General features: G+C 39.1%; 2 protein-coding genes and 1 pseudogene across 2 annotated transcripts; all 3 read right to left on the bottom strand.

The window, feature by feature from the left end:
- Positions 1–10,072: 10,072 nt before the first annotated feature.
- LOC142425625 (olfactory receptor 4K15-like) lies at positions 10,073–11,002 on the bottom strand. The gene has a single exon (XM_075530931.1). The coding sequence runs from the start codon at positions 10,997–10,999 to the stop codon at positions 10,073–10,075; it is 927 nt and encodes a 308-aa protein (XP_075387046.1). The 5' UTR covers positions 11,000–11,002.
- Positions 11,003–32,176: 21,174 nt separating this feature from the next.
- LOC142426687 (olfactory receptor 4K15-like) lies at positions 32,177–33,801 on the bottom strand (annotated as a pseudogene).
- A 17,623-nt stretch (positions 33,802–51,424) lies between these two features.
- LOC142425829 (olfactory receptor 4K1-like) lies at positions 51,425–52,360 on the bottom strand. Its single transcript, XM_075531236.1, has one exon. It carries the CDS (start codon positions 52,358–52,360, stop codon positions 51,425–51,427), a length of 936 nt encoding a protein of 311 aa, XP_075387351.1.
- Positions 52,361–56,951: the final 4,591 nt, after the last annotated feature.

Here is a 56,951-nt window from a genome sequence, read left to right as displayed (position 1 = left end):
CCAGCCCTCACACTTCCACTTGTCACATCACATGTTAAAGGCAAGAGATTAAAACTTAAAACTGTTAGTAAGACAGCCAAGTACGTATGATTTGGTTTCATGCTCTTTAGCCAATGCCAGGTCAGTTAATATTTATTGTCTATGAACACTGCCCATCACATTTCTCATGTTCACAGATTAGCTATTCCAACTCAAAGGCTAGATTCCAAAAATTAAGAACAAAGCTCAAAATTATGAAAGAGCCCAGGCTTTGGGGTCAAAGAGAGACAGGCAGGACCACCCTGACTAAGAACTTCACTTACTTTTATGAACCCACCTCTGTGATAGAATAACCAACAATTTAAGATCAGAGGTGTAGCATCTACCTAAGAATAAAGTCCAGAGAGATAAGAAAGAAGGATCAGGGGACACAGGAGACATAGGGAAAATGCAAACTGGGGAGATGGCAATGGATAGGTTGAAACAAAGCAAGTATGAGCTGTTGAATAAGCAACGAGTGATCAGCTCTGTGAACTTCACCTAGTTCACAGTAAAACAGTTCTCAAGGAACTTAAAAGATAATAGAATTTCCCAATAAACATAAGAGATAATGGAATTTCCCCTTGAACTTTCAGGGGCCCTCTTTTTACCTCTGAAAGGATAGACAATAAACAAAGTGCTCTGTTTTTCTCTGGATAATGTGACTGGGAGACTAGAAGGGAGAAATGATTCAAACAAAAAAAAAACCCAAAACATAAGATTAAAAAAGGCCATCTATTCCCATAAACCTCCCCCAGAGATTCAGGTTGAAATGTCTCTTTTGTATAATGCCTCTGTAGCATTTTGCTTACATGTATATTACATTCTGTTTTGTGTCAGCATTGTTCTCCTACCACAATGAGAGCTCCTGAACTCCCCCAATTCTATATGTATCACTATGTGTCACTCACAGGATTTGGTGCACAGATGTGCATGAAACATAAGTTCAATGAATGTTGGTTCACGTTCAAAGAAATATATTTCTTATCAGGTTGATCTTTCATTCAATACTTCTGTCTGCTAGTATTCCTATACACAGAGACTTCCTGAGTTAAAGATCTTGAACTCTATAAACCAAAAGACCATCCGTACAGAGTTCACATTCACATAAGCCAAGACTGTTTCATTGCATTCATCTCATATTGAGACAAGCTAACACATGAGTCATCAAAACAGTGAAAACCAAGTTCTAAATAATAAAATAATCCTTTTAGATTGTAGCATAAACATATCCTTTTTTCTTTCTCACAAATATTTTCTATCCAACTATTAAAAACTGAAGAAGCATGAATATACTTACAGAACATGAAATTTGTGCTCTAAATACATATGCTTATATTGTGAAGTCCTTTTAAGTTAATCAAATAAATCATCAATATGGAAGCACTACTATATAACTACTTGTATGAGAGGTAAGAATTCTATAATTAACACTTTTAAGCACAAAGTTTGTCAAATCTCAAGCTCACTTCACTTCTTCTATGCTTTCTAAGCGGTTCTCTCTAGCATCCCCAAATACATGCCTATTATCCTCGAGATTCCCTTGTTTTACGTCCTATGAATTTCCCCCCTAGATCTTTTCTAAGGCACGATTTAACAATTAAATAGAATAAGTAAGTATACATAGTCTCTTTTAAAGATATATCTCAGACAGGTATTTCCTACCTGATGTGATGCATAGCAGAGAACTAATCTGAATCCTTGACCTTATTTATTATAGGATTAATCTATTCAGAGAGGTGATATTCCAGGTGAAGTCACCAGTTATCAAACTGAAAGGGCACCGAGGTTTCATCTAAATGACCGATTGAAACCCATGAGATTTAATGGTAGCCAACCTTCAGCCTCCCATGGGCATAGTTAATGTCTTCTGCTAGATATTCTCATTGGAACGGAATAAATAACATAACATATTGTTGACAATTACAAAGAGGACTGGTGGACCATAAGGAAAAAAAGGGAAATCATTTAGCCCTGGACATAAATGTATCCCTTGAATAGACAATATATGGCATCAAGTGCCTTCTGTGATTTCTATACAATAGAAACTGCTACTTTAGGGGAAGTGTATGGAAATGTACAACATTCTTTTGACAAAAGAAGATATATTTTGAATTTAGAATGTAAATTCAAGTTGTGTTCTAGCCATGTAAGCATGTGGTGAGATGTTGTTGTTGTTGTTGTTGACATGGGGAAACGATAATTACTAAGAACTTCTTAAAACACAACAAATGAAACCAGTGCCATTAAATGAATACTGATTCATAGAGATCCTACAGGACAGGAGAGACCTGATGCCATCCCTGGTCTGTCAGTTACAGTTCTGTGGTGGCTTGTGTGTGGCTGCGATGCTGGAAGCTATGTCACTGGTAGTTCAAATGCCAGCAGGGTCGCCCAAAATGAACAGGTTTCAGCAGAGCTTCCAGACTCAGAACAGACAAAAAACAAGGATTCCACTTGTCTCTCTGGAGGACAGAGCTGATAAAGCCTCATGCATAGCTTCAACACATTGTCAGAGACTGAAGGCCTACTGAATGGAACAGAGTATTGTTGGAGATAGTGACTGAGAATGGGCCCTTTGGAATGGAGGACACAATAAATGTGAGGGGGCAGGTGCTGATTCTCGACCATGGAGTCTTTCATAAGAAAGCCTGTGTGAGTGGGGTCTTTGGGGTCCTCATTACTGTAGGAGTATGACTCAGGTGAGGAAAATCAGCTCCAAAAATTTGGTTTCCTAGGAATTTGGATGTGCCCAGTATGAATCTAGGAAAACTAGAAGCCATCAAATGTGAAACGGAACATAAAGATAGATATCCTAGGCATTAGTGAACTGAAATGGGCTAATATTGTCTATTTTGAATCAGAAGAATCACATGGTTTACTATGTCAGGAATAACACAATCAAGAGGAAGAGCTTGGCACTGTCCAAAAACAAAACAAAACAAAAAAACCTTGTGAAATCAATCATGAAGTACAACCCTGTTTTTGATAGGATTGAATCTACCAACCCAGCAGGATTTCCAATCAATACACGTCATTGAAAAGTATGCACCAACCACACAAGCTAGTGATGAAGAAATTGAAGAATTTTACCAGTCTTCAGTCAGAAGTGTATCAGATATGTAATCAAGATACATTGATAAGTTACTGGTGACAAATGCAAAAGTTGGAAACCAAGAGGAAAGAACTGCAGTTGGAAAATATGGACTTGGTGATAGAAATACAGCTGGAGTCACATGATAGAACTTTGCAAAACCAATGACGTATACATAACAAAATTTTATCAACAACACAATAGGGAACTATACACACGGAATTCTCCAGACGGAATACGTAGAAATCTAATTGACAACATCTATGGGAACAGACCAAGGAGAATCTCAAAATCAACAGCTAAAATCAGGTCAGGAGTTGACTGTGGAACAGACCAGCAATTGCTCCAAGTAAGTTCAGAATAGAGCTGAAAAAAAAGTTAAAACAGGTCCATGCATGCCAAAATCTGACCTTGAATAAATCTCACCTGAATTTTGAGAACATCTTAAGAACAGATTTGATGCACTGAACTCTAATGACAGAAGACCTGATGAACTGTGGGGGTACATAAAGCCTATCATTCATGAAGAAAGCATAAAGTCCCATTTTTTTTAATGGGAAAGAAAATGTCAAAGTGGATGTCAGAAGAGACTCTGAAATTTGCTCTAAATTGGAGAGTAGCTAAAGCAAATAATGATGTAAAAAATAGAAAATATCAAAGGGCAGCTGGGAAGACAATCAAATATCATAAAAATATGTAAATTCCTAGAATTAGAAAGCCAAAAAGGATGGATACACTCAGCATATCTTAAACCGAACGAACTAAAAAATATCCAAGCCTCAAGTTGAAATATTGAATGATGGAGGAAGCATTAAAAGAACATGGAAAATATATAGGGAGTCACTGTACCAACATGAACCAGATGACATTCCATCATTTCAAGAGGGTTCATGTGAGCAAGAACTAATAGTACTGAAGAAAGGAGTTCAAGCTACATTAACCAAAAACCAGGCTCCAGAAATTGATGGAACACCATCACCGTAAGCACGCAAAGTTCTGTGCAAGGAAATTTGGAAGAAGCCACTAGGCATACTGACTTGATAGGTGACCGAATAGAATGCTTAATGAACAATAACATTTATATCACATGCAAGTAGAATTTTGCTGAAGATCAGCCAACAACGTTTGTAGCAGTGCATTGATAGAGAGCTTCCAGGAGCTTCAGCTATATTCAGAAGAAGATGTTGAACAATAGATTTTATTGCTGTCAAATGCATTTTGGCTCAAGACAGAGAATCCCAGAAACATGTGCACTTGTGTTTAATTGACTATGCCAAGGCATATGGCTGTGTGGATCATAACAAATCATGGATATCCTGGAGAAATATAGGAATTCCAAAAGGCATCATTGTGTTTGTGTGGAGCCTCTACATAGATCAAGTTGTATGATCAGAACAAGGTTGTACTGTGTGGTTTAAAATCAAGAATGGTGTGTGTCAAGGTTGGATCTTCATACCATACTTATTTGATCTGTATGCTAAGCGAATAATCAGCAAGACTGGCTAATATACAAAGTAGTGTCAGGATCTGAAGAAGGCTTATTAGCAACCTGGGATATGCCAATGATGCAACCTTGGTTTGCTGAAAGTGAGGAGGACTTGAAGTACTTGCTTTTGAAAATGAAGGACTGCATCAGTCAGTAAGGATTAGAAGTCATTATGAGGAAAAGTTACATCCTAAGAACTGATCTATATGTATCATCGTGATACATGGTAAAAAGATTGAAGTGGTCAAAGATTTAATCTTGCTTTAATCCACCATCAATGCCATGGAAGCAGCAGTAAAGAGATCAAACAACTCACTGCATCAGGCAAATATATTTCACAAGAGCTTATTAAAATGGTGAAAACCAAGGGTATCACTGAGAGGACTAAGGTGGGCCTGAGCCAGCCACGGTGCTTTCAACCACTTTCAATGCATGCAAAATTGGGTAATGAATGAAAAAGACTGAAGAACAGAGGCCTTTCCATTGTGGTGCTCTTACACACTTGTGAAAGTGCCAAGAACTGCCAAAAGGACAAACAAATGTGTCTCAGAAGAAGTACAGCCAGAATGCTTCTTAGAGGAAAGGATGGGGAGGCTTTGTCTTACGTACTTCAGACAGGTTGTCAGGAGAGAGCAGTCCCCGGAAAAGAGCATACTTCTTGGTAACATGCAGAAGCAACAATAAAGATGAAGGCCCTTGACAAGATGTATTGACACGATGGCTGCAACAATGGACTCACACCTAAAAACAGTCATGAGGATGGTGCAGGACTGGGCAGTATTTCATTCTATTGAACATAGATTGGGTCACTTTGATTTAGAACTGACTTGGTGGCACCTGATAGCATGTTTGGTTCAGTGTTCTTTTTAATGATTCCTCCCTTATGAGGTTCAACTCATCCATTGCTTTTTTGTTTTGGGTCGTTGTTAAAATTTCACCTTGGTTTTCTTTATATTTCCTACTTCTTTGCTGAGACTTTCTATTCTATGCTGAGTATTTTCATTACTTTTATTATTTGTTTCAAGTGTGTTCATACTGTTCACTGAAGCTTTCTTATAATGACTACTTCAAAATGTGTGTCAGGTAACATCTATCATTCTTTTCTAATTGAGGGGAGAGTTTTGGGTTCTTTGAATACATCATGAATTTTTCCCTCTGGAAATTTGGATATTTTGGCTATTCGATTGTGTACCTCACTTAATGCTTCATTTTAGCTGGCTTCTTTTTTAAGACCAGTCGGGCTGGGGCTTTGGGAGAATGCTGCCTTGTTTGTGCAAAGTGGAGTTAGAAGCCTGGCTTTCCATCGTCTCTATTGGTACCCAAGGAGAAAGGCTCCTTTCTACTCTTAGAGGATAGTGAGAATTTTGACTCTCCATGATATTTCCTATATGGGCAATAATAAGAATGCCTTGTTACTACTAAATGTATGGCCTCCACTGACCCCACAGCAATGTAGTCCTGGTATCCAGCTTGACTTTCTTAGACACCACTGCAGCTAGCTAGGGAGATTGGGCCTGGTATGGACTAGTAGAGGTCAAGGGTCTCCACTTGGTCTTTACTATTATGAGTGGGGTAGGGAACCAAGATTTCTCTTTGGTCTTTGGCTGGAGGGCAGTGCTTATGGTCCATATACTACGCCTTGCAGTCACTCTCCGAGTCCTATGGATAGAGAGAGTACGTATTTCTTTCTCTTTCCTTATTTACTTTTCTTCCATTCTCCTCCTTTCTTCCCCTGGATCTTTCTACCTTCTGCTCTTGCATGCTCCTCCTCCTCCAATTCTACCTCCGCCTCTCTCTCTCTTTCTTCTTCTCTAATTGATCACTCTAAACCGGTAGTCTCTTCACTTCCAAGTTCACCATACCTGAGTAAAAAGAAAATGCAGAGAATTTACTACCAGTCATTCCTTGAGTTCCTGGCCAGTGTCTCCTATTCTTCCCAATTCTTCAACTTGTTCTGCTTGCTTTATAGAAAATGCCCAGGTTGTCATTAGTATTTATCAGAAGGTACACAGAAGGAATAGAAGAGAAAATATTCCCAAGAACATAACTCATGTGGGGTTTTTCTGTTTTGATAATAATATTATCTATTTATTCATATTACTTAGTCACTTAAAAATATTCATTTAATAACTTTTATCCAATGGATTCATTACTTTTTCAAGTTAAAAAAGAGAGGCTAATCTACAGTTTATGTACAATTTCTATGTGTTCTGTGAGTTTGATTGTGAGTTTAAAATGTAATCAGTCAAAATCCTGCTACGATTTTTTTAGGGGTGAGGCCTACCAGAGAAATTTCTTTCGTTATTTTTTTTCACAGGTCCTAAGAATGTCATTGACCTCTAAAGTAAACTATATTTATGCTGATTTTTTCACATTATAGCTCTTCTCACTATTTATGGAGATATTCAAACTCTGGTTTCCTACATGGGTAATTCCATGTTTATAACTTCCAAGAGTAAACTATTTTTCTATTAAGAGGCCATGCCAGCTAGAACATGTACTTGGTCTTTCCCTTGTGCTCCTCAGAACACTCTTCTAAACCACACCTTCACTGAAAGAACGGATGCAGGATACCAGATCCAAGGCTTGTACTCTTCTTCACACTCTTGCAGGGATGAAATGACCTGAAATCACTTCCCATCACCCTTCTTCTCTCAAAGCTTCTACTCTGGCAGCTGCCACGAGATCATTGGTTTGCTTCAAAATGCTTCCAGGATCCATAGCTAATTTTATGGAAAGTATCTTCAATTTCCCAAATTCCAACTTTGTCAATAAAAAAATATAATCCTCTTCTAACCCAGAAGTATTTTGTGATATCAATTGAGAGAATATATGCAGATAAAATTTTATAAACTACATCATGATAATTAAATATAAATTTGACTTTCTTATCACTATCATAATCATATCACACAGCCTTATATACATTGTTGTTTTTTAACTTTCTCTTTTAGGAAATAATCAGTAGATTCTTACAGAATGGCGAAGTTGTAAAGGAGAAGAGCAAGTCAAATATTGCTTAAAGCATAACTGATATTAAATTTCACTCCACAGTGCCATTTATTTAACACTATTCAAAAGCATACCTTTACTCTGGGGCATGTCTTTCTAACACCAGCATTCAGAATATCAAGATGATTATCTCAAATTAGAAAGTGATATCAGTTCAAGTGATGACTGGTAAAAAAAATTGTAAATTAAATACTATTATGAAAGGTTTAAAGTATTATTTGCATGTTATATTACTTCATAATTTTGCACATTTTTGCCTATCAAATTGAGTGGAAGAAGCATGAATTTGATAAAAGTACAATTTTATAAGAAAAGAGAACATTTTAATATTAAGAAGAATTTTAGATAAAAATTATTTTATTAAGAAAAACAGGAAGTCTCACTTTTGTCTTTCAAGAATTTTTCAGTTTTAATAATAAATTTTAAAAAAGAAATATGTATTTTAATATTTCAGGAATAACAATAATTCACAAATGACAATGAAAATGTGGAAATCCTATATAAAGTTAAAACAATGATTATGTGCTTTTTTGAGATCTTTGCAAAATATGTATTCTCAATTATGTTTTATTGAGTGGTGTCAATTAGATGTCATGACCTGAAGCTCAATAAATGAGTATATAACGCAGAAGCCATTTAGCAGTGTTGCTGACAACACTGTTATGGGTACTGAGAAATATATCCATTCCTGCGTGTAGTCAGTGTATCCTGTTGCCCTTCTAACTGAATAACAATGTTGAACTTCAAGTTAAAATACCAAAATTTAAAAAGGAGTGTGAGCCAAGGTTTTGCTCTTTGCAGCCTGGTTAATTGTGCTTCATTTACGTGGTTATGACATGAACCATTGAGCTTGAGTTGTTAATGAGTTCCCCAAAACTATGACCCTTTAGGCCTTAAGTTTGTATACTCTGAATTGAGCATCCTCACTACTATATATGAGGGTGAGGAAGAAAGGTTTCCAGTTAATACATTACTAAACATGTCTCTGAAATTAATTGATGGCTGCAGACTACTTCTCCCAGTAAAACATCTGTCTATTGCCTTCAGAGGGCTGGTGGTATAATGGTTCCACATTGGACTGTGTGTTAGTCTGGGTACTTTAGAAAAACAAGTCCACAGAAACTTATATATAAAAGAGAGAGTTTTATATAAATACTAATTGGACACCGAGAAACCATCCCAACCCAATGCTGCCTAAGCCCACAAGTCCAACAATAACCCATATATCCCACACCAATCCACAAAGTCCTCCTCCATCTCACAAAACACACACAATGATGCTGACTGCAGGAGGAAAGCCGATTCAGTGAACAATGTAAGCATCTCAGCGTTGACAGGAGTCTCCACACGGCTGCTCCAGCACCCAGGGCTGCATCAGGGTAGGTCCATGTGGCTTCTCGTCAGGGATGTCTTGCAGGAAATCAGCTTTGCCAACTGAAGCAGGGAACTGGTTAAGGCCAGGCACCCTGGTCCAACCATCACAAAGTAAGAGACTCAAGAACTAGAAAGACAAGGCTCACCAAGCCATTTCTCTCTCCACCTTTCAATTAACCTCACATGTGTTTATCGGCCAGGTTGGCACAATAAACTAACTCAGACTGCAATCCATGAGATTAGAAGTTTGAAACCACCAGTCTCTCCAGAAGAGGAACACAGGTTTTCTACTCCCATAACGGTTACAATCTCAGAAGCTCACAGTGGGCTCAGTATGAACCTGCATCAACTTATAGACAGTGAGAGTTAAAGCCTTCAGAAATAAAGGTCGAGTCAAAACAATGCCTTCTAAGAGGAATGCTGAGATAGTTCAATTCAAGGCAGAAAACTCAACTTGGAATATTATGGCGATGTTGTTTTTTATTGTTTTGTTTTATTGTGTGTGTGTGGGGGGGGTGCTTAATAGGAAGAAGTTTTAAGGTAATTGAACACTGTGTTGGTGAAGAAAAAGACCAGGAAATCCATGCCAAGGTATTTTTCCCCCACCAAGATAATGCACCTGCTCATTTTTTGAGGATAACAAGAAGTACCCTATTAGAATTCCATTAGAAAAGCTTACCCTACCCATATAGAGTCATAATTTTGCCCCTTCAGAATTCTTTTGTTCCATAAACTCAAAGAACATTTAAATGGAGCACACCTTGTGTCCTTAGAAGTTCTGAAATTGATGCCTCGATGTGTAGCAAATTGAAGAGCACAGATTTCTTCAAGGAAGGGTTAGAGAGATGGACAAATGGTCTTCAGAAGTGTATGGACTGAGGTGGCGGAGGATATGTTGAGAATTAATAACTTGACTGTTTTGATAGTTTGTTTAATCAAGCCTCTGGTGACTTTGAGGCACTACTTTTTTATTTAACTTCATCCAAGGGAATGTCTCTATTTAATTTCTTAGTTCCAATGTAAATATTTTAACTAGCAAGGGTCTATAAATGGGTTCTTTCCTTATACTTGCCATCGCACAAGAAAACCTAGGAACTGACTTGTCGCCTCCACAGTTCCTTCATGGCTGATATTACTTCTTTATTTCTTAATGTGTAGATCAAGGGGTTCAAGAGAGGAGTGAAAACAGTATAGAATATCGAGAGAACCTTGTCCACTGGGAAGTTGCTGAAAGGCCAAGCGTAGATGAAGATGCAGGGCCCAAAGAAGAGGGTCACGACAGTGACATGGGCAGTTAGAGTGGCCCTGGCCTTGGCCATGCCCGCTGAGGCTCGACTCCGGACAGTTACCAGGATGACCGTGTAGGAGATGAGCAACAGCACAAAGGAGCTCATAGCTATTAGACCACTGTCTGAAAGCATCAATATCTCAAGCACATAGGTATCAGTGCAAGCAAGTTTGATAACCAGGGGGAGGTCACAGAAGAAACTGTCCACTTTATTGGGCCCACAGAAGGGAAGGTTTACTGTGAAGGCCAACTGGCTTAACGAGTGCAGGACCCCAATGAGCCAGCATCCCAACACAAGGCCTGTACACTTCCGTACACTCATGATAGCTGCGTAGTGCAGGGGGCGACATATAGCTACATACCTGTCATATGCCATGGCCACAAGGAGCATCATTTCGCCAGCAGCAAAGACATGCAGAAAGAAGATCTGAGCCATGCAGCCCTCAAAGGAGATGGTCTTGTGCTCCAGAAGAAAGTCCACAATCATCTTGGGAGTGGCAAAGGTGGACAGACACACATCAGTGAAGGAGAGGTTGCTGAGTAAGAAGTACATGGGGGTGTGCAGTGCAGGGGCAGAGAGGACTGTGAGTACAATCAGGAGGTTTCCCAGCACAATGGATAAGTAAAAAATGGTGAAAAATACAAAATAGAAAAGCTGTAGTTCTCGCGAACCTGAAAGACTATGCAACACAAATTCAGTCACTCTTGAGTTATTTCCTTGATCCATGATTTCAACTCTTTGATAGTAGATCAGAAATTTTTCTGTAATAAAGTGAAATGGAAACAAAATCATAGAATTGCAGGAGTAAGTCATCAAAGCTAAGCGTGGCTTCATATCTCAGTCTATATACTACGTGCTTCAGATCCTGGTGGCTGAGTGTGTTATGTATCAGCCTGCTAACCAGAAGGTCCACAGTTCACTTGAGAAAGATGGGGCTTTCCGATTCTCAACTCAGTAGCCGTGGCCATCGTTTGATTGCTGTTATTGTATGCTATTGAGTAAATTCTGTATCAATTGGCTAAAAAGGTAGAAAACAACCCATAGTATTTATGGACTGTCATATCTGTGTAAGCAGATCACTGGGTTATCTCTCCCGTGAAGTCATGGGAGGCTGCAAGCTGCCCTTGTTTCTGTCAGCAGTTGAGTGTTTAATCATTGTGCCGCCTGGTTCTTTAAATCCACCTAGTTCTCTATAAATACACTGCACATTCAATGCTTTCTTTTTTAATGCCTATATATCACTGACTTTCATCTCTGCATTTCACTATGGCAGTTATATTCCAACCATTCAATATTCTATATCTGCATTCACTACTTTTAAATTCCTGGGTTATAGGAGAGTGAACGTAAGGAGTCAGACTGAATCGAATGTTGACTCATTTTGCTTGATAGAGCAGGATTTAGAGACTTAGTGGAATTGATTTACTTTCAAAAATATGCCTATTTTAGTTTATATCACATTATTATGTTATGCTCCTGGTTACATAATTAATAAGCTAGCAACAATTGTGAGAATGGTGCAGGACCAGGCAGTGTTTCATGCTATTGTACATAGACTCATTGAGCTGGAATTGACTAGAGGCATCAAAAATAACAACAAACTTTCTTCTTTTTATTATTAAAGGGTTTAATTTAAGCTATTGGAAAAGGCAAGTTAGGCCTTCTTCACCCAGTGATTGAATTTGAGAGAATTTAGAATGGGATTTTAAATAGGCAGTACAAAAACAATCATATTCACCGATATGATTTCCTATCAGCTCTATAATTCACACTATTACATTTTATGACTCTGAAGAAAGGAGATAAATTTTGTTTATTATTTATGGTTTTTGTAGTCCATCATATATAAATAGTGTTCAATAATATTAATAGATCTAAATGTATTAGTAATTTGATATCAGATAAAGAAGTACTGTTATTTTACAAGTTCGTTATTTCTATGTGCTTTGGATATAATTCTAGTGAAACTATTTCTTAAGAGCCTTAATTTTTTTTGACTGAGAAACAAAAATTGGGGGCTTTTTAATTTTCCAAGTTTTAATTAGTATGGGAATTAGTTTCCTTAGGTGGTTATGAAAAATCTATATAAGATGCCAAAATAAAGAATTCCTGAAGCAACACCAGGACCTCCCCTTTAGAATGAGGGCTTCATTTTGTTCATTCATGTCACTGTATTCCTCTTGTGACAAAAAGGCTATGACCAGCAATATATTCATGTTGAGGGCACAGAACTAGAAACCAGATATGAAATACTCATCCAAATCTCTACCATTGACTATTTAACTTTTGACATCATATGGAATAGCTGTAGGTTGTGTCTCTCCAAATATCTTTCACAAGCTGTAAACAGAGACATCTGTAGATTCAAAGAGAAAATGGACTCTCAAACTTAGCCTCATAAAGGTAGAAGAGGTAGGTTGCATTTTTATGAACTGACTTTTCTAGAGTACTAATTGGAGCATATTTCATTTACCAACTGCAATCTGCAAGGTCACCAGTTCAAAACCTACAGCCACTCTCCAAGAGAAAGATGGGCTTTATACTCCCTAAAGAGTTACAGTCTCTGATGCCATCCTACCAAGTCTGATAGTGTTGGTGAAAGTCAACTTGGATTTATGGCAGTGAGTTTCGGTTTTGGTGTTTGAGTATTTTTGTCTTTTCCTTTACCAACTATGAGGCACTGAAGCATGAGCACATTAGCTTAGTACCTTTGGAAATGTGGAGCCTGAGATAACATCTGTAAGGACCATAAATATTGGTCAATTATCCATCAAGCATGTTTTATTATAAAAATAGAATAAATACCATTAAATAATTGAAAAATATAATAGAGACTCTCTCACTCACTCACTCTCATTCTCTCACTCAGTCTTTCACTGACTCACTCACTCACAGACTCATTCATTCACTGACTCTCACTCACTCCCTCTCACTCATTCTCTCACTCACTGACTCACTCAGTCTTGCTCACTCACTCGCTCATTCACTCGCTCACTCTCACTCACTCACTCACACGCTCACTCACTCACTCATTGACTCACTCTCTCACTCAATCACTCACTCACTCATCAACTCACTGACACTCACTAACTCACTCTCACACACAATCACTCACTCTCTGACTGACTCATTGACTCACTGACTCACTCTCACTCTCATTCACTCTCTCCTGACTCACTCACTCACTCACTGATGCATTCACTCACTGACTCACTGACAGACTTGCTCATTCTCACTCTCACTCTCTCAATAAAAAAAATAAAAAAAATAGGAAGCTTTTGTGTTGTGTTGTTTTCATTAATTTTTGCATTGGGAAATCTTTGGTTTATACAGTTATGTAGAAATTGTGTGTGTGTGTTTGTATGTCTGTGTGTGTGTAAAAACCTGGATTCAATCATGCCTAAAGAACAGTTATTAAATACCGGCTCTAATTGGATGGTTTCGTGTACTTCCAGAATTTTGATATGAGATATTAATAGTCAGCATTTTTATATACTCATTCTATGCTAGGAATTCCACAAAATAATTATGTAAGACTATACATATGAGGAAGATTTAAATTTTTGAATTAATGTAATTAAAAGATACTTAGTTTTTCCATGTATTTTTGAAATCTATAGATAAATATATTTGTATAAACACCACAAAGAATATCAAAATATCCACAAAATTATATATAACAGTATATAGAAATACATGTAAAGATGCACAAGAATACATATAAATGTATACAGAAGAAGCATACATATATATGGAATATATGCTTCTAGATGATATATATTATACCTAAAAGAAGCTTCAAAAACTGGGAAAATTCCATTATCTTTTAGTTTTTCTTCTGTACAAAAATTTTTCAAGCATCCGTATATGTAGAATACAAAATGTCCTATACTGATGTGTTTGTTTGCAAGCTGGAAAGCTCATAATAACTCTTCAAGCACAGTTTCATTCTTCGAATCTCAATGTAAAATAATTGACTTCATCATATAAGGTAAATGACTAAAACGTGAATTTCCATCATGCAAATTATATTTTAAAAGATTTTTTTAAAAGTTTGCCTCATTATGTGTATGGAGCTCAATGCAACAGCCAAAGAAACATAGCTATAAAGACATAAATTAATATATTGGCCGTTCCCCAAAGAACCTCATTATGAGCCACCTAACACGAGAACAATCTCAGAGAACACTGTGGCTGAGTCTGCAGTAGAGGAAGATGCACTTCTGCAAGAATGAAAAGAAGCAAAAAACTGCGTGAAGCTAATTTGTCTACAAGGAGCAATGTGAAGTGACAGAACTGTTAAAACTTACCCGAGTCATTGCTGAGTTGCCATATCGGTGTCCTGAAAGAGTTACCATTTGTCCACTTTTTTATTGCAGAATTTCCCTTGGAATAACTTGAGGTTACTATGACATGAGAGATCTGTTCTTCTCATACGACTTGTGAAATGACTCACTTAGACTTGACACACTATTTAAAAGGAGGCAGGGATGAAAATGCACTGGTCATTGACGGTAATGCTGTCCCAGTGGAACCATTGCTAACAAGATTTTTTTATATCAAGATTAGCAAGTGCTATGTTTACCTAGGGATTCACATCTCTAAGAATAATGCTTCCAACCTATCTAGCCATTTGGAACTAGTGCAACATTAATGGCTTGTGAATATTTTTCCACGGCCTTATGAGCATTTCTGGAGTTCTAATTGGAGTCTCATAAAGTGACTTTTATTTTCTTTGTAGGCTCTATGAAATATTCGTGCAAGTCACATTTTAATTGTCATAAAATCCAGTTCCAGATGCCATCATGTCAACTGGGACCCAGGAGAGTCCTGTGTGTGTCAAAGTAGAACAGTGCTTCAGAGGTTCTCATGACTCATTTACCAAAGCAGGGCTTTTCTTCTCAGGCACCTTTGGGTGGGTGTGATCCCCCAATCTTTCAGTCAGCAGCTTAGCATGTTAGCCTCTTGCACCACCCAGGGACTGCTGCCCTAATGATAGGTACAGCGAAACACTAAAATACAGCAAAATGATAAGTCACATGGCAAAAACATCATATAGCTTATCTATGTTCCTCAATTAAATTGAACTAGGTATTGTAGATTTACTTAATACGCTCTACATTTCAAACTACAGAAGAGTCATTTGAAAATGGGTAATAAAGTGCTTGGTTGCAAGTTGTTTGTAATTTAGAAGAGATGATAAAGAAAATGAACAATGAAACTTAATACAAATAGTGATATTACCAGAGAAAAACAAACAAAATTACATAGGTATCAACATAAGGAGAGATCATATTTTGTTGGACAGAAGTACAACAGAGAACGTTAGAGCATTAGATAAATAGGAGAAGGAAAAAGAAAAAAAGGTATTTGTGAAGGGCTTCAAAAGAGACATTTGATTTTGAAATGGAGAGAAAATGAGTGAAAGAAAGTGACATGATCTAAGTTGACAAACGTAAACACAGGCATTAGTGAAGGAAAGTTGTAATGGGTCAGGAACGACTCTTTCAGCTTAGATGCTGTTGTCAGGTGTCCTCGAGTCGGCTCCCACCCATAGTGACCATATGAGCAACAGCACCCAACACTGCCAGGCCTATACCACCGTCACCATTGTTCCTATGCCTTAGTCCATTGATGCAGACATTATGGCAATCCGTCTCGTTGAAAGCATCTTCTTTTTCACTATTTCACCAAACATGATGTTCTTCTTCAGGGACTGGGCTTTCCTGACAATATGACCAAAGTATGTAAGATAACATCTTGCCATCCTTGCCTCCAAGAAGCACTAGGGCCTTATTTCTTTCAATACAAATCAGTTTTTCCCAGATTAACCCAATGCAATTTGTCTTTTGATCACTTAATTGCTGCTTCCATGAGCATCGATTGTGGATCCATGCAAAACAAATCCTTGACAACTTCAACCTTTTCTCCATTTACCATAATGTTACCTATTGGTCCAGTTATGAGGATTTGGGGTCTTCTTTATATTGAGTTGTAATCCACACGGAAGGTTACAATCTTTAATCTTCATCAGCAAGGGCTTCAATTCCTCCTCACTTTCAATTAGCAAGCTTATGTCATCTGCCTACCACATGTTGATAATAAGCCTTCCTGGAGTCCTCATGCCACATTCTTCTTCATGTAATTCGGTTTCTCTGAGGATTTGCTCAGGGTACAGATTGAACAAGTATTGTAGGAGGATATGACCCTGTTGAACACCTTTCCGACTTAAACCATGCAACATCCCTTGTTCTATTTGCGCAATTGCCTCCTGATCCAAATGAGTACAATGAAGTATTCTGGAATTTCCATTCATCTCAAGGTTATCCACAGTTTACTATGGTCCACACAATTGAATGCCTTTGCATCGTCAATAGAACACAAGTAAATATCTTTCTGGTATTCTCTGCTTTGCGGCAAGATCCATCAGACATCAGCAATGATATCTCTTGTTCCATGTCCTCTTGAAGTCCAGCTTAAACTTCTGGGAGTTCCTTTTTAATGTAATGCTGACAGAATGTCCATGGAAACATTTCCGGAGCTGAAGAAACACTGTAAGCAGTTATTTGTCTATGCCAAGAAATTTGTTAGACAGCTACCTGGCCAACTGAAGGAAAGAGATCCATAGTTGAGTCCATCCCAAAGACAGGTGACCCGACAGAATGCTCATGCTATGGAACAGTGTCAATTATATCACACACAAGTAAAGTTTTGCTCAAGATCAGCTTGGATACAGCCTAGCATGAGTCACGGAGTTTTATTGGATTGTCTGAGTGAACTTCAAAGTGTTTCTGGGAAATGGAATGACAAGATCATGGAATGTTCCCATGACCTTTTTGAAGATCCATGTATTTTGGAGAATTTTAAGTACAAGTTTTAGGATTTTCTACCAGTCTGCCAGAGAGTATGGTGTTGGTCATGGTTTCAGTACAGGACGCTCTGTTTTAGAAACATGTACAGCAGGCACTGCTGATGGAAGTCACTAGGGGGATAAAGGGTTAGGTGGGTGACTAGAATTGCCAACTCCTGCAGACGTCCCCTGTATATGTCTGCTGAAGTCATGTGCTTGGAATACAAAGGTGGGAATAAGGTAGTTACTGTGTGAACAATTGACATAAAATGAGTTCAAAAATGGAAGTGAGCTAAGGGAAAGCAGAGTGACCCTGTGGTGACCTCAAAAACCAGTTTCCCTTTGGGCCCACTCTTGGAGGCTGGCTATTAAGTCCCACGCATTCTTCTCTACTTCAGGGTAGAGTCTCTTAAAGAGGAAGTGTTATAGCTGTAGAGGAATGAACAGACAGAAGTTATTGTAGTTGGAAGCACAGAGAACAGCAACAATATAGACAAACACAGTACAATAACCTTATACCAGGAAAAGACCAAGACCCAAGAAAAACATTACTAACCTGAGGAGGAGGAATAATTGGTAGTCTGCAGCAGAGTAGCCATGAGGCCGGCCCAAGATCTCTAATTGTTTTTTCAGAGGGCCTTAGAAAATCAGTAACATTCTGGTACAAGCATGCCATGTTTTATTGTTCTTCACTGTATTGTACACCACAGATATTGCATATTTGACAAATGGTGGGTGGCAACGCTACATCAAGCAAGTCTATCAGAGCCATATTTCTATAGGTGTGATCATGTCATGTTTTCATATGCTCATGCACACTTGAGTCTTGGCATAGTGGGGTTATACATTAAGCCCCTAACCATCAGGTCAGCTGTTTGGAACCACGAGGGTGAAAAGTAGGAAGGAAGAAGGTGTCGCTCTCGTGTCCTGTAAAGATTCACAGACTTGGAAACCCTTGAGGGCAGTTCTAATCTGTCCTATTGGGTCGCTATCAGTCAGAATTGACTTGATGGCAGTGAGTGTGTGTGTGTGTGTGTGTGTGTGTGTGTATATATATATATATATATATATATACATAAAAGTTTTTGCACATTAATGAGCTATAGCATAATGTACAAATAACTTCTGTGTGAACTGGGAATCCAAATTATCTGTGTGATTTTTATGATACGTACTTGATTACAGAAATCTGGCATCGAGTCTGCAAAATCTCCTGGGTAAACCTACATGCAGCTATATCTGTCAGCTATTATTATCACGACCCATGTCCCATATTTGGGAGCTGTCTGAATGTCTAAGGTCATTTGGTTCTGAAGGACAGTCGTCCTCATCTTGGTGATTTGAGCAGTAAGTAGCAACAGCTTTCTCACTTATCACTGGAACATAGGTAATAAAATTGGTTAGAGCTTCAATTTGTCCCATCACATCTAGGAGACAAAGAAAGTAATAGAATCAGTTCAAAGGCAATGATAGTATTGGGGGGAAGGGAGGGAGTGGATGGAACTGTGCTTGTTCTACCATGGATTGATTCAGAACTTTGGGTATAAAATTTTTAATCATTCCTTCAGTGTAGGAAAACCCAAAAAGTGCAGCATTCTATTCCATCTCCTTATAACCAGTCTACAAGAAGTAAGCACACAGTCATCAGATGCTATTAGGTGCAATGTACACTCCTGCAGTTCAGTGGATATATTTATATTGCAACTAACCAGGAACATTTATTATCAGTCATTAGCAGCAGAACACAGAGGAGTAGAACTTGGGGGAAAGAAAGTAATGCACAGGGTTATACGTTCCTCAAGCAGATGAAGAAAGTTTCCATGGCACCCTCTCTGAGTACTAACCAACCTAAAATATCCCAAAGTTGTGAAGCACCCTCTTGTGGCCACAGGATGTATTGTAGTCGCTCCCTGAGATGCAGGTTTCTGTGGCAGTCTGAGAAAGCAAATGTTGTGCCTCTGAGACCAAGGCATATGTATGCCCCCTGGCCTCCCAGGACTACCTACTTCATTCTGACCACAGGCTGCATGCTCCATGGCATGCCATCCGCCCTGAAGAAGAGGAAGGGCTTTAGTGATGGATTCGGTAAAGCTGTGAGCACACTTTGGGAAATGTTGGAAGCCCCAAAGGGAAAAAAATCAGAAGAGGACATTGCTCCAGGTAGAAAGATTGATATTTAGTGGATAACCAGAGGGAAACTTTCTCATCTACCAGGATCACACGTGTGGCTCTCCCTTGGGTGGTGAGTAGAGCAGCTGCCAGATGCACCTTCCTGGTGTCTTTCACCAGGTATGCTACCCAGGAAAGGTTCCGGGATGGGTTGTGAGTAAAGTCATTCATTTCCCTTTATAGCAGAAAAGGAGATCTACTTCCTGTCTTGGCACTGTAGCCATTGCCCTACTCCTTATGAAGTAGAACTACTGGGGTGCTGTAGGCCATAGCATATATGTCAGCCTACCACTAGAGGCACAAATTATCAAACCCCCCAGAGGGGTTGACCAGGACAATTGCCAATAGATGGCTTCATTTCCTTGTGTGAGGCCCTGAGGTATTTGAAGCAAATGTCTTTTTGCTCAGGTAACCACCACAGTGGCTGTTCTTTCAGAGTCTGTGAATGTCACCCATATCATTGTTGGAGGGTCATCCAGGACTCCTAGTCTGAGCCACAGTAAAGAAAAGCAGTGTTTGTGAAATTCTTTACTGTCAACACAAAACATTCACCTGCATCTTATTATACTTCTTATTTCATTGCAAAAGCTCAGCAGCATTACTTGAGAAGAGAAAATCTTGTATTACCTGCTGTGTCAGTCCAGGTGGACGAGAGAAACAAATCCACAGAAACCCATATGTGCATAAGAGATAGCTTTATAGAAAGGGTAATTGTACATTAAGAGTGGGAATAGCAGATTCTGACATGTAATTTTAACTCCCTCAGAAACCCAGAACACTTCCTCAGCCAGCCATCCCCCATCACCCCCCATCTAGCCTCGGGGACATTCAGTCTGGTCCAGGGAAACCCCACCCCGTGGCCTTATTGAAGCACCCAGAGGCAGCCAGTTGCCCTACTGAAGCTCCTGCAGTCATAGGCAGATGCCCACACCATGAACAGTCCCCCTCTCCCCACTTGGCAGCAGCATAAGCAGTGGGCTTGCCTCTAGTTTCTAGCAGCTGCCTCCAGGCCTTGACAGCAGTTTATCCAGGGTACTCACCACAGTGAAAATTCCCTCCTTCCCACACAGTGGCGATCACCACGACCAAACTGTGTATGCTTTCTGCGCTTTCCTGTGGCTTCAGCAGCAGCAGCTAATACCTGTCCTCAGTCCACCCACAGCAAGTAACATTGTAAGTGGCCCCCACTTATACTCCCCATTCACAGCCTTGTTTCCAGCAGCCAGAATCCACCTCACAAAACTTGAGAACAATGACAGATGCTATGAAGGACAACAATGTTTGAACTATTGGAATACCAGAACAAGACACAACAATGAAGTCAACAGCGAGTACAAAGGGAATTCCTGAAAGAAAACGACCCCACATTAATGAATAAGCCTCAGGCATTCATACAGGAAGCTGAGAGGACACCTCTTAGACTAAATCCCAAGAAAATTCATCAAGGCAGGTAATAGTTATTTTATTCAAATTCAAGGAAAAAGAGAAAATTTTAGGATCAGCAAGAGAAAAAAGGCAGTCATACTCAGGTAAAAATATGCTCAGATCTATCAAGAGATACCACGAAGAGAATAGAAAACAATGTCAATATGAGAATGTTCAACCCTGCCAAACTATCTATTAAGACGGGTGGTGAGGTAAGAGTATTCCCAGACAAGGAAATACTTAAAAGAATACAACATAAGACACACAACCCTTCAGAAAAGTCTTGCCAACTCACTGTTGACAGAAGAGCAACATCCACCAAGCACAAGCAGGAGACCACCATGTAGTCCAACTCCATCCAGAATTCAATGCACTGAAAACAACATCCAATATAACATTGCCTCATAGAAAAAAGAAAGCAAGAAGGAGCACCCCACATATACACAGCACACTGTGATCAAGGGGGATAGGAAAACTACCAAGACAAATTCATGGAATGGCAGCAATGACAAAAGAAATGCTGGTAATAACTCTCAATATCTATAGCCTGAATTCACCATTAAAAAACAATGGTTAGCAAACTGGCTCAGAAAACAACCCATCAATTAGTCCCCTACAAGATACACACGTGAAGCTAGAAGACCAAAGTAGACTAAGAATAAAATATGTAGAAAAACAATCCCTTCCTAGATTATCCCAGATAGAGGTCAAGAATTTCCACAGACCCATAGAAAAAGAAAAAATGCACATAGTAATCAAGAAATTACCAACAAAAGTACTCCTGGGCGAGACAACTTCACAGGAGAATTCCATCAAGTATTCTGGGAAGGTTTGACACCGATCCTCCACAAATTATTCCCGATCATAGAAAAAAACTCCCAACTATTCTATGAAACTAGTAGACAAACTCCCAAACATTCTATGAAGCTAGTAGAATATTGATAGATAATCTGGGTAAGGATCCGACAAGTACAGAGATACACAGACCCATATATCTAATAACATAGATTCAAAGATCCTTAACACATATTGGCCAATAGAATTCAAAAGTAAATAAAACATATCATTCATCAGGACCAGGTGGGATTAACTCTAGGGATGCAAGAATGGTTTGACATCCGAGTCCATCAACATTATCCATCACATCGATAAGAAAATGGATAAGAACCACATGATAATTTTGGCAAATGCACAGAAAGCATAGTTGTGTACATATATAAATATATTAATTAATAAAATGGAGGTATTGACATATACATATATTTATTTACAGGGCAATATATTGAGGAAGTGGACAGACTTTTGGTTTCTACTCAAGTCCTCATTCAATGCAAGGCTGTTCTAGCAACCTAAGATTCCGTGATACTCACCGTTCCAAGAGGATTGCTGAAGACCAAATGGGTGCACAAGCAAATGTGAAGAAAGGTGATCGTGCCCTGCTATCAAATGATATAGCATGTAGGGTCTTAAAAGCTTGAAGTTAATCAAACAGCCATCTAGCAGAGAAACAAGCCAACATGGAAAAAGTACACCAGCATGTGTGATCATGTGGTGTTGATGGGACCAGGTAAAAGGTATCAGAAGTCCCCAAAGAGATAATTATATTGTTGACAATGATGGAGTTGGAGTGGAAGTCCAAAACCCATCTGTAGACAATTCAAAATCTCTCACAAAAGGGTCACAGGAATGGATGATTCAGCCAGGGTTCAGTGCAGGGAAGTACTGAAGAAACACACAATATTCCTCTGGTTTCTTCACTTCCTCACCCCCAATATTATGACCCCAGCTCTACCTTACAAATCTGTCTACACTGGAGCTTGCATACTGGTACAGACAAGAGCTCTTGGCACATGGAATGCAGGACAGATAAGCCACTCAGGATCAGAAATGTGAGTAGTGATACAAAGAGGGTAGGGGGGAGATGGGAGGGGGGTGAAGAGGGAGAGTGAGAGAATCCAATTGCAAGGATTGACATTTAACACTCCCGCCCCAAGGGGAAGAGCAACACAAATGTGGGTGAAGGGAGATAGCAAACTGTGTGAAATCTGAAAATAATAAATAATTACAATTTATCATGGGTTTACTGTAGTGGGGGAGGAGGGACAAAAGAGGAGATAATAACAAGGGCTCAAAAAGAAAGAAAATGTTTAGAAAATGATGACGGTTTTGGTAGTCCACTGAAATGGATGTGGGGGCGGGGAAGACTTGGGTAGCCAGGGGAACAGGTCACTAACACACACAGGGGAAGGGTGTTATTTGTGTCTCCACAGGGAAAGAGGGACCATACTTCAACCCATTCCGCCAAACAAGAACGCAACACACTGACATGAAGCAGGGAACCAATAGAAAGGCCTGAGGGGTCAACCCCATTACCAACTAAGTGGACAGCACCACCCTTCCCCCAGAAGAATTCACTTCAGAGGACAGCACTGAAGCTACAGTTCAAGGAGAGTGACCTGTCTGATCAGAGTACACAAGAGCCAAGAAGGGGCCCACCATGCTCAGAGGACAATGTTTCTGCTCATAGCAGCCAATGCACAGAGATGACTATAGGGCCGGCCCCACCATGGGACACAGCACCACGGGGGACAACATGAGAGACACATGGTGGGAATTGTGCCCACCCTGAGCCCCTTACACTAAAGCCAGACACTGGGAGTGGGTAGCAGAGCAGTGGGGAGAGCAGAGCAATGAAGTCACTAGGGAATGCCAGGGATACATGTGGGGCCAGGGCATGGCACCCCATCAGACTCGACTGAAAAGCACTCGTAAGGACAACAGATAGACCTTGAGTTATTTATAGGGTATTTTTGTTGTTATTTTTGTAGTTGTGGTAGCTATTGCTTTATTATCTATTGTTGCTTCATTGTATTTAGTCTTGTGTTCGTGCATTTTGTTGTCGCTGTGGTCTACCTGGAAGGGATAGCCAGAAGAGAGAACAATGGGTTGACAGTTCTGGGGGTACATGGCAGAGGGGAGGCTGGGAAAAGGAAGTGGTATTCACAAACCTAGGGACAAAGGAGCAACAAGTGATCCAAATTCAGTGGCAAGGATGGTATAGGAGGTCTGGCAGGGCTGGATCAAGGTCAATAGAACCAAGAGGAATTCCTGAAAACCAAATGAAGGGTGAACATGATAATGGGAGAAGGGGAAAGTACAAAGAAATAGAGGAAAGAACTGTTAGGTAAAGGACATCTACAGAGATATAAGTACAGGCATATACAGATATAAATATATTTATATATGATGAGGGAGAAATAGATCTATGTATATATATTTATAGGTTTAGGATTAAGGAAACAGATGGGCAGTGGGTCCCTACTCAAGTACTTCCTCAACAAAAGAACACTTTGTTTTAACAATTTGGCAGTCTAGATGCTCACCCTCCTGGCATGATTGCTGAAGATACGGGTGCATAAGCAAATGTGGTGAAGAAAGCTGATGGTACCTGGCTATCAAAAGATACATCATCTGAGGTCTTATAGGCTTGAACATAAACAAGCAGCCATCTAACTGAGAAACAACAAAGCCCACATGTAAGAAGCACACCAGCCCGTGAGATCACGAGGCATCGAAGGGATCAGGTATCAGGCATCAAAGACCAAAAAAATCATAACATTATGAATGAGGGGAGTGCAGAGTGGGGACCCAAAGGCCATCTGTGGGCCACTGGACACACCCTTGCAAAAAATCACGGGGAGGAGAGAGCCAGTCAGGGTTCAGTTTAGCAATGCTGAAACACAATTTTCCTCTTGTTCTTGAATGCTTCCTCCCCCTGACTATCATAATCCTAATTCTATTTTACAAATCTGGTTGGAGCAGAGGATGCACACTGGTACAGATAGGAACTGGAAACACAGGGAATCCAGGACCGATGAATCCCTCAAGACCAGTGGTGAGAGTGGCGATACCAGGAGGGTGTAGGGAAGGTGAGGGAGAAAAAGGGAACCGATTACTATGATCTACATATAACCTCCTCTCCAGGGATGTACCATGGAGGAGTCGATGAAGGGAGATGTCGGACTGTGTAAGATATGACAAAATAATAATTATAAATTATCAAGGATTAATGGAATAGGACAGAGTGAAGAGAGAGGGGAAAAATGAGGAGCTGATATCAAGGGCTCAACTAGAAAGCAATTTTTTTGAGAATGATGAGGGAAACAAATGAACAAAAGTGCTTGACAAAATGGATGTATGTGTGGATTGTGAAAAGAGTTGTACAGCTCCCAATAAAATGATTTCATAATTAAAAAAGAAAGAAAATTATAATGGCAAAATATGTATAAGTGTGCTTGATATAACTGATATATGGATTGTTATAAGAGCCCCCAAAACTCTGACATGAAACATGCAGACATATGTTCCAGTTAGATAAGAAAACAACCTAAAGTAATAACACAAATAAAAATATTTTTTGCATATAAAAAGGCAGAACTGTTAGATCTCTTGAGTGAAAAATACCTCATTCGTTGTCTTCACATGCGAAAGAATTCACGTCAAAGACTGGTTTGTGATCCAAGTGAGTTTTATGAAGGATAAAAGCAGTTTGAGGCATTACAGTAAAGGGAACACAACCCACAGAGAGACAGAGAGTCCACTGCACAGCTGAACTGTGTTTAGGAGACACTACTGGAGTGAGCAAGAGATCTCAAAGTTTCTGGCTTTTCCTGGGCCCCCATTTGGAGGCCTGGTCGATGGTACTGATTGACCCCATTGACTAATTAAATTCCCATGGCCTAGGGAGGCCAATCCAGGTGCATAGCCCATCTAGGTATGCTGCCCCTTCTTGGCAGGGAGCTCAAATGTCCGAGCATGCACTGTGAACACCCTTGTCCCTGTTCTAACTACCTAACACCATACTCATGTGGTGGTCCACACACCAAGGTGTGCAGGTAAACCTCCCCACATGGAAACCCCTTTGCCAACATGGAGCATTCCCTACAGAGGCCTCATTCCTAGTTACATTAGTCTCAGTTTCTTGGCTATCTCAAAAGTGAACTCTCTTTATGAAGGGCACCATGAGACTAAGAATGGAGTGGGAAAATGAAGAGCGGTGGGACACGAGTCTATTAAAGAAGACTTATATATGAGGCAGGTCCTGGGTGGCAGCAGGACCAAGCCAATTTTCTGTGTCCTCCTAGGGATCTTATAGTTATAATGAACGATCGTGGTTTCATACCAGGACTTCTTCAGATGTACAAGACAACCTTGGCAGACATTATATAAGAATAATTTAGCAATTGGAAGTGAATTAGCAGAGAGCAATCAAGACCATATTCCATGGTTTAAAATCAGGAAATGTATGCATCGTGGTTACATTTTCTAACCATACTTATTTAATCTGTATTCTGAATGAATCATCAGAGATCCTAGATTATACGAAGAAGGATGCGGCATCAGGATTGGTGGATAGCTGACTAACAACCTGTGATCCAGGGGGCAGTTTAGCACTGACAAAACACACAACACAATCATTTAGTTCTTTAATCTTTCTCCTCTCCCCTCCACTCTCCGCCCCCACTATTTTGATCTCAGTGCAATCTCACAAGTCCGCTGGGCAGGCAGTGGCATAGATGAGAGCTTTCAGTGTACCTAATTCATGAAAGACCATGGCCCCTCAGAAACAGTAATGGGAGCAACAGTTCCTGGAGGATAGTGTAAGGGTACGGGGAGGAAGAAGGGCAGGGGAAGTGGATAGCGATGATGGTAGAATAATCTGCCTCAGGGGAAGAGCAGCAGATTAGTAGGTAGAGAGATATAATGGGAAGTGTGAGATATGTATGAGTAATAATACCAATACCTAATATACTAAGAGTTCATGGGAGCACAGCAGAAGGGGGGTAGGGAAAACAAAGAGCTGATATCAAAGGGTTCAAGAAGAAAGATAATGTTTAGAAATTGGTGATGCCAAAAATGTACATGTCTGCTTGAGATAATTGATATATGGTTTGTTATAATATATGTAAGAACCCCCAATAAATGATTTCTTAAAAATAAAAAACCTGTGATATACAGATGACACAAATTTGTTTTTTGACTGTGAAGAGGATTTGAAGCACTTGCTGATAAAGATCAAGGGATGAGTCCATCAGTGTGGACTACTACTCCCTGTCGAGAAGGCCCAAGTCCTCACAATGGGACTAGTAGGTAACATCATAATTAATGAAGAAACTACTATAAAGTTGTCAAGCATTTCATTATGTTTGGATCCAAAATCTGTGCTCATGGGTTCAATATTTGAGAGTTTAAAAGATGCATTGCATTGGATAAAGCTGTTGCACAGGACCTGTCCAGAGTGTTAAAAAACAAGGATGTTACTTGGAGAAAAGATGGGTCTGACGCAAGCCATGGTGTTTTCAATTGCCTCATATGCATATGAAAGTTGGGCATTGAATAAGAAAGATATAAGAATTGATGCTATTGAGGCATGGTTCTGACAAAGAATATTGAAAGTATCATGGACTGTTAAAAGAACAAACATATCTTAGAAGAAGTACATGCAGCTAGAATTCTCCTTAGAAGCAAGGATGGTGAGACTTCATCTCAAGTACTTTAAACATTGTCTGCAGAGAGTCAGTCCCCGGAGAAGGACATCATGCTTTGTAGAGTAGTGAGGAGGTAAAAAGGAAGACATTCAACAGGATGGATTGACACAGTGGCTGCATAGAGGAGTTCAGGCATAAGAACAATTCTGAATGTGGCACAACACAAGCCAGTGTTTCATTCTATTGTATGCAGGGTGTATTTGAATCTAAACCAATTCGGGGCACCAAAGAACAATGGGAATTTAGAATCACCACTGCCTTCCAGGAGTAAGGCATTTAGTCATAATTAACTGACTTCAAACAAAGGGCAAGTGACTTGAAAACCTGGTCAGACAGAGATAATCTATTAGATGTACACCAGGGAATTCTGGAAGTTTTGAAGATATGCCTCACTTACTCTTTTTTAAAAAACAATTTATTAGGTACTGATACAACTCTTATCACTTACTTTTAAGAAGGAGTAGAAATTCTACATCTCCCCCTACTTTAAAAATGCTATAGTTTGACATAGTACAAATAACTATCAACAAGCTAATGGGTACATATTATGGTATACACACTGGACACATTGCTTAGCCAATAAGAGACAAGCTAACAATAACTTGGATGAATCTCAAATAATAATACTGAATGAAAGAAACTGTACCTTCCCTGTCCCCAGAAATAGTGGGTTGGGAGGAATGGGAGAAAACTTGGGGAAGGAGCTATTTCATTTTCTTTATTGTGATGGTGGTTTGGGGCATCATCAATCTATCCAAGCAAAATATTATTGTCTTATTATATATCAATAATACTTTAATAAAACATGGGCTTTTTATATTTGCTTTCTTGTTAGTTTAAAATACTGCTACCATAAAACTGAGAAATCACATTCCTAAGCATGTACTCAAGAGCAATGAAAACACCTCTTTAGAAACTTGTAACTGACTGTAGTAACTTCATTCATAATCATCCCAATTTCAAACCACCAAAAAGTCCTTTATCTGGTAGATGGATAAGTAAAATCTAGTCCCATTAACCCTCTGGCAATCTCTTCCAGCACAGGCGAGGGACTCTAAGAGCTTAACGATAAGACACAAATTATTATTAACTTGATTATTGTGGATCAAACCATGGTACAATATGATACTGGGTCAGTTGACCTCCCTCTTGACCCAACCTGACTTTGCTCCAGGATCAAAATATTTCTTGCTTTGTTCCACAACAGAAATTTCTTCTCTGGCTCTGTAAATATTGCTGGTGGTCTTTTCTTCCTTACTCTTATTTTTAACTTTCTGTTATTATTGTTTTCTTCTTTCTGTTCTGTTTGTTTTCATTTCCATTGTTTCTGTTGTTTCCCAGTTTGTGCAGTACACAATGAGCATAGAGACAATAGCTGGTGCACTGTTTTATTGGGGAGATGGTAAGCAGAAATAGGAAGCAATCAATGAATGTTGTAAAGGTAAGAGAGCACTAAAACTGATTGTGATGATGCATATACAACTCTTTTTAAAGGCAATTTAACTATGGAAGTGTGTAAGATGAGATTATTATATAAAGGAAACTACTAAACAACAAGAAAGAAATCAAACTTGACCAATGATTACCATGGGTGAGGGAGGAAGAGCTTTTGCTTAGGGGACATGGAGTGCATGTTAACAGCCATGGATAATTTGAAAAGGACAGCAATAATGGTTGTACAACACAGGAAGCATAATCAATGGCACCGACTTATATAGCAGTTATTAAATCGGAGAATGTTTTGTTGCATATATTTTGCCACAATAAAAAATATTTCCACCCACCCACACAAAAAGAAATTAGTGCAGGACCAATGAAACTGTGATTAAATTATGTTATCACGGTGAGTGAAATTAAACCTTTAAAGAGAAATGTGACTGTTTCATTCTTACATGAGAACTAAGTTTACCAATACAGCAAAGACAAGTTTTAGGCATGCATGATTCCATAATAGAAGATAAAACACACTGTACCTTTCCCAATGACATTCCCAGTGACATTGCTTGATGCATATTCCTAACTTTAATCATCAGAAATTACACAATTGAATTCTCATTTGTCTTCCCTAAAGAGAATAACACTGCTGCCCAATTTCTATGGAGCTATTGAAGAATTTGTAAGATCAAAGACTGGAAAGAAATGTTTGACAACATCACATGTTAGAGAAGGAATATCTATCTGAAAATTATATACAGTAATTTGTCATATATATATATATATATATATATAAATATAAATGTTCCATGTATATGTCTCAGGGCAATGTGAGCAACACCTTCCAAATAAAGAGGGTGCCAGGGAAAACAGTATGTGGCACATCCATACAATGTAAAACGTTTCACTGATAGAAGACATGAGCCTACTAACAACAGCATCTGATCGACAAATGAAGTGAATAAATGTTAAATACATTTTGCTTATTTAAAAAAAGGCACTTATATGATACTTTAGAAAGGGCAAAACTTCAAGAAGGAAAATGAATGAGTGGACACCACAGGTTGTGTAGAGTGGCAAGGAGCTATCAGTCTAAAGTGAGCAGGGGTCAACTTTGAAGGGATAGAACTATATTGTATGGAACTGGGGTAATGGATGTATGACTATGCATTTGTCAGAGACTTTTGCTCTTCACTACATTTTTTTTAATCAAATAAATTATTAAATTAAAAAGGTTTACTCATTTTTTCATAGCTAAAGTAGAGGCTAAACATCTTAATAGGGTATGCAATTTGAGAGATGATTAGCAAAAGATAAAACTTCATTTGAAATCAAGGAAATGTAAAATAAAACGGCAGTTATTAAACTTTCTCACTAAATCATTAGATTGAAATATTTACACTCGATGATGTTAAAAAAAATCTGTGCTTAGTATATAGTGAAAAGGACATTCAGAAAGGCAAATTTGAAAAACATAATCAAGAAACCTTAGAACACGCATATATTTTTGTCTTCTTAATTTAAATCTGGGAAACATTTGGAAGCAAATTTTGATAAATTTACAGACAATACCAAAAAACAATAAAATGTACAAATGATGAAACACACATATAATAAAATAGATAATGTCTGCTAAATTCATATTTATTAGGAACTTTTAAAATATCTGACAAAAAACTCCTAAGATCGGAGACTCAAAAGTACAGTTACAGTGCGAAGGGACTTCACTCCTACTGCTGCCTGTCAATCACTACAGTCTGCTGTCACCTCATCTCCTTCACACAATGTTGTCGAAGGGAGAAACCCACCCTCAGAAGCTGGGTAAGTGGAAGCTCTTCACTGACAACCAGAATAGTAGAGAGTTCTTGGGTCTTCCAGCCCAGGGCTAGGGTTCAAGAGCTATCATTTTCTCAGAATCCCCTGCTCCCATTCTGAGTGCTGCCCTAGTCACTGTTCTGCTTGGGAGAGGGACCTCCTCCACATCATTAGTTCCTCTTCTAGGTGCATTTCAGATCTTAATAATGTTCTAAAGATATATTCATTGAACTGAAGAATTCTTTTATCTGTCCTTAGGGAGTGCTTTTTGAACAGAAGGGCCCAAGCTGTAGTGCATGTCTATTCCCTGCTGTCCCATTTGAAGCATACAGTAGTACAATCCTGATTGCACCTATTCCCAAGGAAACCCTTGTATTCTTATGAAAATGAACTAAACAATTGGTTTGAAGCCTTAAGAAAATCAATGACTTGTGTGGGTTCTGAAAGAAAGCTACAAGAGAACCCTAATAACTAACCCTCATCATAGAGAGAGAACCTTACACTATTGTACATATTATAAGAGGAATTTGCATGCAGTGTGCCTCCAAATAGTCATTTCTATCCACACACTCTTTTAATTACTGCTGATTCAGGAAAAAAAATCAAGTAGAATGCAGAATTGAGGGATCTTCCAAGCTAAAGACCAAGGTGGTCTTTGGCAAGTTCCTGGAATGAGTTATATTAAAAAAAATCACAGTGAATGAAAACTATGAATATAAACAGCCACAGAACAAATATCTGACTCCATTTTCTTATCAGCTGCCCCATTCTAGAATAAAACCACCTTGAAGAAAGTTGGAGTATAATCAGAGCATATTTTCAGATCAGTGGGGTCAAAAATAGCTAACTACTGCTTGGTTCAGATGCCCTTGGAATCAATGAACAGACACCACATTAAGAAGAAATGAGTATCTGTGTCAGAACATGTGTACTGTGGGTCTTGTTCTATTTTAACTTCGTTTAAATGCCAACTGTCTAAAGTTCAAACTGGTCAACTAACATATTTAAATGGCTTTAAGGATAAAATGTAAAAAGGAAAAACACAGCTGTTATATCTGAACAATATCTAATGACTTCTAAAAGTTGAATAAAAATGTTGTCTGTGGAGACCCATGAGGAGGAAATTATAAATTAAAGGTAGATTTGAAAAGTGTTACTTTGAATTTTATAAAATAAATTTTACATGATGTATTATTCTGTAGATCATTTTAATGAAAAATGTCTGAAACAAAGAGTACAGAAGGGATTATTTTTGTGATTGAACTAGATTTTATAATTATTTGATTATTTTAGATCATGGTGCAGCATATCCTTTTGAGTTTAGCTAGTAGGATTGTGAACCTAATTATTCAAACAGTTAAATTAATGAAATATAAATTGAACACTAGGTTTTGAAATATACTGTCACTACTTATGTATAGGAGAGTGTGGACACTAAAAATATAAATTGTTAACTGCTCTAAATATACTAAAGATCATACATATATTTATATACTCATGTATACAAATACAGATACTGCATTTAGATGTTGCATAGTCATATATATTTTAATAGAAATATTTCACACATGTTGCATGTATCATCTTAAAGAAATAAACTAAGAACATTAACAGTCACAAGAAAAGGGTAGAGCCTAAATTTCCTCAAGCCTCATTGTGTTCTCAATTCAACAAGTTTGGTTGTGAGAGAGCCTGCTGGAAGGGGAGCCTGGAACTTACATCCTGCTCTTCAGCTTGTGCATTGCTGATTTTACCTCTTTGTTTCCCAGTGCGTAGATAACAGGGTTCAATATAGGGGTGAAAACTGTAGAGAACACAGAAAGGACCTTCTCCACTGGAAAATTGCTGAAAGGCCAGGCATAGATGAAAATGCAGGGCCCAAAGAAGAGGGTCACCACGGTGATGTGGGCTGTCAGGGTGCTGCGGGCCTTGGCCATGCACGCTGATGATCGACGTCGCACAGTGACCAGGATGACAGTGTAGGAGATGAGCAAGAGCAAGAAAGAAGTCACCCCCATCAGGCCACTGTCCAAAAGCATCAGCACTTCAGGGACATAAGTATCTATACAAGCAAGTTTAATGACCAAAGTAAGGTCGCAATAATAACTGTCCACGATATTTGGGCCACAGGAAGGTAAGTTTACAGTGAATGCCAACTGACTCAAGGAGTGTATGACCCCACGGACCCAAGAGCCTACAACTAAACTTGTACATTTGCATACATTCATAATGGTTGCATAATGGAGAGGTTTGCATATAGCTACATACCTGTCATATGCCATGGCTACAAGAAGCATCATTTCACCGCCAGCAAAAACATGGAGCAAAAATATCTGGGCCATGCAGCCCTCAAAAGAGATGGTCTTGGGTTCATGGAGGAAATCATGAATCATTTGGGGAGTTGCAAAAGTGGCCAGAAACACATCAAGAAGAGAAAGATTGCTCAGTATGATGTACATAGGGGTGTGCAGGGCAGATTCAGAAATAACTGTGAGGACGATGAGGAGATTCCCCAGAACAATGGCAATGTACAAGAAATTGAAAACCACAAAGAAGAAACAGTGGAGGTCCCAGGAACTGGAGAGACCCAGCAGCACAAACTCAGCGACCCTGGAAGAATTGCCTGGCCCATGCTTTCAGGCTGCAAGAAAGGACATAAGAGGGAAAATAACATGGATTATTAACAAAGCAAGAAAAGGAACCCACAATCCGAAGAGCCTTTCTTAACATTTAAAGTACAAAATGATTTAAATGCACTCCGATTCTTAAGCGTTTTATCTATAGTTGGACAAATACAGATTCTCTCTGAAATATCCTTACAAATAATGCATAACTGTGAAGTTCAGAGCAGTCCTTACAACTCTGTGTTTAAATCTCTGAGGTCAATCTAATCTCCTAGACATCAGCAAGCTAAACAAAAAACTGCACTACAGCTTAAAGAACCCAATAAACCGACTCAACAACAAAACCAAGCCTAATGGCTTCCAGTCAACTTAAATTCATAACAACCACATAGGACAGAAGAGAATTCTCCCTTTCAAGTTTCTGAGGCTATAAATCTGCAAAATAGGTGTTGGCTATACTACATTTTACAAAGATTCTAACAAAAGCTTGAGCATGAAAAGAATGAAGTGAGCGAGTAACATATGCTAGTCCAAAATGACCAAAACTGAACCAGCCCAAAATATATTTAAAGCAATAATTATCACATTGAGTGAGCAGGGCATTCTCTTCTGGAGGCAAACTGTTTATCCAAAGGAACACACCTCCTTCTTGTTCTTGATCATCGTATTATTTTGTCAGTCACTGTCTTTTGTGTAAGTATATGAGAGGAGAATGGACTATGGGAAGGGGAAAAATGAAATAGCTAGAAATCCTCATGCAATGTCGTTTTTCTCTAGGTGCCAGTCAGGGTTGGCAGGAACTGAGATTCATAAAAATGACTGGATTATGCTTCAGTAGAGTGTCCTCTCTTTGGGGTATCAGAAAGAAAACCTTAGAACTAATCACGCTGTCAATCCAGATATTTCAGAAATTGATATTTAAGTCACTTTCTATTATGCCCAAAGTCAAATTTTATTTACAAGATTAACAGAGATGTGAATATTTTTCATATGTATAAAATTTATGTCTAGATATTACATGTCATTCAGCCACTTTTCCTTTTCTTTTAGTGAAATTCCTAAGTAATACTTTTGAAAGAGAAAATCTCAAGCAAATAGCTCAAGGGAATAGTTGGCAAAAGGCAAATAAACAAACAAACAAATAAATAAGCAGCATACCTGATTCAATTATCTGCAAACACTATAAAAGTTGAAAGAACGTTAGTTGTCTTTCAAATTAAATTCTTCTGCAATAGAAATGAATCAGATGTATGTATATTGTAGAGAACTGGTAACAAAGCTCCTACAGGTCTTGACTTAGACCTCATCATTTTCTTGGAACTCTATCACACCTCTTTCGCTCTTCATCATTTATCTATTTCATTCAGGACTGGGGATTGAACTGGGATGACAGAAGGTGATGTGTTCCATGGAGAATCCTAGTCATTAGGTGTTTTCTGTAGTAAATGGCTGAAATCCAGAGAGCCAAAATATTTCCCATTTTCCCACAACTCCCAGTTTTTCCCCTGGGGCCCACTCACCACCAATTATAAACACTTTATTTCCAATAGGTTTGGAGACATGTGTTATCTCATGAAGAACTGAATTGAATCTTTACTTATATTCCTCTATTATTAAGAAAAAATGGAAAATTCATCAGAGAACATCTGATCAATTGAATCGATATTTTATGGTGAGCTTCTCTGTTACTCTCAAATGTTATGTATCATTTAAAGAACAAAACACCACACTGACGAGGGAGTTGATTCCACCGGTTCAGCTAGTTCCAGAGGCTGATTGCACATCGGACTTCAGTGAACTGCGGGGTGCCCTGCATGCCAGCGAGGTGGTTCATTGGATTTGTGGAGAATTAACTTGCCTTTGCTGCTTCCTTTTGGAAGTTAGAGATTAAGTTAACTTTTATTAAAGTGATTTAACTAAAACGGAATTAAATAGAATCATAACAAAATAAGTAAAGATTGGATGAACTATTATGAATGTTTTATAAGTATAACAATGTATTTTTCTTAAGTAGTAATCAAAATAAATGACTAGTTTGAAATTTTAGACTAGACTAACAAAAGTGTTTATATAAAAAGGCATTAGACTAAAGTTTATTCTTATGAATCTCAGGAAAAAAGCAAGAAAAAAATTCCATTGGGCCATCCCCATCCAAAGTATGATGACCACTGGCCACAAGAACAGAAAGCAAAATAAAAGGATGTGGTTCTTATTAAATGAATATTTTAGATATAAGATTACTAAATTTCAGGCTAGGAGAGTCAGCTCCTGGAATTCCCCCAGGACCAGAGATAGCCATAACGGTCAAGGGCACACCTGGATTTATGTACAATTTAATTTTTTTTTCAGTCTTTTGGTCTCTGTGGTTGTTAGTGTGCCTACTTACCCTATAGAAGATAAACTTTGGAAGCAAGTGTGAGGAGAAAGCAATGGGACCAACAGTCCCAGAGGGCAATTGGGGGTGGGGGTGGTGAGAAGAAAGTGGGGGAAGGGAGCAGTGAGCAAACAATGCCTTGGGAAGGAGAAAAACTGGGGAATAAAAATCAACAACAGGGAGGAGTCAGAGATCTTGGGGTGTTGGAGCAAGAGCAATCTAGCTGAGAGCAATTACTAAGAGGCAGAAAAAGGGCCAGCATAATGTTGGGGCAGGAGGAAGGTAAAAGGAAACAGAGGGAAGATCTAGTAATCAAAGACAGGGATAGAGGTATAAGCAGAGGTGTTTACATATGTAAATATATTAAATCATAAATATAGAGGTATTTGCCTATGTACATTTATTTATTAGGCAATAAAATGAAGTAGTGGACAGATTTTATGCCTCTGCTCATGCCCTCCCTCAATGCAAGAACACTTTGTTGTTAACACCCTGGCATTCTCTGATGTTCTACCTCATGGCACAATCACTGAAGACAAAAGACAATGTGCTGAAGAAAGCTGATAGTGCCTGGCTGTCGAAATATATATTGTCCCGAGTCTTAAAGGCTTGAAGTTAAACAAGCAGCCATCTAGCAGGGAAGCAACAATTCCACATGGAAGAAATAGGCCTGCATGTGCGATCATGAGGTGTTTTGGGGATCAGATAATAGGCATTAGAAGACCCAAAACAAACAAGCAAATAAACAAAATATTGTTGAGAATGACGGGGGTTGGATTAGAGACCCAAAACCCATCTCTAGAAAATGAGACATTCCCCCCACAGAAGGGTCAAGAAGAAAGGATGAGTCAATATGGCACAGTAAAGCCCTGATGAAACACACACAATAATCCTCTGGTTCCTGAGGCTTCCTCACACTCTAGCATCACAATCCCAGTGCTGCTTCTCACTGCGGGCTAGACCAGAGCATGTGCACAAACACAGATAAGAGATAAGAGCTCACAACACATGGAATCCAGGAACAGTCCTGGGAGTAGGGATACCAAAAGGGTAGGGGGAAGGTGGGGAGAAAAGGGGAGAAAGAGGGAACCAATAGCAATAATTGACATAACCACAGACACCTGGGAGACCAACAACAGAAACTGTGGAGGAAGGGAGAAAGCAGTTGGTGTAAGATGTGAAAATAATAGTAATTTATGAAAGGATCATAGGGGAGGGGAGGGAGGGAAAAAAGAGGATCTGACAAAAGAGCTCAATAGAAAGTAAATGTCTAAAAATGAATGGTGGCAACATATGTACAAATATGTTTGATACACTTGATGTATGGATTGTTATAAGAGGTGTAAGAGCCCCCAATAAAATGATCTTTAAGTTAAAAAAATCTTTTAAATAATCTGCCTAGTACTTTCAGCAGCATAATTCAAATGTATTGTTTCTTCCCCAGTCTTTCTAATTTATTGTATATCTTCTGCAAGCATATGAGGCAATATAAAATATCATGAGTTGGAGTATTCAAGCCTTTGTACTCAAAGTGTTATCTTTGTTTTTATAACATTTAAGAGGTTTATTTAAGCAGATTTGCCCAAAGCAGTGTGTCCTTTAATACATCTGGTGCTGATTTCATGAGCAATGGTTGTCAATCCAACTAAATGAAATTTTTGACAAGTTTGATCTTTTGCCCATCCATCATGATGTTGTCCATTGGTCAAATTATGAGGATTTTGTTTTCTTTACATTGAGTTTTAACCCATGCTGAAGACTGTAGTCTTTGATCTTCACCAATAAGTGCTTCAACTATTCTTCAGGTTTAGCAAAGAGAGCTGTCTCACCTGAATATCACAGATTGATATGAGTCTTCCTCCTTTCTTAGGCAGCATTCTTCTTCCTCCAGCCCACCTTCCCAGATTACTTGTTCAGCATGCAGATTAAAAGATTATGATAAAAAGATATAACCCTGGGCGGTGCAGCTGGGGGCAGAACTCAGGTAGGACCCTGTGGGCCAGGCCCAGAGCGCCTGGCGGGCGAGGGACCCAGGGGAATCTGGAGAGGCGGATGGTATGAGTCTCGGGGGGGGGGGGGGCGGGGGGGGGGCGGTCTCTGGGTCCTGAGGCCGTCAGGAGCCGCGCTGATCTTCCAGCTGCCACCGCTGCCCAATGTCCAGGAACCCCGCGGATGAGCAGAGCCCACCTCCCATTTCCATGGCCTGGCGGGGCGGGGCGAGGCGGGGCGGAGCGGGGCACTTGAGCTCGCTGTGCTTCTCACCGCCCACCTGGGCATCTGGGCTTCTTGGCGCTAGCTTGACCCTGGATTCGGAATTAGGACCCCTCCGCATTCTCAAGTCTGACGGTATTACCCACTAAAAGGTCGATCCTTTTTAGTGGATATAAAGGTATATCCACGTAAAGGAAACAGTGTTATCCATTGCCAGAGGTTTCCTAGAAGTCATTCATTGCAGACAGAAGATTAGAGGGCGGTCCTAAAGTGCTCTCAAAACTTGTTACCTACCTGAGCACTACTGGGACTTTCTGTGGGCTGTAGTCTGTCTGAGTTCTTTCCTAAATTGGAAACTTTTGTCGCCGAAATAAAGTTGCTTATGTTTTTCGAGTCTTATCATTATCCAGGGATTTTATATATTCCTCTTTTTCTTTAGGACATGTATTTATTGGGCCAATTCACTGTCATCGAGTCGATTCTGGCTCATAGCCACGTAACTGGATGTTTAAATTTTGCGCAGGACCGACAGTGTTTTGTTTTGTTGTATTATAGGCCTTTCGGAGTTAGAACCCACTTAGAACCGAGTTAGAACAACATATTGATCAGCCTTCCTGAAAAAAAAAAAAATATATATAACCCTGACATACTTTCCTGATTTCTACACCACTCAGTATTTCCTCGTTCTTTTTCTACAGCTGTCATTCATAATTTTTATGACCCACTCAACCAACCACCTTTGCGTAGTCAATAAAACACATTGAAATACCTTTCTGGTATTCTCTGCTTCAGTCAAGATTCTTCTGAGGTCAGCAATGACATCCCTTCTTTCATCCCTCTTCTGAATCTGACTTGAATTTCCTGTGGCTCCTTCTTGATATACTGCTGCAGCTGTGTTTGATTGATGATCAGCAAAATATACTGTGGTGTGCTTGGAAGAGTAGAGAGCCAGGAGAAAAGAGGAAGACCTTCAACAGGTTAAATTGATCAACATAATGGTTGCAACAATGAGTTCAAAGATAAAAACAATTGAGAGGATGGTGGACTGGGCATTGTTTTGTTCTGTTGTAAATAGGGTCCTTAGAGATCAGAACTGACTCAACAACATCTAACAATAATAACATCAATGATATTGTTTGCTAGTTTCTGCATTCCACTGAATCACCTTTCTTTGGAGGGACACAAATAATGGTTCCTTTTAGTTGCTTGGCCAGGTAGCAATTTTCCAAATTTCTTGACATAGACCAGTGTGATTTAGTTAGGATTATTGTGCCAACCTAGCCAATAGGAACATGTGGGTTTAATCAGTTTGATTGGAGGGCAAAGAGATAAATGGCTCTGCAAGGCTTGTCCCTGTCTCTCTTGCTTTCTGATGTTTGGATTGTGCTGGAGCATTCATGCTGCTGCTGTAGCTAAATTCTCTGCATCAACCTGTAAGCTACACCACCTGTGGGCCAGGCCAGCCTGTGGATCATGTCGTTAGAATTTAAGGCTGCTTTGACCTTCTTCTCCAGGTACAATGCTTGAGCTTGAGGCTGGTGCCGTGTAATGCTTGCATTTGACATCCTATCCAGGCCTGCAAAACTTAGCTAAGCTCATGAACTCCTAACTGTTTGTGACCCACCCTGTTGCTGGTTGCCTGTGGGTAGAATCTGCTTGTCTTGTCCACGAGAGGACTCTGCTGTCTGCTCCCTTGACCTTGGACACAGCAGCACATGTAAGCTGAAGGACTTCCAGTATATTAACTGCTCCACAGAAGTGAGTTTAACTGAACCCTCTGTACTGCTCTGTGGACTAATTGGCAGTTATATTCCTTCCCACTGTATAAACATATCTTCATATATATGAATTATAAGTTTCCTGGTCTCCTTTCCTCAAGAGATCCCTGCCTAACACAACCAGTGAATGCTTCCAGAGCTGCATCAGTTTGTTCCAATATTTCTTTTTTTTATTTTTAACAATTTATTGGGGCTGATACAATTCTTTTCACAGTTCATACATATACATACATCAATTGTATAAAGCACATCTATACAGTCTTTGCCCTGATCATTTTTTTCTCTTTTCTTCTTTTACATTTTATTAGGGACTCAAACAACTCTTACCACAATCCATACATATACATACATCAATTGTATAAAGCACATCCATACATTCCCTGCCCCAATCATTCTCAAGGCATTTGCTCTCCACTTAAGCCCCTTGCATCAGGTCCTCTTTTTTTTTTTCTCCCCCTCCCTCCCCTTTCCCCCTCCCTCATATGCCCTTGGTAATTTATACCTCGTTATTTTGTCATGTCTTGCCCTATCCGGGGTCTCCCTTCCCCCCTTCTCTGCTGTCCCTCTCCCAGGGAAGAGGTCACATGTGGCTCCTTGTAATCAGTTCCCCCTTTCCAACCCACTCACACTCCACTCTCCCAGCATTGTCCCTCACGCCCTTGGTCCTGAAGGTATCATCTACCCTGGATTCCCTGTACCTCCAACCCTCATATGTACCAGTGTACAGCCTCTGTCCTATCCAGCCCTGCAAGGTAGAATTCGGATCATGGTAGTTGGAGGGAGGAAGCATCCAGGATCTGGGGGAAAGCTGTGTTCTTCATCGATAATACCTCACACCCTAATTAACCCATCTCCTCTCCTAAGCCACTCTATGAGGGGATCTCCATTGGCCGACACTGGGGCCTTGGGTCTCCACTCTGCACTTCCCCCTTCATTTAATATAATATATATATACACATACATATATACATATACACATATATACACATACATACACACACTTATATCTTTTTTTTTTTTTTTGCATGATGCCTTATATCTGGTCCCTTGGGCACCTCGTGATCGCACTGGCCTGTGTGCTTCTTCCATGTGGGCTTATTTGCTTCTGAGCGAGATGGCCGCTTGTTCACCTTCAAGCCTTTAAGACCCCAGACACTATCTCTTTTGATAGCCGGGCACCATCAGCTTTCTTCACCACATTTGCTTGTGCACCCATTTGTCTTCAGCGATCCTATCATGGAGGTGTGCAGGCCTGGTGGGAAATGATCAAGGGTAAGGTTGCTTAGAGAAGAGGTATACTCTAGCCCAGGTGGCGATGAAGCATGGTAGTAGGGCAGGACGAAGGTCAAGGGAGATGGAGGAAAGAGCTAGGAGTCAAAGGGCATTCATGGAGGTCTAGACAAAGACATGTACATGCAAATATATATAGGAGGTTGGGGAAATAGATCTTTGTGTCTATATTTATAGGTCAAGTATTAAGGTGGCGGAAGGACCTTGGGCCTCTACTCAAATACTCCCTCTATGCATGAATACCTTCTTTTATTAAATTGGAACTCTATGATGCTCACTCTCCCGACACAACGGCTGGAGCCAAAGTGGGTGAACAAGTAAATATGGTGAAGAAAGCTGATGGTGCCCGGCTATCAAAAGAGATAGTGACTGGGGTCTTAAAGGCTTGAAGATAAACAAGCAGCCATCTAGCTCAGAAGCAACAAAGTCCACATGGAAGAACACACCAGCCTGTGTGATCGAGTGGTCCCAAAGGGATCAGTTACAAGGCATCAAAGAACAAAAAATCATATCATTGACTGCACACCAATATTTCTATTAGTATTCTGTCAATTCCTGGAATTTCTTTTTCACCTATCCCTTCAGTGCACTTGGGCATCTTTCCTCAATACCACTGATTCTTGATTATATGCTACTTCTTCAAGTGGTTGAATACCAACCAATTGTTTTTGGTACTGTGATTGCGTATTATTCCTTGCATAACTTTTACTGCCTCTGGCACAGTCAAACAATTTGCTCATAAAATCCTTCAATATTTCAACTACAAGCTTAAATTTTTTTCTTCAATTCTTTCAGCTTGAGATATGCTGAATCTATTCTTCCCTTTTGGTTTTCTACCTCAGGATCCTTAGATATTTGATTATAATCCTTTGTCTTCTTGAACTGCCCTTTGAAATTTTCTGTTGAACTATTTCATGTCATTTCTTCTTTTCACCACATTTAAAAACAAACTTCAGAATCTCTTCTGATATCTACTTTGCTCTTGATATCTACTTTCCCTTCTTGTCTTTAATGAATGTTTGCTCTCTTCATCTATGATATCCTTGACGACATCCTCAAACTTGCCTTTTGTTGTTGTTGTTTTCTGCTTCTTCTTTTAGCTCTCAGACTGGTACCTTCTGTTAATGTGTCCAAAATTCATGAGATAAAGCATAAAAATGGCCACTTCTAAGGAGCATTCTGCCTGTACTTCCTCCAGGAAAGATTTACTCCTTCTTCTGCCTCCACCCTCACCCTCAGCACCCTAATCATTCTATGTAACAGAGGAGAACTGCCCCTGTGGTTTCTGGGATGGTACATTGTTATAGGACTGGAAAAACTCATCCTCCCAAAGAGCAACTGGTGGTTTCAAACTGCTGACCTTACAGGTCGCAGCTCAAAGAGTAAATCACTACATAGGCTCTTCTGGCAGTTGTAGTACATCCTATATTTGTCACCAACACTATCATTCAAAAGCATTGTGTTAGGTTGAGTTTTCTAGAGAAGCAATGATATATATATGTGTATATATATATATATATATATATATATATATATATATATATATATATATATATGGAAGAACATGATATCAAGAAAGAATTTTAGATCATGAAATCAGCCCAGACAAACACAAATCTGTAGGAGGCGGATCAGCTGGTCCAGGTGTTTCTTCTTGGGTGACCAATTAATCCCCTGTGCCCTGTGTCTTTGCAGACAAAAGCATTGCAAAACAACTGGGTTTTTTATTGCCTTGTAGCTAAAAGCATTTGGAGTTAACTCAGTATTTTATGACCTCTTTAAGATTCTTTTGAATCTTGCATATCTGTGTGCTTATTTTAGGACATAGTGCTTTTATTATTCAAATGTTAAGAAACTGTGACTAGTTAAGTAACATTTGTGTAGATAAGAGGTTAGGAATGTTTTTAAAAAGCAAGTTCTTTTTTTTTCTCTCTTTCCCCACCTCCTCCCCAGTTGTCTACCATGTGCATCCCTGGATTTGATCTGGTCTCTGCCATACTACACAGGTCTCACCCCAAAAATGTTTGTATATAGTAGCTTTTTCCCTATGCCCCTTTTACATATTTTTTTAATACTTACCTCAGTGGCCTCATGTTGTACTTGTCTTTTGTACCTGACTTACTTTGCTTAGCATGATTTCCTCCAGTTCTTCCCATGCCGCTATGTGCTTCATACTGTTCATCACTGCTTTTTAGTGATGCGTAGTACTCCATTGTATGAATATACCACAGTTTTTTAATCCAGTCGTCAGTTGATGGAAATTCAGGTTGCTTCCAGCTCCTTGCAATTGTGAACTGTGCCGCAATGAGCATTGGAGCACAGATGTCTGGCCTTGGTTTGTTTCTTGCCTCTTCTGGGTATATGCCCAGTAGGGGGATTGCTAGGTCATATGGTAACTCTATTTCCATCTGTTTTAGATATTGCCAGATCGATTTCCATAGTGGCTGTACATACTTACAGGCCCACCAGCAGTGGATGAGAGTTCCTGTCTCCCCACAGACCCTCCAACACTTGTTGCTTTCTGATTTTTTGAATTGGGCTACCTTTGAGGGTGTCAGGTGGTACCTCATTGTTGTTTTAATTTGCACTTCTCTTATAGCTAAAGATTGGGAACATTTTCTCATATGTTTGTTGGCCATTCGGATTTCTGTCCCTGTGAAACTTCTGTTCAGCTCCTTTGCCCACCTTTCAAGTGGGCTATTGTTTTTTTTTTCTTTTTGGAAGCTAGCAGAGTATTGTAGATTTTAGTAATAGGGTCTTTGTCTGATGTGTCATTGCTAAAGATGTTTTCCCAGTCCATGGACTCCCTTATCACTCTCTTGGTGAATTCTTTTGATGTACACAAGTGTTTTATCTTCAGAATATCCCATTTCTCAATTTGTGCCTCCTTGGTGTGTGTCTCCTTCCCTATTTCTGATAGTCTGTATATTCCCTGTGCAAAAGTTCTCAAGTTGGTTCCATTTCCTTCATTGATGGCCCGAATAATTTGGGGTTTAGCTTCAAGGTCTGTGATCCACCTTGATTTTATTCTTGTGCACGGAGTGAGATTAGGGTCTTGCTTCATTTTTCTGCAGGGAAATATCCATTTTTTCCAGCACCACTTGTTAAAGAGGGCATCGGCTTCCCATTTGATATATTTGGGGCCCTTATCAAAGATCAGCTGTTTGTATGATGATGACTTTATTTCTGGGTTTTCAGTTCTTTTCTATTGGTCTGAGTATCTGTCATTGTACCAATACCATGCAGTTTTGAGGACTGGGGCTGCATAGTATGTGCTAAAGTCAGGTAAAGTAAGCCCTCCCACGGTGTCCTTCTTCTTGAGGAGTTCTGGGCTTCTTCCCTCTCCATGTGAAGTTGGTAATCAGTTTTTCCATTTATTTTAAGAAAGTGGGGGTAATTGTATAGGGATGGCATTAAACTTATATAGTACTTTTGGCAGAACTGACATCTTAACTATATTGAGTCCTCCAATCAAGGATCATGGGATATTCTTCCATTTGTTGAGGGCGCTCTTGGTTTCTTGTAATAGTGTTCTATAGTTTTCCTTGTATAGATCCTTTGTTTTTTCAGTCAGGTATATCCCTAGATATATCAACTTGTATTTGGCTATTGTGAAGGGTACCACCTTTTTGATCTCTTCTTCTGTGGTCTTATCTGATATATATAACAACCTGATGGACTTTGGTTTGTTGATCTTGTATCTTGCCACTCTGCCAAACTCCTCCATTGCTTCCAGTACTCCCCTTGTGGAACTTTTGGGATTTTCCATATATAAAATTATATTATCTTCAAACAACGATAATTTCACCTCTTCCTTCCCCAGACGAATACCTTTGATGTCTCTTCTTTGCCTTATTCTGTTAGCTAAAACTTCCAGCATGATATTAAATAGGAGTGGGGACATAGGGCATCCTTGTCTGGTCCCTCTTTTCAGTGAGATTGTGTTAGTCTTTTCTCCATTGACTACCATGTTGGCTGTTGGTTTTTCATATATAGCTTGTATAGTCTTTAGAAACTTTCCTTCCATTCCTATCTTCTCAAGTGTCTTAAACAGGAATTGGTGTTGGATGTTATCGAATACTGTTTCTGCATCTATCAGTATTATCATGTGGTTCAAGGACCTTGGGCCTCTACTCAAGCACTCCCTCAATGGATGAATACTTCCTTCTATTAAATTGGCATTCTATGATGCTCACCCTCCCAACACAACCGCTGAAGCCAAAGCGGGTGAACAAGCAAATATGGTGAAGAAAGCTGATGGTGCCTGGCTATCAAAAGAGACAGTATCTGGGTCTGAAAGGCTTGAAGGTGAACAAGCGGCCATCTAGCTCAGAAGCAACAAAGCCCACATGGAAGGAGCACACCAGCCTGTGTGATCACGAGATGTTGAAGGGAGCAGGTATAAGGCATCATAAAATTTTTTTTAAAATCTTACCATAGTGAATGAAGGGGGAAGTACAGAGTGGAGACCCAAAGCCCACTTGTCAGCCAATGGAGATCCCCTCCCAGAGGGGTCCAGAGGAGGAGATGAGTCAGTCAGGGTGCAATATAGCACCGATGAAGAATACAGCTTTCCTCCAGTTCCTAAATTCTTTCTCCCCCCACACTACCATGATCTGAATTCTACCTTGCAAGTCTGAATAGAGCAGAGGTTGTACACTGGTGCAGATAAAAGCTGGAGGCACAGGGAATCCAGGGTGGATGATACCTTCAGGACCAGGGCTGTGAGGGATGATACTGGGAGTGTAGAGGGAGAGTGGGTTGGAAAGGGGGAACCGATTACAAGGATCTACATGTGACCTCCTCCCTGGGGAACGGACAACAGAAAAGGGGGTGAAGGGAGACGCCAGATAGGGAAAGATATGACAAAATAACAATTTATAAATTATCAAGGGCTCATAAGGTAGAGGGGAGCAGGGAGAGAGGGGAAAAAGAGGACTTCATGCAAAGGGCTTAAGTGGAGAGCAAATGCTTTGAAAATGATTAGGGCAAAGAATGTACAGATGTACTTTTTACAATTGATGTATGTATATGTATGGGTTGTGATAAGAGTTGTATGAGTCCCCAAATGTGTTAAAAATTAATAATGATAAACAAACAACAACAAAAAAGCAAGTTCTTTCATGTTTGTTTTATAACCTTTCCCTTGTAAGAAGAGTATAAAAACCAAGCTTTGAATATACTCCGTACTTCAGTCTATCCCAATTATCCTCCCAATACCCTCCTCCCCCTCCAACACTGAAGGTGCTGAAAAGTGAACCTGAGGGCTTTGAAAGTGAGCAGGAGGAACCCCTTGGTCCTGGAGATGCGGACCAATTAGAGGATGAGGCAGTACATTATCACGATGAGGCCTTAGGAATTTCTGCCGCCTCAGAGATGCTTCAACCTAGGTGCAAGCGACTCAGGAGTCCATCCGGGATGAAACAAAGGTGTTAGGCTTGGAGGAAGCCTATGCATCATTAGCAACAGAACAGGGAGTAGATTTAGGAATTCCAGCATGTTAACGGTTAGGGCACAAAATGCTCAAGGACAGGGGTGAATGTTCACCCCCATTCCATTCAAAACTACAAAATATTTAAAATCTGTTTGTTCTCAGTATAGTCCTGTGGCTCCTTTTACTATGGCATTATTAGAAGCTTTGGGCAGGAAACTGGAAACAGGTAGCTCAAACGTGTTTGTCAGGAGGAGACTACGTGTTGTGGAAATAGGAGTTACATGAGAGTTATCAAAATACAGCAGATGTAATCTATTTGTATGAACAAATTGTGCATATGTGCGCATGTGTGCATGTGAAAGTATTACATACTCTTTCACTTGGATGTACAGAGAGGTTTTTCTGAATATTTATTTTGAGGGTGAAATCATTTTTGCTTGTGTTTATTACTGCTTGAAGTTGAGCCTTTTTTTGAGCATTTAAAAAAATTATACCAATAAAACTACTCTCCCAAGGAAAATATTGCCATCATTTTTAGACTATGTAACCTTCAAGTATGTCCTATTTTTGTCCCTTTATCTAATTAAAATCAGGAATTGTATTAAAAATTAAACAATTGGCTTTTAAAAATGAAAACACTGCCTGCCAGGCAGCGCTGAGACCTTTTAGAAAAAAGGGCCACCTGTCTGATTATATCAGACTATGCTCGAACATTGGACCTTCCTTACTCAGGGGCTTGCTACAGCAGCTGCTTTTCAAGGAAAAAGAGTAAAGGAGGATTAATGATACTATGGAATTTATGGAGCCCTGCAGCCTGGACTCCCTCCCTCTCTGCTATTCCAGCCAATACATATAAGACCATTTTAGACTTAAAAGACTGTTTTTATACTATCCCATTAGATCCAAATGATTGTAAAAAAAATTGCATTTGGGGGTTCCTTCCACCAACTTCAAAGAGCCTATGAAGAGGTTTCACTGGCTTGTTTTGCCTCATGGCATGGCCCCGACTAATATGGGGGCAAGAGCATGTTTGTGTTTTACTGCAGGATGCTGATGGAGCATGGTGGCTGCCAGAAAGGTTGGTGCAGTTTGCAAACCATGCAAATGGTAATTTCCCTCCAAGTGCTTCTGGGGACATTGTGCAGTGAGCAGTACTGAGCTTACGTTCCTGAGCCACCACTTTTACATCCTGCTGTCTGGGCAGGTCCAGAAATCATGGTGTGAGTTAATGACACTTGTCTTCCCTGTACAAAGTGAAGAAAATGTATTATCATCCAATTCGCAGTCTTTTTCTCCTTGTGGACTAGAGACTCGAAAGAATAATAAAACCATATTATGGAGATCGTGTCTCATGGACAAGACCATCCAGTTTAACATCACAAAAGAGAGATATATTGGGAGCGAGGAGGGAGGGGGAAAATGAGGACTGGATGCAAAGGGCTTACTTGGAGAGCAAATGTTTTGAAATTGATGAGGGCAAACATGTACAGATGTGTTTTACACAAGTGATGTATGTATGGATTGTGATCAGAGTTGTATAAGTCCCTAATAAAATGTGGTTTTTTTTTTACGAGTGAGATCATGCAATTGGTCCAGCAACCAGGACAATACTTAAAAAAAAATGCTGTTGAATGGAAAATAGAGGCTACTTTGGGGGATGTAGCTTATGGGCCCTACCTCCACCGTAAGCAAACGTTACTGCCTGCATGCTTATGTACTTTTGACAGGGAATATTACTATCGATCATGATGATTGTAAGTTTAACATGCTTTGTAATAATTGTAATTTATCTAATTGTATTACGTTTGGTAACATTGTACATGTGTGTGATAGTTATGACAGTGCTTAATGATTTCATGTCCTAGTGGATGACTTTCTTGGGACTAAGCATAAACACGAGTCTCTTCAAGCCAATTGGCAATGCATCTGTTTTCCAATATAGGTAGAAGGGGCAAGGGACAGTTGTGAGTCCAGTTTGTAGTCATTGGATCCAATGGACTTTGCTCTTTGTCACTCCATATCCAGCTGTTCTCTCAGATGATCCTGGCTACTCTGTGTCATCTTGTGGTCTACCATCAGATTTTAAAGCAGCAGCCTTCCAGAGAATTCTCCATCAACTGTACTATTCAAACTTCATTTTACTGCTTAAGGAAATTAAATTTGCTTATCACAGGAAGATAGATAGAAAGAGAGAGAAAGGAAAAAAAAAGAAACTAGGAAAAAGAAGCTATACTTTTTCCAAGCTCAGGATGGAACATTAAGGAAAGGATTATTTTATAATCCCTACAGTTACCTCCTGGAAACAGCAAACCTGGTGTGCTCTATTCCCAGAACTAAAGAGAAGGTTCAGTCACTGTCATGAAGTAGCCGATGAAGAGCCAAAGCCCATATCACTCCCACTGCCATCACGCCGATTCTGATCCACAGTTGACTCCATAGAGGATTTCTGAGACTGTACGTATTAACTGGAGTAGAGAGCTTCATCTTTTTCCTGAAGAGGAGTTGAGAGGTTTGAAGCTCTAACCTTGCATTTTGCAGGCTGATGCCTCATCCAAAGCTTTATCATAGCTCCCTGGAATAGAGCAAATCGAGGAATTTCTCCTCTTACTTTCAGATTTCCCCATGCTTTGAACTGACCAAATCCAACTGAAAAACAGCTAAAACGGGAGGTTGGGAAATGTGACCTCAGTGTCATCCTGATGAAGGCCAGAGCAGAAGGACAAGGAAAAGACTGTGTGCTGAACCGGCTACAAATTAGCAATGTGTTTTGTTTAAAAATAAAGAAATAAAAGATGAACTACTCCCTCCACCAAAATGCTCTTTCCACAATACGGCTCTGTGGAAGTAGCATCCAAACATCAAACTTCAAATTATTTTAAAAATAGGTTTTGTTACAGGATGAGAAAGAGTGTTTTCTTCCTTATTTCAATAGTGAGTTGGTGGTCCCAGCAGTCTGACTGTTAACAAAGGCTAGCTTGCATTTAACTGTCTGTGCCAGTGTAATTTCCCCATGTTTAATTCCACAACTTGTAATCATTGGGGTAACTTTGCATATCTTTAAGAGTGGATATTGGACCCATTCTAGATTATTATTGAGTAAATTTCATTGGCGTAGGTTGTACTAATAAATGGACACGGCTAAATTCTAATTTTAGAGAGGTGCATTTTAATAAGATGGAAAGGGAGAAAGAGAAGAGGTAATGTGTATGTGTGCATTATGAATTTACTTTCAGAAGCAAATGTAGAAAAAGACTATATTCATAGGATTTGCACAATCCAGATGCTGATAGAAATAGTGGTTCAAAGAAACTATACGTATACTGTTTTATGATTCATAATGTGTTTTGGGTAGATTATATTGTCTTGTTTTACAGAATTCCTGTGAAACAATTATTAACAATCTCATTTTACATGGGAGAGTACTGAGAATCCAAACAAATGACTTTTTTTTTCAAGGCTGAAGAAACACTTCTGTATTTTCAACAATAGGACAGACTTTAAAAAGGAGAAAGGAAAACACCACCAACAATCGCAAAACTGAATTAAGGTTTATTGCATGTCTGGAGTGTTTTCGGCACTTGATAAACATATACAACAGATAGTTACGTTTAAAGAATTATCACCCATGTTAGATTTTGTTCAAATGATATTGACTAAAGATCTGAAGTTGCAAGAAATCTTAGTTAAATAACAAGTGTCTACATTTAAATTTAGTTTGCATGGGACTTTCCATTTAGAATCACTCCTCAAGGCTCTACACCTAACCATTACATTTTATGTCTTATACTACAATTAAAATACTGCATCCAGATGGAGAACAACTGAATGAAGACTTTCTATTTTCTTTTAATTGATTATTTTTCACTTCAGAAATACATATAGTCTTCCTGTTACAAGTTCATTTTCTAAATAAATACCTCTGGTGAAAAGCATTGAGCAAAAATGTTGTATAACAAATGAAATAATATTTCATAAATATTTGATATTAGTGTAGTCAAATTATATTGCCCTTTGTGCTTTTATGGAATATGGCAGAATTGCTTCCAAATTTGGTTCTAAGTCACTAATAATTTTAGCCATTTTGTGCATTTGTAAGGGTGTGATCCATGTGGAATTAATTTAGGTTTCCATTTAAATATTCAATACCTCACATATTTGCTGAAATATCAAATAAATTTGCAATATTTTTAAATAATATGAGGTAAGTTTCCTTGGATTGAAATATAATTACATATATTGTAGATGGCACACAAATATATGTATTTGTATATCAGCAAATATAACCATACATTTATATAGATATATAACTACATACCAAATAACATTAAAAGAAAATATTATAGGACCATAATGTTAGAAGTAGTAATAAGAAGTAGGGAAAAATAAGCAATCAATGGATTCAAAACCAGAAAAAAGATAACCTAACAAATATGTAAACCTAACAATGAAGTAAAATCCATGCTATAAACTACAATCATTTTCCCACTGGGTCAACGTGTGGAATAGAGCTATGAGTAACTTGCGTAGAGCTGTCAGACACTCAGTTTCCTTGTGTACATTGAGTCCAATGTGTAAGACTATCATGTGTTCCATTCAGGAGAATTACAAGCTTGTGTCATGTTATCAAGCTGTGCCCATAGCATTTCCTAGGCTTTAATCTTTAAGGAGCAAGTTGCCAGGTCCCTTCACCCTAAGAATTTCTGAAAAAACAAAATCACTGCCATCCAGCAACTCTAAGAGGAGAGTAGACCTGTCCTTGGGGGTTTCCCAAGCCGTCCCTTTTTTACAGGAAGAGAAACTGGTCTTTCTCCCACGGAAGAAGCCCTAGGTGGGTTCAAACTGCCAGCTTTGTGATCAACATCCGAACACTTAACCACTGCACAGCCAGAGCTCCTGCTGTGAGGAGCACCAGCATAGCATTGTATGCCTCTCAGAGTCTTCTTTCTTTAGAACATATTTTCAATACTCCTAAAAATTTGCAAGACAAATGCAATCTTTATTTATTAAAAAAGAATTAGTTAAATCCCATCTCAAAAGTAAACCAGAAAGTGAATTTATGCAATTTTCTTGCATTTAGGGTAAGAATAGCAATACCATGACTAAATAAACCACATTGCTAGCAGAGCTGGCTGCATGATGCTGTGAGCCAGTGGAGGGTGTTCACTGCCATTCAAGATGATCCTCCCTCATGGTGGTTCTCTAGTGTCTCCACGAGTTCACATGACGGCTTCTTAATTTCCGCATGGCCGACTTAACGTCTTCATTCCTCAGAGTGTAGATGATGGGGTTCAACAGGGGTGTACAAACAATATAGAACACAGAAAGGAACTTATCCATAGGAAGTCTGCTAAAAGGCCAGATGTAGAAATAAATGCAAGGTCCAAAGAAAAGAACTACCACTGTGATATGGGCAGTTAGGGTGAACAGTGCCTTAGAAGACGCGCTGGAGGACCTGCGTTGGACAGTGACCAAAATGATGGTGTAGGAAATGATCAGAGCCAGAAAACAGCTCAATGAGATCAGACCACTGTTAGTTAAAGTCATAATTTCCATTTCATAAGTATCCATGCAAGCCAGCTCAATCACCAGAGGAAGGTCACAAAAGAAGCTGTCTACCTCATTGGAGCCACAGAAGGGCAGATCCACTGTAAACGCCAAATGGCTCACAGAATGAAGAATACCCACAGCCCACGATATCGACACAAAAATTATACACAGCTTCCTACTCATGATTGTACTATAATGCAGGGGCTTACATATGGCTATAAATCTGTCATAGGCCATCGCCACAAGCAGCATCATCTCACTCCCCACAAAACTGTGGAGAAGAAATATCTGGGCCATGCAACCCTCAAAAGAAATAGTCTTGTGCTCCACGAAAAAGTCTAGCAGCATCTTAGGGGTGGCAAAGTTAGACTGACAGATATCAATGAAAGAAAGGTTGCTGAGGAGGAAGTACATGGGCGAGTTCAGATGGGAGTCGGAGGAAATGATGACAATAATCATGAGGTTTCCTAGTACAGAAGTCACATACACTACAGAGAAGATGGCGAATAAGAAAAGCTGAAGTTCTTCAGAATCAGAGAGTCCCAGCAGCACAAATTCAGAGACCACTGATTCATTTATGTGAGCCATGTGCCCAGTGCACAGCCGCCTCTGGAAAAGAAAGTCAGGAACGTATCACAATGATTCACAGCATGCTACTACTAGTTATATACAAAAACAGAAAAAAATTTCAATTGAGTTCATTCTACTTAATAAGATAGATTCACATATATCAATTGTCCATATAAAATCTATGTGGATGATGAAAATGGGAGAAGTGTAAGGGGAAAAGCATAGATAACCTTCATGTATAATTTAATATATTGGATACATACATTTGAACCCAAATTATTTAAAATAAATAACAGCCAAATATAAGTGAGCAATACATTAATGCCATAATTAATGCCAGAACTAATGTTGTAGTACCACCTCCTAGCTTTGAGACCAGTCATAAAAATCCAAAACAAGCAAACAAAAGACTCCCCAAACACACCACCATGTGTGAACCCTGACTCATAGCGACTGTATAGTCCAGGGTACAACTGCACTTGTGCGTTTCTCAGGTTGTAACTCTTACCGGCGCAGAAAGTGTGGTCTTTCTAGATAGAACTAGATTTTCACCAACACCATCTTCAAAGTGCCATGGGTAGAGCATACACAAGGTTTGCACGACAGGAACGAGGGGGCTTTGAAAAAGTCACTCAGAATTCCTTAAACTTTAGTCAGAGCATTCAGCTTCTTCCTTAATGAAACATTCATTTGCTTATTGCCTTTATCGGAGATAAAGTATTTCCAATCTCAATATATGTCGTCAGAGAATTTCTCTCCCCAGGGAAGGCCAAATTTGATGCACAGGAGATCACTCTTACAAGAACAGCCACCTCACCTCCAAATTAAATTAATAAAATGCTAAAACCACGAGTGCTTTAATTTTCCTTCCATTAATTTATCTTGGAAGAAAATATATTTTTCTGTGAGGCTATAAACAAGAAAGTAGTAAAGGATCCCTTATTGGTCAATGTGGGTTTCCAGTATTGTTCAGTGAACACAAACTTCACATGATGAAAATTCTCCTGGACCTGGTCATACAATGAGCTGACTCAGCGCCAGCTAACAACAGTGATATTACTCTGCTTCTCGTGGCAACTGCTTTCTTGTTGGAAATTTCTTCATCACCAGGAAATTGTGTTATCAATAACTATATGTTTAAAGAAAGACTAATATCCCCTAATAGAAAGCATATAATACATAGAACAGTGAAATATAGTGGTTGTAATATCTTTCACTTATGCTCATCAAACTATGATTTCTATCTTAACAGGCAACTCTTAAAACCAGGGCAGTAAGGAGTTAATCTAGACAGAGAAGAGCACAAGAATGTATTATTTTTTACTAATATATCAATTAACTTGTTTATAGAGTTTAATTTCTAATTTTACATATAGAAAATAATTTATCCAGTCAAAATATATATTAAAAGTGCATATATACAGACACTTTTAATAACTCACCCCATTCCATCTACTCACCTTATTTTTTATTAAATTTGTTATCCAGGTTGTTTCTTCTCTCTTCTTCAACTATAAATTTTCATTCTGAAAATATTTGCAATATGCTACTCTTGACTGGATGTGTTTTAACTTGGTCCTTGCACTAAACTGCTAAAGTAAGTTTCTCCAAGTCCTCCCATACGGTAGTGAGAACTCCCCTTTTCTTGTCCTAAACTACACAATTACAATATCCTATAGTGAACCAATATAAAGCCTTCTATTCTAATGCCAAGAAACTTATCTCATTGGAGATGTGAGAATCAGTCTTGGGAGCTCTCTGAAGTCATTTTGCAGTGGGAGTAATTATCTTTTACAAAAACATTTTGTCCAGAGACAGAGAGAAAAAAAAAATTGTTTTTACCAACTAATTGGTATGTATAAAAACAGTAAGTTACTTGATTTGTACAGACTTCTAGTTAGATTTGACTCTTCAACTTTACAACAGCTAATATGAGAATCATGCTTTTATTGTTTTGTGTCAACCAGTTGATTCTTGCTCATAACATCCCTATATACAACAGAACATAACACTATCCGATTGTATTATTCTTGGTGTTTTAGAGAAACAAATCCATAGAAACTCATGTATAACAGATTTATATATAGGTTAAGTGCACATCAAGAAAATATCCCAACCCAGTCCTGCCCAAGGCAACAAATCCAACATTAACCCATATGTCTGATACCAATTCACAAAGTCCACCTCCATCTCACAAAACACACGTAATGATGCCAACTTCAGGGGGAAAGCTGAGTCAGTGAATGTGTAAGCATCTCAGTGTTGGCAGGCAGGGGTTTCCACAGGGGTGCTCCAGCACCCAGGGCTGCATTGGGGTAGGCCCATGTGGCTTCTCTTCAGGCATGTCTTACAGGAAGTGAGTCTTGCCAGCTGAAGCAGGAACTGGCTAAGGCAGCTGCATCCTGATCTGACCACCAGAAAGCAAGAGACCTGAGAACTCAAAGGCGAGGCTCAACAAGCCATTTATCCCTCTGCCTATCAATTAACCCCACATGTGTTTATCAGTCGACTACTTTTACAGCCTTATGAATCTTTTGAAATTACAGGATATCACAAATATATTCTGTGTCCATTTCATGTTTTATTTTTCCATCTGTGTCCTTATATATAAAGTTCATTTCCAGCTGATAGCATGTAGTTAACTTTCATCTATTAATTTTGTCTATTGATCCTTACTTTTTAATAGGAGTACCTGCATGTTCTATTGATTAATCTGATGTTTTTGTGTACTATTGAGTTAATTCCAATTCAGAGTGATCCAAAATACACGAGACTGACTCAGGGTTTTCTAGGTTATAATCTTTAGGGGAGCAAACTGCAACATTTTTCTACATAGTGGTTGGATGTAGCAGATAAGTGCTTAATCACTGCACAGCCACAGGCGCATTTCATGTGATACTCAGTGAATTGGGGTTTGAATCTAATATTTACATCTTGATGTGCGAAATGTCTTGTTTGTTTCTTTTCCTTTTTTAAATTGAATGAGTCTTTTTTTAATGTTCTGATATGTCTCCACTTAATTTATTAGTCATATCCTTTTGGTTTATGTTTATTTGTTTGGTGCTTTTTCTGGAGCTTACAAAATACATGTTTAACTTATCACAGTCAAACTCTAAATAGTATTAAGAATATACTATCCTTTTGGAGCCCTGGTGGCTTGGTGATTGCGAATTGGGCTGCATTCCTCCAGGCCAGCAGTCCAAAATCACTAGCCACTCCAAGTAAGAAAATGAGACTTTCTACTCCCAGGACTTTCAGTCTGGAAAACTCGCAGGGGTAGTTCTGCCTATCTTATAGATCACTGTGTGATAACATGGAATTGATGCTATTGAGTGTGAATTTGATATTTTGGCTATGTTTATGGCATGTGTGTGTGTGTGTGCATATGCTCTATAAAAGCATAGAAAGCATATGTTTAAAAATATCAGAATTTGGTACTATTGTTTCTCAACCATCCTTCATTTAAGTCTGTACACTTCTGATAATGGCATTTCTATTACTGTACCCTCTCGTCAAAGATTTCTAGACTTCTAAATTGACGCCATATCAAATCACCAGTTTTGCAATCTTTGAGCAGGAAAAACTTTGTTCCCTTTAATGTTCTTTGAGGCTTGGAATGAACAAAAGTCCGAGGGATGGACTGAGAATAAAGGGTGGGTAGGATGCGGGTAGTCAATGAAATTCTCAGAGAACAGTGTCTGCGAACCGCGACAAATGAGCAACTGAATTGTCTTGAGAGAAAAATTCCTGCACACCATTGTCCGGGTCAGCACAGTTTTCAATTTTCTTTAAACTGTTTAATAATAATACTTAGTGATTGTCCTATGTCCATTGAGAAGATCTATCAAGGTTACCCTCTCTGGATTCCAAAAAATAATAGTTGTCATATCTTCTGGGCTAACTTCTTTGCCTTGAATCTAAAAACCTCATCAGATCCCATAGGAAGTCACTGGTTTTAGTAGACTGTGCTCTCAAGGTCATAGAGGTAACTCCAGAACACATCCTTGGTTATGAGTCATTCCATAAGAGCATCTCCATTAGCTTATATCTTTCTTAAGAGAGTAAGGGAACAGACAGCGCTGTGAGCTCGCCAATCCATCAAAGCTCTCGGCGTCCATCAAGGCAGAAGTTGCTACGGTCAGGGTGTTTGCTTAAAACCGAAAATGCCTAGCAACATGAGCTATCCTGTCAGTGGCAGCTCTATGACCTTTTCCACAAGTCTCATTCCTTCAGCCACAGCTTCTCCATCATTTGAGGTTGACAACCTTCCCTGTCTTGGCTCATTTTCAAATCTTCCACATATTCCTTAAAGTGTTGATTGGTCTAAAAACTGAGGTCAGACTGCTTGCTTAAAACTGAAAGTGCCTAACACGTGAGTTTTAGTAAAAATGTCATAGTGGCCCAACCTTAAAATTGACTTATTCCTTGGCACAAAAGTTGGCTTGCTTTCTCTCTTTTTTTTGGTTGGAAAAATATAAATAACTGATGTAAAAATAATTGTATTTCTTTTTAAATATAGTTTTATTATTATAGTTTTCAAGCATCATAAATTCTGTCATGCAGACATATTAAGAATCATCACCACAATCAACTTGTGGGCAGTTTCTTC

This window comes from Tenrec ecaudatus, chromosome 14 (assembly GCF_050624435.1).
Source record: "Tenrec ecaudatus isolate mTenEca1 chromosome 14, mTenEca1.hap1, whole genome shotgun sequence".
Lineage (NCBI taxonomy): Eukaryota > Metazoa > Chordata > Mammalia > Afrosoricida > Tenrecidae > Tenrec > Tenrec ecaudatus.
This window is presented reverse-complemented; position numbering and strand designations above follow the sequence as displayed.

Coding starts and splice junctions, on each gene's coding strand:
- LOC142425625 (XM_075530931.1), bottom strand. CDS start 10,999: ATGGATCAAGGAAATAACTCAAGAGTGACTGAATTTGTGTTGCATAGT.
- LOC142425829 (XM_075531236.1), bottom strand. CDS start 52,360: ATGGCTCACATAAATGAATCAGTGGTCTCTGAATTTGTGCTGCTGGGA.